The 51,051-nt window shown below is 41.6% G+C and overlaps 1 protein-coding gene across 1 annotated transcript; it reads left to right on the top strand.

Annotated features, from left to right (window-relative positions):
* The first annotated feature begins 8,039 nt into the window (after positions 1-8,039).
* IFNAR1 (interferon alpha and beta receptor subunit 1) lies at positions 8,040-37,280 on the top strand. Its single transcript, XM_083855127.1, has 11 exons — positions 8,040-8,296; positions 13,551-13,671; positions 16,386-16,570; positions 18,021-18,178; positions 21,338-21,485; positions 24,069-24,183; positions 27,336-27,526; positions 30,467-30,618; positions 33,046-33,199; positions 34,620-34,774; positions 37,020-37,280. Exons 1-11 carry the CDS (start codon positions 8,050-8,052, stop codon positions 37,245-37,247), a joined length of 1,854 nt encoding a protein of 617 aa, XP_083711253.1. The 5' UTR covers positions 8,040-8,049; the 3' UTR covers positions 37,248-37,280.
* Positions 37,281-51,051: the final 13,771 nt, after the last annotated feature.

A 51,051-nucleotide genomic window follows, 5' to 3' on the forward strand; every position in this document is an offset into this window, starting at 1 on the left:
TCCACCTCTCCCCAAGGCTGCTCAGGGAATGCTGATCCTGTGTCTGGATCACCACTCCAAGTCCAGCTCCCCGTGTGTTCCCTGTCCCTCCTCACACACCATCAGCTTCTTTCTCTATTTTCTTTCCCCCCCTTTCCCCCCATTTTATTTTGGTTTTCAGAGTGGCAGAGCCCTGTGGTGTAATTCCCACTGCACACAGAGAGAGGGGCTGGACATTCCCTGCCTTCCCCTCACTGCTCCTTTCCTCTTTTCCTCTCTCCAGCAGCTGCTTTTCTTTTTTTCTGAGGCAGACTGGGAAAGAGCCATTTTTTATCACCTGGCAAAATGTTTCATCGTTTTGATTCATCATCCCAGAAAATGATGATTGAGTAAGTGGAGTGCAGAGGGACAGCGAGTTCCTGGCAGCCAAACAGGGCTGGAATCCCTCAGCTGGTTCCAAGGTTCTGCTCAGGGGCAGATAAGGCAGAGATAAGGCTGTGCCATTGCTGAGGGGAACCAGGGCAGAACAGAAACAGCAGCTTTGGCTGCTCAGGGATTTTGGGAGTTTAGAAAGAAGCAGGAAAAGTGTCTCAGGGACATCATGGCACAGGCACAGGGTGCCCTGAGCAGCTGTGGCTGCCCCTGGATCCCTGGAATTGTCCCAGGCCAGGCTGGAAGGGGCTTGGAGCAGCCTGGGACAGTGGGATGTGTCCCTGCCCCACAGCCTTGGACACCTCCAGGATTTAGGAGCTGCTAAAATCAACCCAGGTGTGGTTTTTTTCAGGCTTGAGTTTGAGTTTGCTTCATAAATCTTCCTGCCCCACACCCAGGTGAGTTTTTGTAGGTGAGAGGCCTTTTCCTCATCCACAGCTTCTGTCAGAGTCACAACAGGAGCCAGCCCTGGGGACAAGGGACAGTCTCTGCCTGTCCCCACATGGGCTTGTGACCCCCTGGTCCCCCAGGAGCCTCACAGGGAAGGAATAAATTAGAGGAGCAGCAATAATTTAGAGGGAAACAGCAATTCAGAGGAGAGTTCATTCTGAGCTGAGCTTGTGGACACTGCAATGACGATAAATCAATAAAGCAGGTGAACTTTAACCGTGTGCTGATGCCAACTGAGGGATGCTGGAGGCTGCTGCCTCTGCTGGGGCGTGTTCTGGCAAAGCCAGGAGGAAAACAGACCCCTGGGGGTGCCTGGGAAAATATTTCAGACCTGAAAATGCAAAGAAAAGTGGAATTATTAAGGAATAGCGAAGTGGGGAAGACTAAAAGAGGAAAGTCTGAGCTTGTGGTCAGCAGAACAGATTCCAGGGGAGGGCAATGAGGGAAGACAGAAAGGAACAGTTCAGAGAATTTCAGTCAAGGGCGTGGAGGGAGAATTCCATGGAGAAAGAGAAACCAGAGCCCAGGAGCACCCGAGGGGTCAGGGGCACTGTCACCCCCCAGCTCCACATTTTTATCTCTCCCTGTTGGGAACTTTGGGGTGTTCCCTGCCCAGCAGGTCCTGGAGGTTGTGAGCCCCAATCCAGAATGACTCCCACTGAACAGCAGAGCCACAGAGGCTTCCAGGAACATCCACCCCAAGCTCTACAGAAGCTTTTAAATTGGTTCTTAACCAGAAACACTTGTGCTTGTAACTTCATGCTTTTGCTTTTTTTTTTTTTTTTTTTTCTGAGGCAGACTGGGAGAGAGCCATTATCACCTGGCAAAATGTCCTTTTCTAGGATTGATCATCCCAGAAAATTATGATTGAATAAGTGGAGTGCAGAGCAAGGCTCCTTCCCCTGGGACTGTGCTGCTGCAAAGAGCTGCTTTACAGGAACAACAATGAATGATCCACAGGCTCTGGACCACCTGTGTGCCATGGACTGGAAATGTTTCTTTCTTCCTGAGGGACTGGAGCTCCAGGAGTTCATTGTGCATCCTCTGGAGCTGTTCCTGCAGACCCTGAGGGCAGGGAGTGATGGTGGTGGCACCACAAAGGCAGATGAGAAGGGAAATCCTCCTGCAGCATCAGTGATGAGCAGCAGGAACCCCAGGATTCCCCACTGGAGAAAGCACCAAAGAATCTCAGCAACAACTCCCAGTTCTTCCATTTCCCATCAGCTCTGGCACCACATCACCCAAATCTCCTCTCTGATCTCCACTCCCTCCTCTCTGCTCCTCTGGTTCTGTGACAGGTTTTGTTACAATTCCCCAGAGAGGGACTTTGTTTTCCCATTGGGATGAGTGTCCTGACAAAGGCCATGGAAATCCCACCTGGGTTGGATTTTCAGCTGTGCTGATCTGAGGGTGAGACCAGGCTCTGGAACTCACTGATCACTGTGGAATTCCAGCCTGGAGGAGAGAAGAAGCTCCAGGGAGAGCTCAGAGTTTTTGAGGGTTAAAGGGGCTCCAGGAGAGCTGCAGAGGGACTGGGGACAAGGGATGGAGGGACAGGACACAGGGAATGGCTTCACAGTAGGATTTGATGGGATCTTGGGCAGGAATTTTCCCCTGGCAGGGTGGGGAGAGGCTGGGATGGAATTCCCAGATTTGCTGTGGCTGCCCCTGGATCCCTGGCAGTGCCCAAGGCCAGGTTGGACATTGGGGACAGTGGGAGGTGTCCCTGCCATGGCAGGGCTGGCACTGGGTGGGATTTATTGTCCTTTCCAGCCCAAACCAGTCTGGGATTCTAAATATTCTCCATGAAGTTGTAGATGTGTTCAAAATTACACAATTTGAAGGCACCACAGGCTGTAAAAAGAGGTTTATGCCAGGCTTTCCTCATTCTTTCAGTGTCACCTTGGAGATTTCTGTCCTTCCAAACCCAATCCCAGAATCATCAGGACTGGAAGAGCCTTTGGGGATCAGCCAATGCCACCCCAGCAGCAGCATCACCCCAAAGCCTGTCCCCAAGGGCCACCTCCAGACACCTCTGGGACACTCCCAGAGCCTCCAAACCTCCCTGGGCAGCTCATCCCAATTCCTGAGCCAAAAATCCTCCTCCCAGCACTGCTGGGCCTTGTGCAGAGCTGTGAGCAGGGCTGGGCAGAGGCAGCAGGAGGACAAGGAACAGAGTCCATAATGAAGATGATGTTTTGTGGTCTGGGGAGAGAAATCTGATGGCAGAGGAATGACAGGGTTTAAACAGGGGAAAGGCCTCTGGAGGCAGGGAATGAGTCACAGTGCTCTGGGTCCTCAGGGAGGTGAAAGCAGTAATAAAACAGAGCCAAGGAAAGTTTTCTAATAATGAAACAAAACCAAAAAATGCAGGTGATGTTTCCTGAGAAGGGGGATATTTTAAAAAATCCATTGGGAAGGGGTAGATGGATCTGATCCCCCCTCGGGCTCCCTGAGGTCCTTCCTTCCTTCCTGGACCCCTGTTTCTACATTTCTCACACAAGATGAAATGCTGTGTTCACCCCTTTCATCCTCCTCCAGGGCTGACATGAGACAAAACCACCAAACCGTGTCTCCTTTGTGTGTCAGCCAACAGAAATAAACCCAGCAGAGCCCAAAGGGGCTCGTTTCCTCATGCCAGGAGTGCCTTGGGACAGACATCAATGACCACAGGGACACACATTGTCCTGTCCTGGCTGCAGACAGCAATTCTCTCCTCACGGGCTGGGCAACACCAGCTTCTGTCTCTTTATTCTGTAACATCAGTGAGGAAGTTGTGTTCAAACTCAGCAGAAGGTGAAGTGTAAATATTTAGTAGGTTATAAAATGTTTTGAGCAGTGCCAGGTTCATACATGGCAAAATGGTCACTCTGAGGGGTGGTTACATAAAGGACTTGCCATGGACACCTTTCCTTGTCAGCTCTTGGGGCAGGAGGGGAGCAATGCTCACAGGATGGGTCTGCCCTGGGCTCAGCAATGCCCTGCAGCCTCAGCAGTGCCCCTGACACACTGTGAGAGCCCTGGGTGATCTCCTGCAGCCTCAGCAAGGTCCCTGACACTGTCACAGCCCTGGGTGATCCCCTACAGCCTCAGCAATGCCCTGCAGCCTCAGCAGTGCCCCTGACACACTGTGAGAGCTCTGGGTGATCCCCTACAGTCTCAGCAATGTCCTGTAGCCTCAGCAGTGCCCCTGACACACTGTGAGAGCTCTGGGTGATCCCCTACAGTCTCAGCAATGTCCTGCAGCCTCAGCAGTGCCTCTGACACACTGTCACAGCCCTGGGTGATCCCCTGCAGCCTCAGCAATGCCCCTGACACACTGTGAAAGCTCTGGGTGATCTCCTGCAGCCTCAGCAATGCCCTGCAGCCTCAGCAGTGCCCCTGACACACTGTGAGAGCTCTGGGTGATCTCCTGCAGCCTCAGCAATGTCCTGCAGTCTCAGCAATGTCTTGCAGCACTCAGAACACTCAGCAGTGCCCCTCACACACAGTCACAGCCCTGGGTGATCCCCTAAAGCCTCAGCAGTGCCCCTGACACTGTCAGAGCCCTGGGTGATCTCCTGCAGCCTCAGCAGTGCCCCTCACACTGTCAGAGCTGTGGGTGATCTCCTGTAGTCTCAGCAATGTCCTGCAGCCTCAGCAGTGCCCCTCACACTGTCAGAGCTGTGGGTGATCCCCTACAGCCTCAGCAATGTCCTGGGGCCTGGAGCATCTCCGTGCCCAGGAGAGGCTGAGGGAGCTGGGGCTGCTCAGCCTGGAGAGGAGCCCCAGGGAGAGGGGAGGGACATCAGTGTCCCCTGGGTGTCCCTGTCTCTCCTCAGGTGTCCCCATGTCTGTCTCTGCTTGTCCCTGTCTGTCCCTGGGTGTCTTCGGGTGTCCCTGTGCATCCCTGTCTGTCCCTGTCTGTCTCAGGGTGTCCCCATGTCTGTCCCCGTGTCTGTCCCTGGTGTCCCCATGTCTGTCCCTGTGTCCCCATGTCTGTCCCTGTGTCTGTCCCTGTGTCCCCATGTCTGTCTCCATGTCTGTCCCTGTGTCCCCATGTCTGTCCCCGTGTCTCCATGTCTGTCCCTGTGTCCCTATGTCTGTCCCCGTGTCTGTCCCTGTGTCTCCATGTCTGTCCCCGTGTCTCCGTGTCTGTCCCTGTGTCCCCATGTCTGTCCCCATGTCTGTCCCCATGTCTGTCCCTGTGTCCCCATGTCTGTCCCCGTGTCCGTCCCCATGTCTGTCCCCGTGTCCCCATGTCTGTCCCTGGTGTCCCCATGTCTGTCCCCGTGTCTGTCCCTGTGTCTCCATGTCTGTCTCTGGTGTCCCCATGTCCGTCCCTGTGTCCCCATGTCCATCCCTGTGTCCCCATGTCTGTCCCCATGTCTGTCCCCATGTCTGTCCCCGTGTCCCCATGTCTGTCCCTGTGTCCCCATGTCTGTCCCCGTGTCCCCATGTCTGTCCCTGGTGTCCCCATGTCTGTCCCCGTGTCTGTCCCTGTGTCTCCATGTCTGTCCCTGTGTCCCCGTGTCTGTCCCTGTGTCTGTCCCCATGTCCCCATGTCTGTCCCTGTGTCCCCATGTCTGTCCCTGGGTGTCCCCATGTCTGTCCCTGGTGTCCCCATGTCTGTCCCTGTGTCTGTCCCCGTGTCTGTCCCTGTGTCCCCATGTCTGTCCCCGTGTCCCCGTGTCTGTCCCTGGTGTCCCCATGTCTGTCCCCATGTCTGTCCCTGTGTCTGTCCCCGTGTCCCCATGTCTGTCCCTGTGTCCCCATGTCTGTCCCTGTGTCCCCATGTCTGTCCCCATGTCTGTCCCCGTGTCCCCATGTCTGTCCCTGTGTCAGGGAGGGCAGAGCAGCCCCAGGCTCTGCCCCAGGCCCAGCAGTGGCCCCAGAGCCCCGGGCAGGGCCTGAGCCCAGCAATTCCCCTGCCCTGGGCAGGGACCAGAGAGGGGCTGGACTCTCCCCCTGGGGACATTCCAGAGCCACAGGGACACAGCCCTGTGCCCTGAGCCCTGGGATGGCCCTGCTGGAGCAGGGAGGTGGCACCAGTGACCCACTGTGGGCCCTCTGGCCTCACCCATCCTGGGGTTCTGGAATTCTGGAACTCTGAGACCAGCAGAGGTGCTCAGAGCACGGGCACAAGAGGCAGCAGCAGCAGCCAGGAACATTTTTACCCCAAAGTCTGTCCTTGTTCTCCCTAAGAAGCAAAGCCAGTCCTGTTAATAACAGCCAGGATGTTGAGGGCACAAACCTTTGCCCAGCAGAGTTTCAAATCCTCCTCTCTGAAAACATTGGTCTGCCCACTGAGGAGTTTGTGTGTGAGGGGCTGGGAAGTGAAAGGTGAACACCTTCAGCCCCCCAAGCTGCAGCTGGGCAGGACCATGGAAAATATGAAACAAAAAAAGAGAAGAGGAGCTCTTTAATCTTGTGATCAGAACTCGTGGCTGCCAAAAAGGAGGTGAGGCCAAGCCCCAGTTCAGGGGCTGGAACATTCGTGCTGCATTTAATGATCACTGTAGCATTGAATGGATCATTTGAGAAGTTGATAAACTGCACCTAAAGAGAGATTTCTTCCTCCCCAGACAAGCACAGAGTCATGGAATGGTTTGGGTTGGGAAGGGACCTCAAAGTCCACCCAGTGCCACCCCTGCCATGGCAGGGACACCTCCCACTGTCCCCAACGTCCAGCCTGGCCTTGGGCACTGCCAGGGATCCAGGGGCAGCCACAGCAAATCTGGGAATTCCATCCCCACCCTCCCAAGGAACAATTCCTGCCCCAGATCCCATCAAATCCTACTTTGAACCCATTCCCTGTGTCCTGTCCCTCCATCCCTTGTCCCCAGTCCCTCTGCAGCTCTCCTGGAGCCCCTTTAGGGGCTCTGAGCTCTCCCTGGAGCTTCTCCTCTCCAGGGGAGCCCCCCCAGCTCTCCCAGCCTGGCTCCAGCTGTGATCCTGGGTTAGTGCCAAGGGCTGTGCAGGGCTGTCACCCACCTGTGTGTCTCCAGCTGGAGATAAGCCCTGACTTTGTGACACTCCCATTGCCTGGGGCGGCAAAGTGACACCGCCCAGGCACAGACACAGAGCTGGCATAACCCCTGACACAGCCCTGACTCTGCCCCTCACAGTGTCCCTTAACACAACCCTCACACTCCCCTCACACTGCCCCTCACCAGAACTCTCACACTTCCTCTCAACACAGTTTTCACATTATCCTAACACTGCCCCTCACACTGTCCCCTTACTCATCCCCTCATAGAGCCCTCACATTATCCTGACACTCTCCTCACACTCCCCTCACACTACCCTTCAACAGAACTCTCACCCTTTCACATTATCCTAACACTGCCCCTCACACTGTCCCCTACACATCCCCTCATAGAGCCCTCACATTATCATCACACTCCCCTCACACTGCCCGTTAACAGAACCCTCACATTTACCCTCACACTGCCCTCACACTGTCCCCTACATATCCCCTCACACTGCCCTCACATTATCCTCACACTGTCCCCTTAACAGAACCCTCACATTATCCTAACACTACCCTCACACATCCCCTATATATCCCCTCACAGAGCCCTCACACTATCCTCACACTCCCCTCACAGTACCCTTCAACAGAACTCTCACATTTCCTTTCAACACATTACCCTAACACTGCCCTCAAAGAGCCCCTTAACAGAACCCTGACATTATCCTAACACTGCTCCTCACACTGTCCCCTTACACATCCCCTCATAGAGCCCTCACATTATCCTCACACAGCCCGTTAACAGAACCCTCACATTACCCTCACAGAACCCTGACATTATCCTAACACTGCCCCTCACACTGTCCCCTACACATCCCCTCACACTGCCCTCACATTATCCTTACACTGTCCTCACACAGCCCCTTAACAGAACCCTCACATTATCCTAACACTGTCCCTCACACTGCCCCCTACATATCCCCTCTCACTGCCCTCACATTATCCTTACGCTGTCCTCACACAGCCCCTTAACAGAAACCTCACACTCCCCTTTACACCGCCCTCACACTGCCCTTCAACAGAACTCCCACAGTCCCTTTCAACACAACTTTCACGTTATCCTCACACTGCCCTCACACAGAGCCCTCACACAGAGCCCTCCCCGCCCTCCCATTCCCCGCGCCGCTCCCGCGCAGGCGCCGCCGCCGCCGGAGTTTCCGCCAGCGCTTCCCCGGATGGCGGAGCCCGGGGCTGGGGCGGCGGAGCCCGGGGATGGATGGACGGGGGAATCCGGGATTGGATGGACTGAGGAGCCCGGGGATGGATGGACGGGGGAGACGGAGGAGCCCAAGGAGCCCGGAGATGGATGGACGGAGGAGCCGAGGGGCAGAAGGACGGCGGAGCGGCGGTGGCCGTGGGCGCAGGGCGGGCTCTGGCTGTTCCCCCTGCTCCTCCTGGCCGTGGTGCCGCTGTCCTGTGCAGGTGGGTCCGTCCGGGAGCCCTCGGGGAGCGGGGCCGGAGCGGGTTCCCTACCCCGGGGCCCAGCGGGGAGCGGGTCCCGCAGCTCTGCGGGGATGCGGGGCGGGATAACGGTGTCAGTGAGGATCTGTCGTGTTTCCAGGGTTTTATTGGAATCGCAGCAGGGTTTGGGTAGGGAGAGGCTTTATATCCCACCCAGTGCCAGCCCTGCCATGGCAGGGACACCTCCCACTGTCCCAAATGTCCAACCTGGCCTTGGGCACTGCCAGGGATCCAGGGGCAGCCACAGCAAATCTGGGAATTCCATCCCAGCCCCTCCCCACCCTCCCAGGGAAGGATTTTTTCCCAACATCCCACCTAAACTTGTCATTTCTCAGTTTTGAAGCCATTCCCTGTGTCCTGTCCCTTTGGCCCTTGGGAATTGTCTCTCTCCAGGTTTCCTGGGGCTCCTTCAGGCCCTGCAAGGCCACCCTGAGCTCAGCCCAAAGCTTCTCCTGTCCAGGCTGAACAATCCCAGCTGTGCCAGCCTTTCCTCCCAGCAGAGGAATATCTTAAGACTCATTTCATGGCAGGGACACCTCCCACTGTCCCCAATGTCCAACCTGGCCTTGGACACTGCCAGGGATCCAGGGGCAGCCACAGCAAATCTGGGAATTCCATCCCAACCCCTCCTCACCCTGCCAGGGAACAATTCCTGCCCAAAATCCCCCCAGCCCTGCCCTCTGGCCCTGGGAATCCATTCCCTGTGTCCTGTCCCCGCAGGCCCCTCTGGTTCCCGGTGAATTGTAGCTCTGCAGCCGCGGCTTTGGGAGAATCACCTTTAAATTCCCCTTGTTTTTGGCCTGGAAGTCACAGTCTGGCAGAGCCTGAAGGATAAATGAAGAAACGAGAGGGAGAATGGCAGGATGGGGGTTTTGGCTCATAGGGCAGGAGCCTGTGCTTTGCCTTTTGTCCTTACACAGCAAAAAAAATAACAAAAAAAACAGCCAACTATTGCCCAAAACCTATTGCTCAAAGAGGAAATGTGAGGCATCACAAAGGAGAGCAGAGACTGTTGTTGGTACAGGCAGAGAGTGACTGATGTGACCAGGAACTGTGTTTTTACACCGCCCCAGGCAGGGCTGGATGGGATTTTGGGAATCAGGAATTATTCCCTGGCAGGGTGGGGAATCCAATTCCCAGATTTGCAGTGCCCAAGGCCAGGTTGGACACTTGGAGCAGCCTGGGACAGTGGAAAAGCTCTGAAATCCCAACAGTGACTCTGAAATCCCCAGTGACAGTTTTATTTCAATTCCCTGTGCCCATCCCAGTTATTCCCTGTGCCCATCCCAGTTATTCCCTGTGCTGCTGCTCCAGATTTTTCCTGAGTTTTCCAAGGCCAGGTTGGACACTTGGAGCAGCCTGGGGCAGTGGAAAGGCTCTGAAATCCCAACAGTGACTCTGAAATCCCCAGTGACAGTTTTATTTCAATTCCCTGTGCCCATCCCAGTTATTCCCTGTGCTGCTGCTCCAGATTTTTCCTGAGTTTTCCAAGGCCAGGTTGGACACTTGGAGCAGCCTGGGACAGTGGAAAGGCTCTGAAATCCCAACAGTGACTCTGAAATCCCCAGTGACAGTTTTATTTCAATTCCCTGTGCCCATCCCAGTTATTCCCTGTGCCCATCCCAGTTATTCCCTGTGCTGCTGCTCCAGATTTTTCCTGAGTTTTCCAAGGCCAGGTTGGACACTTGGAGCAGCCTGGGGCAGTGGAAAGGCTCTGAAATCCCAACAGTGACTCTGAAATCCCCAGTGACAGTTTTATTTCAATTCCCTGTGCCCATCCCAGTTATTCCCTGTGCCCATCCCAGTTATTCCCTGTGCTGCTGCTCCAGATTTTTCCTGAGTTTTCCAAGGCCAGGTTGGACACTTGGAGCAGCCTGGGACAGTGGAAAGGGCTCTGAAATCCCAACAGTGAGTGACTGTAACTCTGAAATCCCCAGTGACAGTTTTATTTCAATTCCCTGTGCTGCTGCTCCAGATTTTTCCTGAGTTTTCCAGCTTTTCCAGAGCCTTTCCTGGTGTCCCATGAGAGGAGCCTCCTCTTCCTCCTTCTGCTGAAATATTGAGTGAAATTTTCCGTGCCTTTTCTGCAGTGTCGTAATCACCTCGTGTGTTCTTCTCTTCCTGGGGCTTCCCCTTTTCTTCCTTTTTTCTGTGCCTGAATAGATTTTATTTCATAATCATTGTGATTTTCACCATTTACTGGCAGTATTGCTGAACATCTCGTGAAGAAACCGGTGATTCTTCTGTGTTAGAACAGTTTTGGATTGGTATTTTATTTTATTTTATTTTATTTTATTTTATTTTTATTTTATTTTTTATTTTTTATTTTTTATTTTATTTTTCATTTTATTTTATTTTAATTTTATTTTTATTTTATTATTTTTATTTTTATTTTATTTTATTTTTTATTTTATTTTATTTATTTATTTTTTTTTTATTTTTTTATTTTTATTATTATTATTGGAATTTGACAGATGTGCCAAAAGCATTTCTGAGTTTTTAATCTCTTTTTTCCACACAAGTCTGATCCCTTATAATGGTTCCTCAGAGCCAAAAGTGTCATCGTGCTCAAGTGAACAAGCAGAAATTAGTTTTTTTAATCATTATAAATGATTAATGGCTTTTAATCATTAATAATTAGTGGCTTTTAGTAATTTATAAAATAAGCCAGAAAGAAGTATTGATTTTTTTCAGGTTTTCTTTATATATCAATTTACTGCCTAAATCAAAAAATTTCTCTGCTGATTAAAAAACTCCTTTTTTTTTTTGCTCCTTCCTGTTCATTGGGAATTTAATGGTTTGTGGAATTAATTTTTAGGGAAGCAAACACAAAACCCACTGGAAAGAGGGAAATAAGTGAAAGGATGGATCACAAATTCCTGTCTGAAATATTCAGAATATTCAAAATATTCTCAAATTCCTGAGAAACTGGATCAATTTTATCATTTTCCTGGGAAATAAAACACTGGCCTGGCTTAAAATATGGTTGGAAACTGGGAAAAAAAAATCTTTGCTGGAACATGGATCTGGAAAGGATTTTTCTCCTTTTCCCATCTCACCTGGGAGCTCTAAAAAGGATTATTGAAAAACCTCACACTCTCTTTAAATTAAGGATTTGAAAAGAATGGGGAAGACACACAAAATATTGGAATTTCTAGTGGAATATTTGAATTTCTAGTAGACTATTTGAATTTCTAGTAGAATATTTGAATTTTTCGTAGAATATTTGAATTTCTAGTTGAATATTTAAATTTCTACTTAAAATGAGGTGATGGCTCATGGAAATTTGACTTCCATTAATTAATCTCTGCCAGTTTATTGTGATTTATTTTATTTTCTTTTTTTACACTGCTGCAAACAAGCTGAACCCTTTGGAGAACAATAAAAAAGTAAGAATAATAAAAAAATAAAAGAGAACAATATGAAAAATTCCTTCAGGGAGCTGGAAATTTGATTTTAGAGGAAAAATTCCAAGAATTGCTGCTGCCATTCGTGAGTTGTGCTGAAGAGAATTTGATGATAATTTTATCATTTTCCTGGGAAATAAAACACTGGCCTGGCTTAAAATATGGTTGGAAACTGGGAAAAAAAAAAAAAATCTTTGCAAGAACATGGATCTGGAAAGGATTTTTCTCCTTTTCCCATCTCACCTGGGAGCTCTAAAAAGGATTATTGGAAAACCTCACACTCTCTTTAAATTAAGGATTTGAAAATAATGGAGAAGACACACAAAATATTTGAATTTCTAGTGGAATATTTGAATTTCTAGTGGAATATTTAAATTTCTACTTAAAATGAGGTCGTGGCTCATGGAAATTTGGCTTCCATTAATTTGATCTCTGCCAGTTTATTGTGATTTATTTTATTTTTTACACTGCTGCAAACAAGCTGAACCCTTTGGAGAACAATAAAAAAGTAAGAATAATAAAAAAATAAAAGAGAACAATATGAAAAATTCCTTCAGGGAGCTGGAAATTTGATTTTAGAGGAAAAATTCCAAGAATTGCTGCTGCCATTCATGAGTTGTGCTGAAGAGAATTTGATGATAATTTTATCATTTTCCTGGGAAATAAAACACTGGCCTGGCTTAAAATATGGTTGGAAACTGGGAAAAAAAAAAAAAATCTTTGCAAGAACATGGATCTGGAAAGGATTTTTCTCCTTTTCCCATCTCACCTGGGAGCTCTAAAAAGGATTATTGGAAAGTCTCACACTCTCTTTAAATTAAGGATTTAAAAAGAATGGGGAAGACACACAAAATATTTGAATTTCTAGTGGAATATTTGGATTTCTAGTGGAATATTTAAATTTCTACTTAAAATTAGGTTATGGATCGTGGAAATTTGACTTCCATTAATTGATCTCTGCCAGTTTATTGTGATTTATTTTATTTTTTACACTGCTGCAAACAAGCTGAACCCTTTGGAGAACAATAAATAATTCATTTATTTTAATAATTATTTTTAATTTTATCTTAATATTTTCCCCCTTTTGTTGTATTTTTAAATTATTATGTATTTTAATTATTATTTTATTTATATAATAATATAATATATAATAATATTTATTACGTTTTACTTATTATATTTATTCTATTTTTTATTATTCCATTCTATCATAATCTTTTATTATTTATTTTATTATGTAATATTTTGTTATTTATCTTTATTATAATTTTATTAATATTATTTTCTTAAATTATTTATTGTTATGGGGTTTATTGTTATATTATTTATTTTATGTCTTTTATTTTAATTAGTAGTTTAAATAATTAATTTATTACTATCTTATATAATTATATTATTTATTATTTATATTTATATTGATGATGATGATGATTATTATTATTTTATTATACTGTTGTTCCTCCTGAGGCTGTTGTTCCTCCTGGGGCTGTTTTATTATTATTATTATTATTATTATTATATATAATATATCTATTATTATTATTTTATTATTTTAATTTTATTATTATTTTATTTATATAAAATATATTTATTATTATTTTATTTTATTTATTTATTTATAATATATCTATTATTATTGTTTTATCATTTTAATTATTATTATTATTTTATTTTTTATATATCATTATTTTAATTTTTATTATTATTTTATTTATATGTAATATATCTATTATTATTTTATTTTTAATTATTATTATTTTATTCTTATTATTAACTTTATTTCATTTTTCCCTTGACTGTTTCCCCAGGCCAGAACCAGCTCCCGATCCCTGAGAACATCCAGATCCACGTGGTGAACACCAACTTCACCCTGAGCTGGGACTACCCTGGGGCTGAGCCCAACGTCACCTTCTCTGCCCAATTCCAGTGGTGAGAAAATAAATCCTTTATTTATCACATCACCCTGAGCTGGGGCTGAGCCCAGCGTCACCTTCTCTGCCCAATTCCAGTGGTGAGTGAGAATAAATCCTTTATTTACAACTTCACCCTGAGCTGCGACTGCCCTGGGGCTGAGCCCTGTGTCACCTTCTCTGCCCAATTCCAGTGGTGAGAAAATAAATCCTTTATTTACAACTTCACCCTGCCCTGGGGCTGAGCCCTGTGTCACCTTCTCTGCCCAATTCCAGTGGTGAGAAAATAAATCCTTTATTTACAACTTCACCCTGAGCTGGGGCCGAGCCCAACGTCACCTTCTCTGCCCAATTCCAGTGGTGAGAAAATATTTATTTATTATTATTATTATTATTATTTATTATTATTATTTAATCCTTTATTTACAACTTCACCCTGAGCTGGGACAACCCTGGGGCTGAGCCCAACGTCACCTTCTCAGCCCAATTCCAGTGGTGAGTGAGAATAAATCCCTTTTTTACCACACCAGGGGTCAGGCCTTGTGCTGCATCACCACAGGATGATGGTGTTATTGATCCTGGGCTGTTTATTTTGGGGGTGTTATTGATCCTGGGCTGTTTATTCTGGGGTGTTATTGATCTTGGGCTGTTTATTTTGGGGGTGTGATTGATTCTGGGGTGTTATTGATCCTGGGCTGTTTGTTTTGGGGGTGTTATTGATTCTGGGGGTGTTAATTCTGGAGTGTTATTGATTCTGGGGTGTTATCGATTCTGGGCTGTTTATTTTGGGGGTGTTATTGATCCTGGGGTGTTTATTCTGGGGTGTTATTGATCCTGGGCTGTTTATTTTGGGGGTGTTATTGATCCTGGGGTGTTAATTCTGGCCTGTTTATCCTGGGCTGTTTATTTTGGGGGTGTTGTATATCTTGGGGTGTTGTTCATCCCAGGGTGTTGTTCCTGACCTGTTTATCCTGGGGTTGTTGTTCATCCCAGGGAATTGATCCTGGGGTATTGATCCTGGGCTGTTTATCATGGATGTGGTTTATTCCAGGGTGTTGTTTATCTTGGGCTGTTTATCCTGGGGGTGTTGTTCACTCCAGGGTGTTGTTCACCCCAGGTTATTGATCCTGGGCTGTTCATCCCAGGCTGTTGTTAATCTCAGAGTGTTGTTCATCCCAGGTTGTTCATCCCAGGGTGTTGTTTATCCTGAGGTGTTGATCCCAGCCTGTTTATTGTGGGGGTGTTCTTCCTCCTGGGAGTGTTTTATATCCTGGGGTGTTGATCACAGGCTGTTATTTCTCCAGGGGCTGTTGATTCTCCAGGGGCTATTGTTTCCCCTGGGGTTGTTGTTCCTCCTGTTGCTGTTTTTCCTCCTGGGGCTGTTTCTCTTGCTGGGGCTGTTGTTCCTCCTGAGGCTGTTGTTCCTCCTGGGTGTGTTTTATATCGTGGAGTGTTGATCCCATGGTGTTGCTGATCCGAGGGCTGTTGTTTCCCCTGGGGCTGTTGTTTCCCCTGGGGCTGTTGTTTCCCCTGGGGGTGTTTAGCAGGCTGTTGTTTCTCCTGGGGCTGTTGTTCCTCCTGGGGGTGTTGTTTATCCCCAAGTGTTTATCCCATGGTGTTGTTCCTTCTGGGGCTGTTGTTCCTTCTGGGCTTGTTGTTTCTGCTGGGGCTGTTGTTCACCCCAGGCTGTTACTGATCCCAGGTGTTTATCCTGGGGCTGTTACTGATCCCAGGTGTTTATCCTGGGGCTGTTACTGATCCCAGGTGTTTATCCTGGGGCTGTTACTGATCCCAGGTGTTTATCCTGGGGCTGTTACTGATCCCAGGTGTTCACCCCAGGCTGTTACTGATCCCAGGTGTTTACCCCACACTGTTACTGATCCCAGGTGTTTACCCCACACTGTTACTGATCCCAGGTGTTTATCCTGGGGCTGTTACTGATCCCAGGTGTTTATCCTGGGGCTGTTACTGATCCCAGGTGTTTATCCTGGGGCTGTTACTGATCCCAGGTGTTCACCCCAGGCTGTTACTGATCCCAGGTGTTTATCCCACACTGTTACTGATCCCAGGTGTTTATCCTGGGGCTGTTACTGATCCCAGGTGTTCACCCCACACTGTTACTGATCCCAGGTGTTCACCCCACACTGTTACTGATCCCAGGTGTTCACCCCACACTGTTACTGATCCCAGGTGTTTATCCCAGGCTGTTACTGATCTCAGGTGTTTATCCCAGGCTGTTACTGATCCCAGGTGTTCACCCCACACTGTTACTGATCCCAGGTGTTTATCCTGGGGCTGTTACTGACCCCAGGATTTCCCCCCACACTGTTACTGATCCCAGGTGTTTATCCCACACTGTTACTGACCCCAGGATTTCCCCCCACACTGTTACTGATCCCAGGTGTTTATCCCACACTGTTACTGATCCCAGGTGTTCACCCCACACTGTTACTGATCCCAGGTGTTTATCCCAGGCTGTTACTGACCCCAGGATTTCCCCCCACACTGTTACTGATCCCAGGTGTTCACCCCACACTGTTACTGATCCCAGGTGTTTATCCCACACTGTTACTGATCCCAGGTGTTTATCCTGGGGCTGTTACTGATCCCAGGTGTTCACCCCACACTGTTACTGATCCCAGGTGTTCACCCCACACTGTTACTGATCCCAAGTGTTCACCCCACACTGTTACTGATCCCAGGTGTTCACCCCAGGCTGTTCTGTGCCCACAGGCCCACGCTGGAGGACGAGGGCTGGCAGGATCTCCAGGGCTGCCAGGCTGTGTCTGCCCCGAGCTGTGATTTCTCCTCGGCCATCTCCGAGTACTACGACTTTCACTACGTGAGGCTGAGGGCCCAGGCAGGGCCACTGCTGTCCCCGTGGTCACAGCCCCTGGAGATGGTGCCTGAACACCTGGGTATGAGCTCGGGGCTGCTGGGGGGGCTTTGGGTTCCTTTGGCACCTCAGGGGAGGGTTCTGCTCCTCTCAGAACAGAACCCAGCTCAGAGTTATCGGCAATTGAAGGAGAGATGGGGAGACTGACCATGATCAGAATCTGATTTTACTCAGGTTTTCCAAGAACTTATATACCATTTCAGTAACTTAATGATTTCTACTACAACAATTAAGTTAAAAGATACAAACAACTCATACATTTTTCAACATGTCCATGTAGGGGGTTGACTGAATCTTCTTCTCTTAAGCAGGTTTCTAATCCCATCTTCTCATGAACTCAAAGTTCTGTTTGTTCTTTCCAGGACATCCTAGTCACCAGACTAGATATGCTAATTAAGTCTGTCTTACTTTCGTGAATCTCCATAAGAGGTGGCCTCACCTGCAGGGAATTCAGCCCTGAGATCCAACAGGATCTGGAGCTGCTGGAGAGATCCAGAGGAGCCACAGGGCTGGAGCCAGGCTGGGAGAGCTGGGGGTGCTCCCCTGCAGAGGAGAAGCTCCAGGGAGAGCTCAGAGCACCTAAAGGGGCTCCAGGAGAGCTGGAGAGGGACTGGGGACACGGGATGGAGGGACAGGACACAGGGAATGGCTTCAAAGTAGGATGTGATGGGATCTGGGGCAGGAATTGTTCCCTGGGCTGGAATTCCCAGATTTGCTGTGGCTGCCCCTGGATCCCTGGCAGTGCCCAAGGCCAGGCTGGACATTGGGGACAGTGGGAGGTGTCCCTGCCATGGCAGGGCTGAGATGGGATGAGATTTAAGGTCCTTCCCAAAGCAATCTGGAATTGGGGATTGTAGAAAAACCACTATCAAAACAATGGTCACAGCAGGACAGGGTGGGTTTCCCAACAGGAGCATCTGCAGTTCTGTCTTTTCTAGAAAAGGAAAACTACTCCCAAGTGGTGCTGGTTTCCTGACTGAATGTCCTGTCACTCTCTATTTTTCCCAGATTATTTCTTGGAAAAAATAAGGAGATTTTTGTAGAATCCCAAACTGGTCTGGATTGGGAGGGACCTTAAAGCCCATCCCATTCCACCCCCTGCCATAGACCAGGTTGCTCCAAGAATCCTTTTTCAGGAAGTTTTCAGCAGTTCCAGTGTGGTACTGAAGCCCTGAATTTATTGGACTGAGCTAAGTCTCTTCCCCTGCATGTTTTAGAATAATTTAAACTGATTTTTTTTTTTAACATTTAATGGTAATATTCCATTTTAACTGCTTTTAAAACCAAGTTATGGTAGTTGGTTGTTAGGTTAAATTCTTTTAGAAACTACCTGAATCATGAAAACTTAAGATCTTTTAGGTGATCAGTCAAAAGAATTAAAAATAAGATACCACAGGCAGGTATTTTAGGTTTATTATTGTATTTCCTCAAAGTAGGCACATTTAACTTCTTTTTTCTTTCCACATTTGCAGCTCAGATTGGTCCACCAGGGCTGGAATTGCAGTCCACAAATGGGGTGATAAAAGTTAAGGTTTCTCCTCCAGAAGCAAACCAGAGGAAAAAAATGTGGATTGATGATCTGAGTTTCAAATACAACCTGGTCTTCTGGGAAAACTCATCCCATGCTCAGGTATGAACATTTCTTTTTTTGTTATTTTACCTCATCAGAACTGTCAGAGATGGATGAAATGGAATTATTTGGTGTCATTGCTCCTGTGTGGTTTGAAAGTTGGGGGAAGTGGTTTTTTCCTGGTGGGATGATTTTGTTCTTACTGTAGGATTGTTTTATTGGGATTGCCCTGATCAGGGATTTTTTTGGGGGGGTGTTGTCATTGTGAGCTGGTTCCCAAAGTATTTTGTGTGTCCTGCAGAGCACCCGGAGCTCTCCTGTGAAGAGCAGGAGAGAAACTCTTCCTTTTTTTAATAATTTTTAGGGCAATCTGTGTTCTTTTGGGAGATCAAATCAGAACCAGCACTTCAGAAAGGACCTGGAGGGGCTGGAGAATGTCCAGGGAGGGGAAAGGAGCTGGGAAAGAGAATGGAGAATTCCTGAGGGAGATGGAAAAAGGAATGGAGAATTCCTGAGGGAGCTGGGAAGGGAATGGAGAATTCCTGAGGGAGATGGGAAAGAGATGGAGAATTCCTGAGGGAGATGGGAAAGGGAATGGAGAATTCCTGAGGGAGATGGGAAAGGGCTGGAGAATTCCTGAGGGAGATGGGAAAGGGATGGAGAATTCCTGAGGGAGATGGGAAAGGGCTGGAGAATTCCTGAGGGAGCTGGGAAAGGGATGGAGAATTCCTGAGGGAGATGGGAAAGGGATGGAGAATTCCTGAGGGAGATGGGAAAGGATGGAGAATTCCTGGGGGAGCTGGGAAAGGACTGGAGAATTCCTGAGGGAGATGGGAAAGAGCTGGAGAATTCCTGATGGAGATGGGAAGGACCACAAAGTCTGGGAAAACAAAAGCAGGGAGGTGAGAGGACAGAGGAGAGTTTGGGTGATGAGGGATGGGAATGTCCTGCTTCCCATTAATATTCTGGAATATCTGTGGGGTGAATTCCTGGCTGTCCCAAATCCTTCCCCACTTCCCATGGCAAAGGAGCCCAAAATGCTCCTGCCTGTCAGTCACTGCCCAAACTGAAATGATTTATTAAATATGGATATTGATCTGGTATGGACACCCAATTCTGACTGATAAAAGACCCTCTAACAGTTTAGAGATATTTAATTCTACCCTGGGCAGCTTTGTGGGGTAATCAACCCTTAATACTCACTGCAAAGTTACAAGTCATTCTGGAGTCTGTTTATTTACAAAAAATAAACAGAATTGAATATCCAAAATACAATTTCATAGCACTAACACCTCCTATTCTCCTCTTCTATGGTAATTAGTTTAAAAGGCTAATTAAGCATGCGTGGTTTGCTCCCTGAATTGGGTTTTTTATTAGGGTGGGGTCATAAAAAGAGGAAGCAGGGTGAGTCTTCCTCATTCTGAATTTTTAACTTCTTTAATAGATGACAACACAAATGAGCTCTGGGAGAATCTTAATTTCCCCCCTCTGTGACTTTTGAATGGGTTTCCAGATATAAAAACTTGCAATTTTTACTGTCCTTTTAGCTCTGTTTATCAGTTTTCTCCATTTCTCATTATGAACACAGCTAAACAAACATAAGAATGACAAACAATTGGTTATTTAGATCCGGGATAACTATCTTAACTCTTCCTTCTTTTAACTAATTATTAACTCTTAATTATTTCTAGCAAAGCCTGTCTATCTATCTATCTATCTATTCTAATTAATTCTAGCAAAACCTATCTATCTACTCTAATTATTTCTAGCAAAGTCTATCTCTATCTATCTATCCATCTATTATCTATCTATTCTAATTATTTCTAGCAAAGTTTATCTATCTATTCTAATTATTTGTAGCAAAGCTTATCTATCTATTCTAATTAATTCTATCAAAACCTATCTATCTATTCTAATTATTTCTAGCAAAGTTTATCTATCTATCTATCTATCTATCTATTCTAATTAATTTTAGCAAAACCTATCTATCTATTCTAATTAATTCTAGCAAAGCTTATCTATATATCTACTCTTAATTAATTTTATTAAAACCTATCTAATTATTTCTAGCAAAGCCTATCTATCTATCTATCTATCTATCTATCTATCTATCTATCATCTATCTATTCTAATTAATTCTACCAAAGCCTATCTATCTACTCTAATTAATTCTAGCAAAGTCTGTCTATCTATCTATCTATCTATCTATCTATCTATCTATTCTAATTATTTCTAGCAAAGTTTATCTATCTATTCTAATAATTTCTAGCGAAGGTTATCTATCTATCTATCTATCTATCTATCTATTCTAATTAATTTTAGCAAAACCTATCTATCTATTCTAATTAATTCTAGCAGAGCTTATCTGTATATCTAATTAATTTTAGCAAAACCTATCTATCTATTCTAATTATTTCTAGCAAAGCCTATCTATCTATTTATCTATCTTATCTATCTTATCTATCTTATCTATCTATCTATCTATCATCTATCTAGTCTAATTAATTCTACCAAAGCTTATCTATCTATTCTAATTTATTCTAGCAGAGCTTATCTATATTTCTACTCTTAATTAATTTTATTAAAACCTATCTATCTATTCTAATTATTTCTAGCAAAGCCTATCTATCTATCTATCTATTCTAATTAATTCTATCAAAACCTATCTATCTATTCTAATTATTTCTAGCAAAGTTTATCTATCCTAATTAATTCTAGCAAAGATTGTCTATATATCTACTCTAATTAATTCTAGCAAAACCTATCTATCTATCTATTCTAATTAATTCTAGCAAAACCTATCTATTCTAATTATTTCTAGCAAACCTTATCTATCTATCTATCTATCTATCCTAATTAATTCTATCAAAGTCTGTCTGTCTATCTATCTATCTATCTATCTATCTATCTATATCATTCTAATTATTTCTAGCAAAGCTTATCTATCTATCTGCTCCAATTAATTCCACCACATCCTATCTTTATCTAAAATCTCAACTCTCCTAAAATCCTTAGAATCTTTTAAAATTCCCATCTCAAACCTGGAAACTTCCCTTCAGGATTTCTCCAGCTCAAAGCCCATCCTGCTTTATCTATTTCACCTTTTTAGGTGGAATGTTACACAAATGGGCTCAAACCCTGCAAAATGATCATTTTAAAGTGTTCCTGGGGAGGCAGAGTCATCCTCACAGGTTCTTTTTTTGTGTTTTTTCCTTCCAGGTGCAGAGAAAAAACATTTTCCCTGTGGACACCATTGATGATCTTACCCCAGACAGCACCTACTGCTTCAAAGTCCAGGCCAATATCCCCATGGAGGGAAAAAAGGGCCTTTTCAGCCCCGTCAGCTGCGTGAGAACCACCCACAAAGGTACCCAGGAAAGCAGGTTCTCTGCAAATTATTGCTTTAATTAAACTGGAACACAGTCAGGTGTTCTGGAGCAACAGAAATAGGGCAGAAGGGCCAAATTCCTCTTCGTTTTGGTATTAAAATATAATTATATAATTTTTTAATATATATATATATATAAAATATATATTATATATATTATATATATAAAATATAATTTTATATATTTATATATAAATATATATTATATATTATATAGTATCTATTATATATAATATATTATATATTTATATATAAATATATATAAATATATATAAATATAATATATATTTTATATAAAAATACATATAATATATAATATATATATATAATATAAAAAACATAAAATCAGATTCTCTGCAAATTATAATTTGAATTTAGCTGGAACACAGTCAGTCGTTCTGGAGCAACAGAAATAGGGCAAAAGGGCCAAATTCCTCTTCATTTTGGTATAAAATAATATATATATATAAAAAATTATATATTATATATAGTATATATAATATATATAAAATATTAATTTATATATTTATATATTTAAGTATATAATATGTATTATATATATTATAATATATAATATATAATTATATATAAATATATAATGTATTATATATATTATAATATATAATATATAATTATATATAAATATATATATAATATAATATATATATAATATAAAAAATACAAAATCCTCTTAATTTTGGTATAAAAATATATATTATATATATAATTATATATATTATATGTATTATATAATATATATAATATAATTTTATATATTTATATATAAAAATATATATGTAATATATCATATTATATATTATATATTATATATTATATATTATAATATATAATATATATTATACTATATAATACATATAATATTATATATATTATATAATATTATATATTATATGTATTATATATATGATGTATATTATATATCATATATATAATTTTATATATAAATATATAATTATATAATATGAGATATATAACATATATTATATATATATTACCCTTCTCAATCAACATAAAATATGTCAAGGATAGAATTTTAATAAAACAAAGAGAGTTTTGCCTTGAGGCAAATTTTAACATCAATTTGGAACAAAACCTTCTTTGTGTGTTTTGGAAAACTGTTTTTTAATCAGGAATAAAAAAAAAACCCACAAAAGCCTCTGGGGCACTTGGCACTCAAGGAATGCACAAAAAATTGAGCTGAGCTTAAAAAAAATCGTAGTTTTATATAATCCTTGGGGAATTGGTTGTTCCAGGCTTTGAGGGGGCACTTTGCCACCTTGGTGTGGAAAATTAAATTATTTTTTGTGCTGTGCAGTTGTTTTCAGAGGTTTGTTTTAGGAAAAAATAACTTAAATAAATTAAAAAATGATAAAAATAATAGAAAGTCAAATATTAGATTGGACAGGGGGTGGTGAATCATAATTAGCTGATGGTTCATCAAAATGTAAGGAATTAATGATAAATGAAAATTATTTTATGCACAAAATCCATTAATTATTGCACATCTGTGTCTTTTAAAAAGATTAAAAGAATACATATATATTTTTAAAATATTTAAATAATTAATACTTGTTTTATTAGGACACACATGTATTATATCTTATATTTTATTTTTATATTTATTTTATTATATATTCTATAATATATATATTATAATTTTATATAAAATTATATTAATTTTCTATTTATATAAATATATTATATTTTATTTATATAATGTATATATTTTATACATTAATATTTTATGCATTAAAATAGTTAAAATTTGCCTGCAACTTGATGCATACAAATTTTAATTATTTTAATAAAATATAAAAATAATACACCTTCATGTTTTAATAAAATATTAAAAATAAAAAAATCAAAATGTACAATAAATACAGATGTGTATTTTATACATCTTTTATTTATAAAATACATCATCATGTATTTTATAAATAACATTTATACATGTTATTCCCAAGCCAGTTTTTTTTCTGTACTTTAATTTTTTCTTATTATCCGTGGGGTTTTTTTATTATTATTATTATCTTGGATCTAAAAATCAATTTTCTGAATTAATTTTTAGCTGATTTTTGAATTAAATCCTTGACAGGCTCCTTCACATATCACATCCTTTATAATAAATAATCTTTATTTTCATGATTGACCACCAGAAATACCCATTCCCTGTCCACACCATGAAGTTTTTTGATAACTTTGGATTTTTTTTATTATCTTGGATCTAAAAATAAATATTCTGAATAACATTTATACATGTTATTCCCAAACCAGTTTATTTTTCTGTACTTTAATTTTTTCTTATTATCCGTGTTTTTTTTGTTTTTTTTTATTATCTTGGATCTAAAAATCAATTTTCTGAACTGATTTTCAGCTGATTTTTGAATAAAATCCTTGACAGGCTCCTTCACATATCACATCCTCGCAACCTTTATAATAAATAATCTTTATTTTCATGATTGACCACCAGAAATACCCATTCCCTGTCCACACCATGACATTTTTTGCTAACTTTGGAATTTTTTTTTCCCTTTTGAGCAGTGACTGACCTCCTTTGTGCCACCAACCTGAGTGTCCTAGCTCTGAACATGAAATTCCACCTTGTCTGGAGCAACCAGGAAAACCAGGAGGTGAATTACAACGTGCAGTATCTCTAGTGAGTCCCTTTATTCTGCATTTCCCAGAAATTAAAATGAAATATTTGGTATTTTGGGTGTAAATCAGAGTGTGAATGGCTCATTGCTGTGAAAAGAAATCCCTGGAATTTCAGGGCACTGAGATGTTTTTTGGGGTGTTTAAATCCCTGATGCCAATGCTGAGAGTGATTTTTAAAGCTGGGAAAGTTAAATTGTTTAGTGGTTTTTTTGAATGGGAAGGAATTAGAGGAGTAAAAATGAGCAGAAATGTATTTATTGGAGGTTTCAGTTCTCAGCAGTTTGGGTTTCTTCTGGGCAGGTCCAGATGGGGGAGAAAACACAAGGTAGAATATCAAAAATACAATGTGTGACATTAAAAAATCCTGTATCACATTGAAAAAATGTTGTGTCACATTAAAAATATTGGATCACATTAAAAAAAAAAGGTTGTATCACATTAAAAAAAAGGTGTCACATAAAAAAAATCTTATAGCACATAAAAAAACGTTTTACCACATTAAAAAAAAAACAGTGTATCACATTAAATATGTTTTATCACATAAAAAAAATGTTGTACCACATAAAAAAATGTTGGATCACATTAAAAAAATTGGATCACATTACAAAAATGTTATATCACATTAAAAAAATGTTGTACCACATTAAAAAATGTATCACATTAAAAATGTTGGATTACATTAAAAAAAAAAGTTGTATCACATTAAAAAATCTTGTATCACACAGAAAAATCTGGTATCACATAGAAAAATCTTATATCACACTCAAAAAAATGGTGGATCACATTAAAAAAATGGTATATCACATTAAAAAATGTTTTATCACATAAAAAAATCTTGTATCACATAAAAAAAATCTTGTATCACATAAAAAAATCTTGTATTGCATTAAAAATCCTGTATCACATAGAAAAATCTTATATCACATAAAAAATCTTGTATCACATTAAAAAAACCGGTGTATCACATTAAAAAAACTGTTTTATCACCTTATAAAAACCTTGTACCACATAAAAAAAACATCAAATCACCTAAAACCCCCTGGTGCCAGGTGAAATAACCCTCGTGTCACATCAAACCCCATTGGATCACATACAGAAAATCAGATTAAAACCATATTGTGCCATAAAAAATACCATAAAACCCTTAACACATCCCATAAAACCCACTGAATCACATCCAAAATCCCCTTTTAGAATTCTTATAATTTGGGAATTTTTTGGCCTGACAGGAAAGTCATGGACAGCCCTGAGCTATGTGAAAATTCACTTGGAATTCCACAACATTTCATTTTCTCTGGCTGAAGTTTTGCTCAAAGCCCTGATTTATATTTCCTGGAGAACTTTTCACTTGGATTTCCACAACATTTCATTTTCTCTGGCTGAAATTTTCCTCAAAACCCTGATTTATATTTCCTGACCCCTTTTTCATCTTCATTGCTCCACTCAGAAATATCTCACATTAAAATACTGAATTTTTTTTTGGTTTTTTTTTCATCAATAGAGACCTTTTTGCCCATAAAAAATGCCATAAACCCCCATCACATCCCATAAAACCCATGGAATCACATCCAAAAATGCTCATTTAGAATTCCTATAAAGCTATAGGAACATTTATCTATCTCCAGCTGTTGCATAAACACCATGACCAGGACCTGCCTGAAGATGAGGGATTTTTTGGGAATTTTTTGGGAATTTTTTGGCCTGACAGGAAAGCCATGGACAGCCCTGAGCTACGTGAGAACTTTTCACTTGGATTTCCAAAACATTTCATTTTCTCTGGCTGAAATTTTCCTCAAAACCCTGATTTATATTTCCTGACCCCTTTTTCATCTTCATTGCTCCACTCAGAAATATCTCACATTAAAATACTGAATTTTTTGGATTTTTTTTTCATCAATAGAGACCTTTTTGCCCATAAAAAATGCCATAAACCCCCATCACATCCCATAAAACCCACGGAATCACATCCAAAATCCCCTTTTAGAATTCCTATAAAGCTCTGTCTATCTCCAGCTGTTACATAAACACCATGACCAGGACCTGCCTGAAGATGAGGAATTTTTTGGGAATTCTTTTGGCATGACAGGAAAGCCATGGACAGCCCTGAGCTACGTGAGAACTTTTCACTTGGAATTTTCACAACATTTCATTTTCTCTTGCTCAAAACCCTGATTTATATTTCCTGACCCCTTTTTCATCTTCATTGTCCCACTCAGAAATATCTCACATTAAAATACTGATTTTTTTTTTGGTTTTTTTTCATCAATAGAGACCTTTTTGCCCATAAAAAATGCCATAAACCCCCATCACATCCCATAAAACCCATGGAATCACATCCAAAATCCCCTTTTAGAATTCCTATAAAGCTCTGTCTATCTCCAGCTGTTACATAAACACCATGACCAGGACCTGCCTGAAGATGAGGGATTTTTTGGGAATTTTTTGGCATGACAGGAAAGCCATGGACAGCCCTGAGCTACGTGAGAACTTTTCACTTGGAATTTCCACAACATTTCATTTTCTCTGGCTGAAATTTTCCTCAAAACCCTGATTTATATTTCCTGACCCTTTTTTCATCTTCATTGTCCCACTCAGAAATATCTCACATTAAAATACTGATTTTTTTTTTGGTTTTTTTTCATCAATAGAGACCTTTTTGCCCATAAAAAATGCCATAAACCCCCATCACATCCCATAAAACCCATGGAATCACATCCAAAATCCCCTTTTAGAATTCCTATAAAGCTATAGGAACATTTATCTATCTCCATCTGTTGCGTAAACACCATGACCAGGACCTGCCTGAAGATGAGGGATTTTTTGGGAATTCTTTTGGCATGACAGGAAAGCCATGGACAGCCCTGAGCTACGTGAAAATTCACTTGGATTTCCAATTTCACTTGGATTTCCACAACATTTCATTTTCTCTGGCTGAAATTTTGCTCAAAACCCTGATTTATATTTCCTGACCCCTTTTTCATCTTCATTGTCCCACTCAGAAATATCTCACATTAAAATACTGAATTTTTTTGGGTTTTTTTCATCAATAGAATGAAAAAATCGTGTTTGTTTTTGCCCCAAACAAACATGATTTTCTTGAGGAATTTTTTTTTGCTGGATTTGACCCCCAAACTCTTTGCTTGTGTCTTGCAGTGGGTACCAGAAGAAGGTCCCTGATTATTCAGACAAGTGGCACAGTGTCCCTGGCTGTGAAAACATCACCAGCACCTGCTGCAATTTCTCCTCCATCATCAGCACTGGATTTTATTACCTCAGGGTGCAGGCCAGGGGACACAACAGATCCTGTTTCTCCAGCGAAATCCAAGTGGATCCTCTGGAAACAAGTAAGGAAATGGCTCAGGAAAATTTGGGTCAAATGTCTTTGTGAGATGAGAGGATTTCATAAGAGTATAGTGAGAATAATTTAAATATTCCTCAGGATTTGATATTCTGAATAACGCTATGAAATTAAACTTCTAGATTTGTATTTCTTTAAAATTATGGATTTCACTGAGAGTATTTGGTGCAAACTGAAATCTTTATCAGAACTTGATATTCTGAATGAAACTATGAAATTAGACTTCTAACTTTGCATTTCTTAAAAATTATCATGGATTTTATTTTTATTTTATTTATCATGGATTTTTATACTGACACTATTTGGTACATAATTAAAATCTTCCTCAGGAGTTGATATTCTGAATGAAACTATGAAATTGCACTTCTAACTTTGTGTTTCTTAAAAATTATCATGGATTTTATTTTTATTTTATTTATCATGGATTTTTATACTGACAGTATTTGCTGCATAACTGAAATCTTTATCAGGACTTGATATTCTGAATAACACTACGAAATTACACTTCTAACTTTGTGTTTCTTAAAAAATATCATGGATTTTATTTTTATTTTATTTATTATGGATTTTATACTAACAGTATTTGCTGCTTAACTGAAATCTTTATCAGGACTTGATATTCTGAATGAAACTATGAAATTACACTTCTAACTTTGTGTTTCTTAAAAATTATCATGAATTTCACTGAGAGTATTTGGTGTAAACTGAAATCTTTATCAGGACTTGATATTCTGAATAACACTATGAACTTAAACTTCTAACTTTATGTTTCTTAAGAATTATCATGAATTTTATTTTTATTTTATTTATTATGGATTTTATACTGACAGTATTTGCTGCATAACTGAAATGTTTCTCAGAACTTGATATTCTGAATAACACTATGAAATTACACTTTTAACTTTGTATTTCTTAAAAATTATCATGGATTTCACTGAGAGTATTTGGTGCATAACTGAAATCTTTCTCAGGACTTGATATTCTGAATGAAACTATGAAATTAAACTTCTAACTTTGTGTTTCTTAAAAATTATCATGGATTTTATTTTTATTTTATTTATTATGGATTTTTATACTGATAGTGTTTGGTGCAAACTGAAATATTTCTCAAGACTTAATATTCTGAATAACACTATGAAATTACACTTCTAACTTTGTGTTTCTTAAAAATTACCATTGATTTCACTAAAAGTATTTGGTGCAAACTGAAATCTTCCTTGGGACTTGATATTCCGAATGAAACTATGAAATTAAACTTCTAACTTTGTGTTTCTTAAGAATTATCATGGATTTTATTTTTATTTTATTTATTATGGATTTTATACTAACACTATTTGGTGCAAACTGAAATCTTTCTCAGGACTTGATATTCTGAATGAAACTACGAAATTAGACTTCTAACTGTGTGTTTCTTAAGAATTATAATGGATTTTATTTTTATTTTATTTATTATGGATTTTATATTAACACTATTTGGTGCAAACTGAAATCTTTCTCAGGACTTGATATTCTGAATAACACTATGAAATTACACTTTTAACTTTATATTTCTTAAAAATTATCATGGATTTCCCTGACAATATTTGGTGCATAACTGAAATATTTCTCAAGACTTAATATTCTGAATGAAACTATGAAATTACACTTCTAACTTTGTGTTTCTTAAGAATTATAATGGATTTTCTTTTTATTTTATTTATTATGGGTTTTTATACTGGCACTATTTGCTGCATAACTGAAATCTTTATCAGGACTTAATATTCTGAATGAAACTATGAAATTACACTTTTAACTTTGTATTTCTTAAAAATTATCATGGATTTTATTTTTATTTTATTTATTATGGTTTTTTTATACTGACACTATTTGCTGCACAACTGAAATGTTTCTCAGAACTTGATATTCTGAATGAAACTATGAAATTACACTTCTAACTTTGTGTTTCTTAAGAAATATCATGGATTTTATTTTATTTATTATGGATTTTATACTAACACTATTTGGTGCAAACTGAAATCTTCCTCAGGACTTGATATTCCGAATGAAACTATGAAATTAAACTTCTAACTTTGTATTTCTTAAAAATTATCATGAATTTCCCTGACAATATTTGGTGCATAACTGAAATATTTCTCAAGACTTGATATTCTGAATAACACTATGAAATTACACTTCTAACTGTGTGTTTCTTAAAAATTATCATGAATTTCACTGAGAGTATTTGGTGTAAACTGAAATCTTTATCAGGACTTGATATTCTGAATTACACTATGAACTTAAACTTCTAACTTTATGTTTCTTAAGAATTATCATGGATTTTATTTTTATTTTATTTATTATGGATTTTATACTAACACTATTTGCTGCACAACTGAAATATTTCTCAAGACTTGATATTCTGAATGAAACTATGAAATTACACTTCTAACTTTGTGTTTCTTAAGAAATATCATGGATTTTATTTTTATTTTATTTATTATGGATTTTATACTAACAGTATTTGCTGCTTAACTGAAATCTTTATCAGGACTTGATATTCTGAATGAAACTATGAAATTAAACTTCTAGCTTTGTATTTCTTAAAAATTATCATTGATTTCACTGAGAGTATTTGGTGCAAACTGAAATCTTCCTCAGGACTTGATATTCTGAATGAAACTATGAAATTACACTCCTAACTTTGTGTTTCTTAAAAATTATCATGGATTTTATTTTTATTTTATTTATTATGGATTTTTATACTGATAGTGTTTGGTGCAAACTGAAATATTTCTCAAGACTTAATATTCTGAATAACACTATGAAATTACACTTTTAACTTTATATTTCTTAAAAATTATCATTGATTTCCCTGACAATATTCGGTGCAATGTTTTTAGGTGTATTTTTTCAGCTGGATTTTAATTTTTTATTTGCATGTTTTCAGATGGGATTGGCCCTCCTGGGGTGAGGCTGGACCTCAGTGACTCTTTGCTCCACATCATTATTTCTCCTCCAGGAGGACCTGAGGAAATCATGAGGGATAATTATGATTTGTCCTACAGAATCCTGTACTGGAAGAATTCCTCAGATAACGAGGTGACTTATAAATTAATGAAATACAATATAAAATCCATTCTGAATTAAATCCTGAGGGTCACTTCTCCCTGAGGAGCTCCTTGCAAAAAAAGGCACATTTGTGGTGTATCAGTCTCAAAAAAACTCAATTAATTGGGTTTTTTTTTCTGAAAGATTCTATAAAAAACATGATATTTGTGATTTTTATCTCTCAGTGATTGAGATTTTTATTTAATTCTTTCAGAAATCTGATCACTGTGATTTTTATCTCTCAGTGATTGAGATTTTATAAAATTCTTTCAGAAATCTGATCACTGTGATTTTTATCTCTCAGTGATTGAGATTTTTATTTCATTCTTTCAGAAATCTGATCACTGTGATTTTTATCACCCAGTGATTGAGATTTTTATGTAACTTTGAGATTTCTGAAAAAAAAACCAATTAATTGAGATTTTTATGTAACTTTCAGAAATCTGATCACTGTGATTTTTATCTCTCAGTGATTGAGATTTTTATTTAATTCTTTCAGAAATCTGATCACTGTGATTTTTATCTCTCAGTGATTGAGATTTCTATGTAATTCTTTCAGATTTCTGAAAAAAAAAACCAATTAATTGAGATTTTTATGTAACTTTCAGAAATCTGATCACTGTGATTTTTATCACCCAATGATTGAGATTTTTATTTAATTCTTTCAGAAATCTGATCACTGTGACTTTTATCTCTCAGTGATGAGTTAAAATCTCAATTTCCAGGGATGTGGCTTTGTGAGTGAAAAAGTTCATCCAACATAAAAATCCCTGACATTTTAATGGCTCTTTCCATGTTCTTTAAATATTTCTGAGAGTAAAAACTTTTACAATAATTGGTAAAAAGGAAGAAGAGAAGGAAGCAAACTGCAGCAGGGAAGGAATTTTTCCTGGAAAATTGGAATTATGAAATTTCAGAATGGGGGAAGCACTTGGTTCTTGCCCAGGAAGTGTTTGCTGAGTTTTGCTGAGGAAATAGTTTATTTATTTTATTGGATGTGGGAGGTGCTGGAGCTCCTGGAAATCTTCCAGAGGCACCTGGAGGTGATGCTGCTCTCATGTTTAGTCAATATGACGTTAAAAATTCATTCAAATATTGCTGGTGTTTAGTGTAGGATAGTTTTCAAAAAGGTCAATATTCCAAAAGTGGCCAACAATATGCATGGTTTCATCTGGAAATATTGGGAAATGTGTGTATTCTAAAATTTGGCCATGTCTAGAAAAGTAAATTTTCTGGCACGAACACTTAAATACAAAAACTTCAAGCAGTTTGTTTTGCAGAAGCTACAACAACTTGAGAAATAAAATATTTAAAATATATAATATTTATTATATTATATTGTATATATGGACGAGCTAGGAACTCTCTCCAGCCCTGCTGGGGCTGCAGCAATATCTGCCATGTCCCATAATCACTTCTCCACCCCAGGCTGCACAAACTTCAAGCAGTTTGTTTTGCAGAAGCTGCAACAACTTGGGAGTTCAACAAAATAAAACATTTAATATATATATATAATATTATATTATATTATATTGTATTACATTACATTACATTACATTACATTACATTACATTACATTACATTATATTATATTATATTATATTATATATATGGAAGAGCTGGGAACTCTCTCCAGCCCTGCTGGCTCTGGGGCTGTAGCAACATCTGACATTTTCCACAATCACTTCTCCACCCCAGGCTGCACAAACTTCAAAAACTTCAAGCAGTTTGTTTTGCAGAAGCTACAACAACTTGAGAAATAAAATATTTAAAATATATATATTATATTATATTATATTATATTATATTATATTATATTATATTATATTATATTATATTATATTATATTATATTATATTATATTATATTATATTATATTATATTATATTATATATATGGATGAGCTGGAAACTCTCTCCAGCCCTGCTGGGGCTGCAGCAATATCTGACATGTCCCACAATCACTTCTCCACCCCAGGCTGCACAAACTTCAGGCAGTTTGTTTTGCAGAAGCTACAACAACTTGAGAGTCCAAAGAAATAAAATATTTAAAATATATACATGTATTATATTATATATATATATGAACAAGATGGGAAGTCTATTCAGCCCTGCCTGGTCTGGGGCTGCAGCAATATCTGCCATGTCCCACAATCACTTCTCCACCCCAGGCTGCACAAACTTCAAGCAGTTTGTTTTGCAGAAGCTACAACAACTTGAGAGTCCAAAGAAATATTTAAAATATACAATATTTATTATATTATATATATGGAAGAGCTGGGAACTCTCTCCAGCCCTGCTGGGGCTGCAGCAACATCTCACATTTCCCACAATCATTTCTCCACCCCAGGCTGCACTTCTCACCTCTTGGAGATTCCATTTGATGTGATCCCTCCTGTTGTTTTTGCTGTTTTCCCAGGGGGAGGTGAAGCAGAAGGAGGTGAAGCAGACCATGGCCACAGTCCCTGACGTGTCCCCCTCCAGCCTGTACTGTGTCAGGGTCCAGGCCTTCTCCCAGCCCTACAACAAGAGCAGTGCCTTCAGCCAGCAGGAATGCATCCACACCCCTGCAGGTGGGCACAGCCTCATTCCTCCTCCTCTGCACCTGCAATTGTGTCCTTTTTCCTGGGAAATCACAGAGAGCTTCACTCCCCAGTCCTGCAGCTGGGCAGGGAGAGAGGGGTCACTGAATTCTGTGTTTTCGGGGGTGGTTTGGCCTTGGATGTGTCTTGGTCCTTCTGGGTCTGGATCTGCTGAGGAGATAAAGCAGATTTGTCAGGGCTGGAAGCTGCTCTGGGTGCAAAGGGAGAGAGAAGGGGGGGATTGCACTTAGAACAGAACAAATCATAGTGAAGATAATTCACCATAATTTTTAAACTTTATTAACACTGTGAAAATTTCTGACTTTGAAACTTTCTGCCTCAAAGGTAAGAAAATGTAAAAATAATGTCTGGCTCAGTTCAGGATTCATTCATTACTCATTTATATTGTGGTCCTCAGTGCTGTGTCTTTTCAAGCTTAAAAAGAACCAAATCTACTTTTAATCTGAATAAAATAACTATTTTAATCTATTTTCCCCAGGTATTTTAGGTTTATTACTGTAAACTGCTTTTGGGGTGTATTTTCTCAAAGCAGACATTGTTTAATTGCTTTTTTCTTTATCCTGCTATTTAAAATAATCTCTTTAGATCCAAGCAGTGCCTTCAATGCAGACCATGGAATCTTTTCCATGTTTTTATACCTCAGATGGTTTAAATAAAAGTGTGTAATATCACATAGTAAAAAAACTTAGAGTTTAAATTTTTAAAAGAATAATATTGATTTTAAAAATAGTAATATATATAATAATAATAATTTTTTAAAAGTTATATATATAAAACAAAAAATATATAAAGCAAAATATATATCTATAAAACAAAATATATATATATAAACCAAAAAAAATATATCAACCAAAATATATATATATATATAAAAAACAAATAGAAGTTTTAAAGCAGGAACTAGTTCTTCTTTTTCACCTTCTTCTTCCTAAGTCCAAATAGTATTTTGTAATTAGGTAAAAAAAAATATCCACATTACAGGCCACAAGTAATTAGTTATTAAGTGAAAAATAAAAATAATTCAAGTGTCATTTCTGAATGAAACAGTTTATCCTTAAAAAGCCTTATTAAAAAACAAAATAAGAGCCATTTTTTAATTTGTTAACTAAAAATACTGTAAAACTCACAATTTGTAGAACTGTGGGATGGTGAGACTGGAGAATTTTGGAGTTTTTTCCAGCTTTGGTGATTCTGTGTTCTTGTATTTTGTGAAAATATTTTGTGGCTTCTTTGAGCAAAATTATCTCAGATACTGACACAGCATCACTTTTCCCTGGGGGATGTAGAAATGTTGAATTATTTGATAAATTCTGCAGCACATTCAAAGCTGATCTTTAATTTCTGCTGCTTCTGCATTCACTGGACTAAATGTTTTTATTCCCAATTTCAGGCTCACAGTTACCTCTGATCATTTTTGGGATTTTCATGAGTGCCCTGCTGGTTGTGCTGCTGGTGGCCACCCCTCTGGTCTTTGTGCTCTACCAAGCCTACAACAAAATCAAATATGTGTTTTTCCCCTCCTGCCAACCCCCCCTGAACATCGAGGTGAGCTCTGACTTCTCACAGCTTTCTTTGCACAGATTTTTTTTAAAAATCATAGAAAAAAAATGTTTTACCAGTTCTGGCTCAGCCAAGGTTCATTTCAGAGGGTTTTTTTTGTCCAATCTCCAGTTTGGCACAGGTGGGGCTCAGCAAGGATCTTGTTCTGGAATGAAAAGGGGCAAAAAAGGAATGAAAAGGTTTCAGGTGTGTCTGGAAACCTCAAAACACCTGGAATTTGTTTTAATTCTTGTGTGGCCTCCTCAGGCTCTAAGGGATGAAATTCTGCAGTTCTGAGAACTGAGAGCAGGAAAAGGGCTGAGAGAGAATCTTGGAGTCACCTTTTAGTGCTGGATTGTGTGGATGGAACTGGGAGCTGGATCTGTCCCAGGGAACAGGGACAGGAGGAGAGGGAACAGAAAAATGTGTGAGATGGCACTTCATGCTCTGAAAAGAGTCAAAGTTCTATAGGAAATAGATTTTTGGGATCCTTCAAAGGGAGGGGATCTTCTGCAAGGACCCCTTAGGACAGCATTTCAAAACCTTCCAGCCACCTGCTGAGTTTGAGAGAGATCAGAATCCTCTTCTAAGAGCTCTGAGATTGAGGATTCAGGGATTCTTATCAGGGATTGTGTTTCATGGCTTTTGGCCAGAATATATTCTTTTAAAAGGAAAGTCTTTATTTTCTCTTCCTGCAAATATTTGTCTTTCTATTCCTGACTTAAATTACTAATCATTAGCACTGTTATTAATATTATTAATTAATTATTATGGAGGGTCAGGCTCTGCTCCCAGGGAACAGGGACAGGAGGAGAGGAACAGAAAAATGTGTGAGGTGGCACTTCATGCTCTGGAAAGAGTCAAGGTTCTATAGGAAATAGATTTTTGGGATCCTTCAGAGGGAGAGGATCTTCTGCAGGGACCCCTGTGTGTAACACAGCAATTCACAACCTTCCAACCACCTGCTGAGTTTGAGAGAAATCAGAATCTTCTCCTAAGAGCTCTGAGATTGAGGATTCAGGGATTCTTATCAGGGATTGTGTTTCATGGCTTTTGGCCAGAATATATTCTTTTAAAAGGAAAGTCTTCATTTTCTCTTCCTGCAAATATTTGTCTTTCTATTCCTGACTTAAGTTACTAATCATTAGCACTGTTATTAATATTATTAATTAATTATTATGGAGGGTCAGGCTCTGCTCCCAGGGAACAGGGACAGGAGGAGAGGGAACGGCCTCAGGCTGGGCCAGGGGAGGCTCAGCTTGGCCAGCAGCAGGAATTTCCCCATGGAAAGGGGGCTCAGGCCTTGGCAGGGGCTGCCCAGGGAGCTTTGGAGTGCCCATCCCTGGAGGTGTCACCTGGAGGTGGCACTCAGAGCTCTGCCCTGGGGACAAGGTGGGCACAGGGCTGGGGACAATTCCCAGGGAATCATTTGAAAGGATAAGAAATGTGAAAACCATCCTGACTCAAATCTCACCCATTTCTTCCCAAATCCTCACAATTCCCTGGTTTGTGACAACCCCTGCATTGGGATCTACCCTTGAAAAGCAAATAGATGAAATTTCATCTTAGAAAGGAAAAAAGTCTTTTTAAAACCATCAATGAAAGATGGGATGGAATAAAATGGAGAAGTTGTGTCCAAATGAGCAGCTGAGCTGATAAGGGCTGGGTGGGATCCAGAGAGCTGATAAGGGGCTGCAGCAGCACCAGCTCTGTGGGTGTCTCTGCCCTGGGGACAAGGTGGGATGTTCTGGGGGGGCTTTTCCAGCCTCAGGGATTTGAGGAATCTGAACTAAACTAACTAAACTTTATTCTAACTCTAAGTTGGTGAATTTAGGGAAACAAGTGGTGAGTTTGGCGGTAGAAAACCACACGATGCTGCTCAACGTGAACGTGGAACCCCAGACTGGATTGGATTGGATTGGATTGGATTGGATTGGATTGGATTGGATTGGATTGGGTTGGATTGGATTGGATTGGATTGGATTGGGAGGGACCTCAAATCCCACCCAGTGCCAGCCCTGCCATGGCAGGGACACCTCCCACTGTCCCCAATGTCCAGCCTGGCCTTGGGCACTGCCAGGGATCCAGGGGCAGCCTGTGCCAGGGCTCAGCACCTTCACAGGAAACAATCTGATAAAATCACATTTATGTGACTCTGGTGTTAAGCAGAATCAGTATTTAATGACTTAAATCACTATATAATGACTATTTATGAAGTTTTATCTCTTCCCCTTGCTGTTTCTGCCCTCAGGGGTTTGGAGCAGAGACTTTGAGCAGCCCTTACCTGTCAGCTGCAGAGGAGCCAGTGGAGCACTGCTGTGTCATTGAGTCCATGATCACAGAGGAGGGAACAGAAATTGATTTCACAGACTACAAACATTCCAAACACAGCAGTCGAGACTCTGGGAATTACTCCAACGACAACAACTCTTCCGGGAGCAAAGGATCTAAAGAAACACTGGAAAAGGAAATCATGTAACTGTAGGGAAAAAAAAAAAAAACAACAACAAAACTCATTTATATTGGGATTGTCAACTTCACAAGCACTTCAAACCTCTTTGTGATGGAAATCTCAGCCTGAGGGGGACACTGTGACCTTTGGGATCCTCAGGGGGACACTGTGACCTTTGGGATCCTGAATGGGACACTGTGACCTTTGGGATCCTGAATGGGACACTGTGACCTTTGGGATCATGAGTGGGACACTGTGACCTTTGGGATCATGAGTGGGACACTGTGACCTTTGGGATCCTCAGGGGGACACTGTGACCTTTGGGATCCTGAATGGGACACTGTGACCTTTGGGATCCTGAATGGGACACGGTGACCTTTGGGATGGCTGGGTTTGTGTTCCCAGAGCTGCCCTGGCTGGGAATGTCCCTGGTGTCCCCAGGAGCAGCTTTGGGCACTTCTCTACTTGAAGCTGATGGTCTGAGCAGACCCTCCCTGCTCCAGCTGAGCTGCTCCTCCTTGTGGAGCTGCTCCCAGTGTTTACAGAGCCAGAGGAAATCCAGGCTGGACACACAATCCTGTGGAATTCTCATTTTCCCTGTGCTTGGCTCAGCAGGTCCAGAGATGAAGGTGCCAAAGGAGCAGGAGGAGCAGCAGTGAGGAGGGTGGGGTTCCTCAGGGGGTTCCTTATGGGATTTCTCATGGGATTCTTCATGAGATTCCTCCTCATGGGGTTCCTCATGGAGTTCCTTACAGGATTCCTCACGGGATTCTTCATGGGATTCCTCATGGGATTCATTACAGGATTCCTCATGAGATTCCTCCTCAGGGGATTCCTGATGGGATTCCTCACAAGATTCTTCCTCATGGGTTCCTCATGGGATTCCTCAGGGGATTCCTAATGGGGTTCCTCACAGAATTCCTCACAAGATTCCTCATGAGATTCCTCCTCATGGGGTTCCTCATGGGATTCCTCACAGGATTCCTCATGAGATTCCTCCTCATGAGGTTCCTGATGGGTTTCTCCTGGATTCCTCAGAGGATTCCTCAGAGGATTCCTCAGGGGATTCCTCATGGGATTGCTAATGGGATTCCTCCTCACAGGATCCTTCATAGGATTCCTCATGGGGTTCTTCACAGGATTCCCATGGGATTCCTGACAGTATTCCTAATGGCATTCCTAATGGGATTCCCCATGGGCACCCTCACAGGATTCCTAATGGAATTCCCAATGGGATTCCCAATGGGATTCCTCAAGGGATTTCTCACAGTTGTGTCTGGAGATGCTCCAGGGCTGGTTCCACTCCCCCCTGTCCCTGCAGTGCCCCATCCCAGGCTGGACACTGACCCCGGGCACAGGGGGAGGTGACCCTGCCATGGATTTGGGCTGAGCTTTGGGGTCTCCCCAAACCCCCTGTGGAACAATCAGTGAAATCAGGAAATGCCTTCCCCAGCTCAGTCCTGTGTTACAACAAACTTTGCTTTGGACAATCAGGATGTGCTGCAGTAAAATTTCAGTTGCCATAATCCTTGTTTTCCATGCTGACTCCACTGTCTTCCAGAGAATTTTTTTTTTAAATACCTTATTTTTTTTATGAAGGAACTGCTCTGGAGTCAGCTGGGTCTGAGCCTCCCCACGGGGCTGCTGGTTTTTGTTCTGAATAGGAACTCTTGGTGTTTATATATATCCTTTTTTATTGTTTTTATTTTATTTTTTTTAAATTTTGAAGATACTACCTAATTTTATAAATTCCCTATCCCTGTGTTCATTGAAGAACATAATAAATTTTGCACATTTGCTTCTTATTCTTTTCTTGGTTCTGTGTGTTTTTGTTTTTTGGTGTGGTGACATGGAAAGTGCCCTGGGGATGTTTGGGAAGTTCCAGGAGGAGAAAAACCCGCTGTGAGGGATGTAAATTATATAGAAATTGAATTAATCCCATCTAAATTATATAGAAATTGAATTAATGGCATGATTTGGACAAAGAATTTAATTCATGGGAAGGATTTCAATGCCAGATTTTAAGCAAAACATCCAGTGAATGTTCCTGAAAGAGGAAGAATAATTCAGGCAAGGATAATCCACAGGTAATCCCTGTTTTCCTCTGGAATGCAGAACCAAATAGATACGGATAATAATAATAATAATAATAATAATAATAATAATTATTATTATTATTATTATTATTATTATTATTATTGTATTTTATGCTCAAAAATTTGCTTGTAGAAAATCTTGTAGCAGCTCTTTTTAGTGTGGCCAGAAGCAGCAAAAGCAGAACAGTGAGATGGGAAAACTCCTTGATTCAATGGGTATTTAAATACCTAATCTGCAAAAAATAATAACAACAACAACAATTAATAATAATAATAATAATAATAATGGTTTAGTCTCAAATATTTAAATGGGAAAATTAAATTCCTAAAGACCCAAGTCAGCCTCATTCCGATTTTTCAGATGGAAAATTCAGATTATTTCAGAAATAATCCTGGAAAAAGGATTTATCCGAAATTTTCCAGTTCACAGAACTCTTCATTTCAGAGTAATTGTAATTAAATTAAATTGTAAAAGTAAATTGTAATTAAATGAGTTTGTTCATTCCAAGGCATTTCTGAGGACTGTGGCCCTTGGGGTGATTTCCTTTTCCTTGTTCAAGATATTCCCAACAAGATGAGCTTGGAAACCTTTCCCAGCCTGAATAATTCCAGAATTCTGTGATTCCGTTCCCTGAATTTCTGCTCTTTGTGATGAAATCCTGAAATCCTGCCCTGGGTGAAGTTGGATTTTTCAGTGTGGGTGTTAAAATTACAGAGAAATGCCTCAAACTGGGTGTCTGTGCCAGAGAATCTGAATTTCCACTAAGACTCGCTGCAGCGATTGCTCGTGGACAATTTAAAAATAAATTTAAAATAAATTTATTTTATTTTAAAATAAATTTCTAGGGATTTAAGCAAAAATTTCCTGCAGTTCTTTGCTGAGAGGAGGAGTGGTTGCCTTTGCAAATTCTACTTTCCATCACAGCTGATAATTCCTTGGTTTTTTCTCATTTAAAAAACCAACTCAGCCATTAAAGCTGCCATTGTACCATCATTAATGTTATATTAATGTTATATATAATTATTATAATATATTAACATTACATTATAATTATATACATAATATAATATATTATCATTATATTATAATTATATAATAATATATTAACATTATAATTATATATAATATAATATAGAAACATAATATTATAATAGATTAAAATTATATAATTATATACAATATAATAACATTATATTATAGTTATATATAATAAATTAACATTATATTATAGTTATATATTTAATATATTAACATTATATTATAGTGATATACATAATATAATATATTAACATATTATAATTATGTACAATATAATAACATTATATTATAATTATATACATAATATAATATATTAACATTATAATTATATACAATGTAATATATAAACATATTGTAATATAATATATTAAAATTATATTATAATTATATACAATATAATAACATTATATTATAATTATATTTAATATATTAACATAATATAATGATATATATATTAACATAATATTATAATGATATACATAATATAATATATCAACATTATAATTATATAATAATAATATATTAACATATAATTATATATAATATATAAACATTATATTGTAATATTATGATATATTAACATTATATTATAATTATATACGATATAATAACATTATATTATGATTATATATAATATAATAACATTATTTTTTTCCCTGAAAATCTCTTCATTTTCCTGGAAAATCTCTTCTTCCTTCTCCTGGAAAAATTTCTTCCCTGGAAAATCTCTTTTTTTCCCTGGAAAATCTCCTTTTCCTTCCCCTGGAAAATCAATTCCTTTTCCTGAAAATCTTGTCCTGGAAAATCTCTTCCTTCTGTGAAAAATCTTTTCCCTGGAAAATCTCTTTTTTCTCCTGGAAAAATCTCTTCTTTTCCCCAGGAAAATCTCTTTCTTTCCCTGAAAAAATTCTCTTTTTTTTCCCCTGCCTGCCCCCCTCAGTAAATCTCTTTTCCCTTTTGACAAACAAACTGGTCATTTTTTTCTTTCCCAATATTTTCTCACAGCTCTTTCAGTCAAAACTCTTTTATTTCTGAGAAAAAATAATTAAACTTTGCTAATTAGATAAACATGTTTTAACAAAACTTAAAATCAGACAACACTCAATGTCAATAAATTTTGACAGAATTTTAAATTATAGGAAAGAATTTTTAAATTAAGTGAATTTAATAAAAGTTACATGAAATAAAACCTTAAATTATCAGGCTATATCAATATTATAATATTAATATATTAATATCAGGATATATAAATATTGATATATTAATATATTAATAACAGGATCTATCAATATAGTTATAAATTAATAACATTATATATCAATATTAATATATTAATATATTAATAACGTGATATATCAACATTGTAATATTAATATATTAATATATAATAATATAATAATATAATCTAAACTTTATAAAACTTAAATTTATCAAGACTTAAAAGTAACCTAAACTTAACAAGGCCCAAACTTAACTTAGAATAACATAATTTAACTGAGCAATGCTTGACTCAAACTAAACCATAAATAAATTAATCTTAACATTGACAGAATATTAAAATACAACTGATGTAAATACAGTAAATGGCTCCAATTAAAAACCCTCCAATTAAAAATGCTGATTTCAGACCAGAAGTAAATACAGTAAAAAATCTTCAGGTCCTGGGGTTGTGCCAGTGCAAATTTGAGCCAGAACTGAACCAAAAAAAAAAAAAAGACAAATAATGAACAAATTATGAACAATGGGATCTTCGCTAATTATATTTTGTAGTTTGATATATTGATATATATTGATATATATTGATATATTTTGTTGTGATGACCTGAGGAACTGGACTTATGGACTGATCTAATTCCACTTCTTTTAGCTTTAAAAAATGATACACATAAAAAATTTTCATTGAAAAATCTTAAATTGATCTTAATCTTAACACCTTCTGTGTTCCAGCATAGAAGGGGGTGTTCTTTAGGGTGTGTTCCTAAAATTCTTTTTTTCCATTTCTTACAAATTGCTTGGAAAATTCCCCCCACCAAAAACTGATCCTGGAGGGATCTTCATCCAAAGGAACCTCTGGGAGAGCTGGGGGTGCTCACCTGGAGAGGAAAAACTCCAGGGAGAGCTCAGAGCACCTAAAGGGGATAAAAAATAAAGGAGAAAAACTTTTTATATGGGCAGAAAGTGATGGGATGGGGAGTAGTGACCTTAAACTGCAATTTAATTCTGTTTCCCTGCAGGAGGAAGGTTGGAAATCCAAACTGCAAACACCAGGAGTGGCAGGGAAGGTCAGAGTTTGAAAAGCTTTTGGTGTAACCAGTCTGGGATTTGTTTAAGGCTTTCTGAAGTGGAATTTGAATAGGACAGATGATCCTTTTTTGTTGTTTTTTTTTTTTTTTTCTTGTTTCAGTTTCCTGGCTGAGTTACTTGTGCTGCTTTAAACTGCAGGAGGGCAGGATTAGGTGGGATATATTGGAAGGAATTCCTGGCTGAGATGGAATTCCCAGATTTGCTGTGGCTGCCCCTGGATATCCCAGGAATGTCCAAATCCAGGCTGGACATTAGGGACAGTGGGAGGTGTCCCTGCCCTGGGTGGGATTTAAGGTCCCTTCCCAAGCCAAATCCTGGGATTTAAGAAGGATTAAGAAAAGGCATCACTATAAATCCAGGCTTTTCATTATTAACCAAGCCTTTCACTTTTAAGAAATTATAGATGGAAAAAGTCAGGATTTGCCTGTCCAAACCAGCATCTCCCATTTCCACCCCAAGCCTTGGGATGGCTCTGCTTGGATTGGGGTGGGATCTTGGGAATTAGGAATTTCTGGCTGGGCTGGAATTCCCAGATTTGCTGTGGCTGCCCCTGGAAAACCCTGGAATGTCCAAGGCCAGGTGAGACATTGGGGACATTGGAAGGTGTCCCTACCATGGCACTGGATGAGATTTAAGGTCCCTCCCAGCCCAACCCAGTCTGAAATTCTCCCTAAATGTCACCACTTGAGGAACTGACTCCCTTTGGCCACTGTGATCTTTTTGTTCCTTATTTACCACTCTCAGTGCTGTGCCCAGACACCCCAAAATTAAGGATAAATCTCATCCACCAAGACAAAGCTTTTCTCAGAAAAGCTGCCCAGGCAAGTTGATTCCTGCCAGAATGGGCTGTTTATGTGTCCTCATAACCTGAGCTCTGTTGGCTCTGCTCTGAGCAGCCTGGCTGAACTTCCCCTGCCCGAGGAGACTCGATTTCATCACACATTTACTGGAAGTGAATCACTAAAACCCTCCCCCCCCTTTTTTTTTTTTTTTTTTTTTTTTTTTTTTTTTTTTTTTTTTTTCACTTCAAGCCTCCCAACGTGGTGAAATGCACACACACAACATTTTAGGGAAGCCTAACCCAGCTCTGAATTCACCAGCAAAGCCCAAATCCTGCTCCAGCTCAGAGCACAGAAAGTTCAATACAACTCAGAGAGGGAGGAGTTTTTTTTTTGGTTTGGGGTTGGTTTTTTTTTTTTTTCCTTCCTGATCTCTTTGTGACCTCTCCCTTTCAGGGGTGACATAATTTCCTTTATTTTCTGTACCTGCACTTTGAGTGTGGCACCTTCCAGGACCTAAAGGGGCTCCAGGATAAAGGATGGAGGGACAGGACCCAGGAATGGTGTCATGTCCAGAGGGCTGGAAATTGGGACCAAAATGTCTCTCTGAATTGGAGCTGCCCCTTTAAACACCTAAATCTTTTTCCATCTTACCCTGAGAGGCCAATAAAGGTCCAGATCATCCCAAAAACATCAGCAGAATTTGCAGAGTGGAGGGTTTGCAGCTGGCCAGACCAATGTGGGTTTTCTGTAAAAATAGTTTTTCTTTTCATTTGTCACTCTCAAACAACTCAATTCTGTTTCCCCTGCAGGAGGAGGGTTGGAAATCCAAAATACAAACACCAGGAGTGGCAGGGAAGGAGCTCAGAGCTGGAAGAGCTTTTGTTATAACCAGTCTGGGATTTGTTTAAGGTTGAAAATCCAAACTGCAAACACCAGGAGTGGCAGGGAAGGAGCTCAGAGCTGGAAGAGCTTTTGGTATAATAAGTCTGGAATTTGTTTAAGGCTTTTTGAAGTGGAATTTGAATAGGACAGAGGATCCTTCTTGCTTTTTTTCTTGTTTCAGTTTCCTGGCTGAGTTACCTGAGCTGCTTTACACAAACACAGGGACAATGGGGCTGGTTTCTCTCCCAGACTCCTAAAATTGTTCACACCCTGATCTGCCTGATATGGAACTGCCCCTGGCTCTGGCAATGGATTCATTTCCCCGCTCTCTGTGTTATTTTTTACGCACCTTCTTTATTTTTTTTGTAGATTCAATTGTTTTATCAAGATTCTGTGGCAGAAATGTGGCTGCAGGAAAAATCTTGGGATAATTTATCCCTCCCTGGTCTGACACTGACTTTGTTTCCCCCTCCCTCAGATCAAAGACAAGAATCCAACACACAGAATTAGCCCTGAACGCCTGTAGGTTCTGCAGATTTCCTGGATTGTTGATATTATTTTTTTTTTTTCTGATTGGATGTTGCATTAAATCCAGCTCTCTCTCCCCTCTGTCTCCACTAAATCACTTTATTCTCTGTTTTCCCCATTCTCCTTAAGCTCCTGGTTTTAATAAATCATCTCTCATCAACTGATGGTGGAAACCACACCTTCCATTAACCTTTTCTCACCCTGACCTCTCTCCTACCAAACAGGACTCCGGGAGAGAAAATTTTTGGGTTTAAACTTATCAGGAAGCTCCAGATGAGACAGAGCTGGGCTGAAACCAAAACCCTGCCCAAGTTTCCCCCTCTGGTTTGGTAAAGGGCAAACAGGAGTGAAGAACTTCTGGGATTTCTGTAACAAATCATGTCCTTTAGCAGAAGGGAGGAGGGAAACCCCCAGTGCATCAGTCACAAGTGGAGTTTCTTTAATTTCCAGTTCCTCCTTCATTGTTGGAAACCTGAGAATCCCAGACTCTCTGTGCTGCCAGGCTCTGACCCCCAGCAAACCCTGCACTGACCTGAGGCCCTGGAAAAGGCTCCCAAAATTGAGTGACAGCCCTGGGATTGTGCCTGTGGAGTTGGGATAGAAGTGTGTGATATCACAGGGGGCAAAACTCAGAGCTGAAGGGTTTAGAATACAGGAATAGAGATCTAAAGCAGGATGGAGGATTTAGGGCAGGGGCTGAGTCCTTCTTTTTCACCTTCTCCTCCTTCATGGTCTGGGGGGTGTTTTGTGATTGGATAGAAAAGTCCCCATTGCGGGCCAGGGGGGGTTGGTTATTGGGGTAAAAGTCACAATAATTGAGGTGTCATTTCATAATTGGATAGACAGAGCCATTTTCTACTTTGTTAGCCAGAACTGACAACTTGTGAGACTGTGCTATAGGTAAGAATTAATAAACATCTGAGTCTGAACACAAAATCCATCTCTTAAGCATTTAATCCCAACTCTAACAGAAAGAGAAGATTAAAAAGTCACAGTCTGCTGCCACCCTGCCCAACCTGCCCTGACCCTGTGGGAAAGGTGAAACCTCTCCCAAGGCTCTGCTGAGTCCTCAGGCTCTGGGATTTCCCTGAAGCCACACCTGTGCAGGTGAGAGATCCTTTAATCCCAGCCCCAGGGCAGGGCAGGAGCCCCAGGGTGACTCAGGGAGTGGGAAAGGCTCTGACACTCCCTCCCTTTCCAAGCAGGAGCATTAACCAGCAAAACAGAACCTTCTGAGGGCTCTTTGGGTTGAAGGGTATCTTGATTAATGAGATTTTGATTGATGTAGTATGGGGGTCTTTATTTTCTTTCCTTCTGTCAGAGGTGGGATTAAATACTCCAGAGATGGTGTTTCTGTTTAGACTCAGATGTTTATTAATCCTTATCCACATTACAGTCTCACAAGCTGTGAGTTCTGGCTAACAAAGTAGAAAGTGGCTCTGTCTCTGTCTCTACAAGACCTTTGAAGAATAAATTATCCAATTATGAAATGACACCTGAATTATTGTGACTTTTACCCCAATACCCAACCCCCCCTGGCCCGCAATGGGGACTTTTCTATCCAATCACAAAACACCCCCCAGACCATGAAGGAGGAGAAGGTGAAAAAGAAGGACTCAGCCCCTGCCCTAAATCCTCCATCCTGCTTTAGATCTCTATTCCTGTATTCTAAACCCTTCAGCTCTGAGTTTTGCCCCCTGTGATATCACACACTTCTATCCCAACTCCACAGGCACAATCCCAGGGCTGTCACTCAATTTTGGGAGCCTTTTCCAGGGCCTCAGGTCAGTGCAGGGTTTGCTGGGGGTCAGAGCCTGGCAGCACAGACAGTCTGGGATTCTCACTGATCAGAGTTCCAAGAGCAAACAGGCTCAGAGGGGTTTTTAAGCTCCTTCCTGGCGTTCTCCCTTTGTGTCAGGGTTAAAGGCTGTTTATTGCTGCCCTGCCCTGCAGAGCTCGGGCTGAGAAAGAGGCAGAAATATCCCCATGGATGGATGGATGGATGGATGGATGGATGGATGGATGGAGGGATGGATGGATGGATGGATGGAGGGATGGATGGATGGATGGATGGATGGATGGAGGGATGGATGGAGGGATGGATGGATGGATGGATGGATGGATGGATGGATGGATGGATGGATGGATGGATGGATGGATGGATGGATGGAGGGATGGATGGAGGGATGGATGGATGGATGGATGGATGGATGGATGGATGGATGGATGGATGGATGGATGGATGGATGGATGGATGGATGGAGAAAAGTCTGAACTGCAGAGAAATCAAAGGAATGACCCATGGGGGAATCTGGGCTGCCCAGCCCTGCCCAAGGACTCTGAAATTTTCCTGCTGCTTTTCCATGGTCAGGAATCCCACGGCAGCAATTCTGGCTCTGCTCAGGGACCTCTCAGGCTGCCAAACATCATCTGTGATAATTCAAGATGTTTGAAGTACCTTGACCTTGCTCGGTTTCCTCTATTGGCAGTGCTGCTGACATAATACTGCTGCTGCTATAATTGTTTTTATTATTATTATTAATAATAATACCGGCGTATTTCCTCTCTGAAGTGTTTAAGAAAGAGTGTTTTGTTCAGGAGAAACATGAAATATCGTTTTATTTTATCTGCTATTAACAAAAGCAGTGTCAAGGCTCTTAAACCACCCTGTTGGTGAATTATTCACACACAATCACTTTGTGTTTTTATAGACTTTTTCAGTCCTTTGAGGACACAGAACCTGCAGTGTTTTCAGTCACAGCCTTTGCTGTCATTGACATCAGGTGGAGGTGTCATTGTCACCACGGGCTGTAGGGGTGTGTCACTGTCACCAGGGGCTGCAGGTGGGTGTGTCACTGTCACCAGGGGCTGTAGGGGTGTGTCACTGTCACCAGAGGCTGTAGGGGTGTGTCACTGTCACCAGGGGCTGTAGGTGTGTGTCACTGTCACCAGGGGCTGTAGGAGTGTGTCACTGTCACCAGGGGCTACAGGTGTGTGTCACTGTCACCAGGGGCTGTAGGGGTTTGTCAGTGTCACCACGGGCTGTAGGTGTGTGTCACTGTCACCAGGGGCTGTAGGGGTTTGTCAGTGTCACCAGGGGCTGTAGGTGTGTGTCACTGTCACCAGGGGCTGTAGGGGTTTGTCAGTGTCACCAGAGGCTGTAGGAGTGTGTCACTGTCACCAGGGGCTACAGGTGTGTGTCACTGTCACCAAGGGCTGTAGGGATGTGTCACTGTCACCAGGGGCTGTAGGGGTTTGTCAGTGTCACCACGGGCTGTAGGTGTGTGTCACTGTCACCAGGGGCTGTAGGAGTGTGTCACTGTCACCAGGGGCTGTAGGGGTGTGTCACTGTCACCAAGGGCTACAGGGGTGTGTCACTGTCACCAGGGGCTGTAGGGGTGTGTGTCACTGTCACCAGGGGCTGTAGGGGTGTGTCATTGTCACCAGGGGCTGTAGGGGTGTGTCACTGTCACCTTGGGCAGTAGGTGTGTGTCACTGTCACCAGGGGCTGTAGGGGTGTGTCACTGTCACCAGGGGCTGTAGGGGTGTGTCATTGTCACCAGGGGCTGTAGGGGTGTGTGTCACTGTCACCTTGGGCAGTAGGTGTGTGTCACTGTCACCAGGGGCTGTAGGGGTGTGTCACTGTCACCTTGGGCAGTAGGGGTGTGTCACTGTCACCAGGGGCTGTAGGGGTGTGTCACTGTCACCAGGGGCTGTAGGTGTGTGTGTGTCACTGTCACCAAGGGCTACAGGGGTGTGTCACTGTCACCAGGGGCTGTAGGGGTGTGTCACTGTCACCAGGGGCTGCAGGTGGGTGTGTCACTGTCACCAGGGGCTGTAGGAGTGTGTGTCACTGTCACCAGGGGCTGTAGGAGTGTGTCACTGTCACCAGAGGCTGCAGGGGTGTGTCACTGTCACCAAGGGCTACAGGGGTGTGTCACTGTCACCAGGGGCTGTAGGGGTGTGTGTGTCACTGTCACCAAGGGCTACAGGGGTGTGTCACTGTCACCAGGGGCTGTAGGGGTGTGTCACTGTCACCAGGGGCTGCAGGTGGGTGTGTCACTGTCACCAGGGGCTGTAGGAGTGTGTGTCACTGTCACCAGGGGCTGTAGGAGTGTGTCACTGTCACCAGAGGCTGCAGGGGTGTGTCACTGTCACCAAGGGCTACAGGAGTGTGTCACTGTCACCAGGGGCTGTAGGGGTGTGTCACTGTCACCAAGGGCTACAGGGGTGTGTCACTGTCACCTTGGACAGTAGGGGTGTGTGTCACTGTCACCAGGGGCTGTAGGGGTGTGTGTGTCACTGTCACCAGGGGCTGTAGGGGTGTGTCACTGTCACCTTGGGCAGTAGGGGTGTGTCACTGTCACCAGGGGCTGTAGGGGTGCGTCACTGTCACCTTGGGCAGTAGGGGTGTGTCACTGTCACCAGGGGCTGTAGGGGTGTGTCACTGTCACCTTGGGCAGTAGGGGTGTGTCACTGTCACCAGGGGCTGTAGGGGTGTGTCACTGTCACCAAGGGCTGTAGGAGTGTGTCACTGTCACCAAGGGCTACAGGGGTGTGTCACTGTCACCAGGGGCTGTAGGGGTGTGTGTCACTGTCACCAGGGGCTGTAGGTGTGTGTCACTGTCACCAGGGGCTGTAGGGGTGTGTGTGTCACTGTCACCAAGGGCTGTAGGGGTGTGTGGCACTGTCACCAGGGGCTGCAGGTGGGTGTGTCAGTGTCACCAAGGGCTGTAGGGGTGTGTGGCACTGTCACCAGGGGCTGCAGGTGGGTGTGTCAGTGTCACCAGGGGCTGTAGGGGTGTGTGTGTCACTGTCACCAGGGGCTGTAGGGGTGTGTGTGTCACTGTCACCAGGGGCTGTAGGGGTGTGTCATTGTCACCAAGGGCTGTAGGGATGTGTGGCACTGTCACCAGGGGCTGCAGGTGGGTGTGTCAGTGTCACCAGGGGCTGTAGGTGTGTCAGTGTCACCATGGGCTGTAGGTGTGTGTCACTGTCACCAGGGGCTGTAGGTGTGTGTGTCACTGTCACCAGGAGCTGCTGTTGTGCCCAGTGCAGCTGGAGAAACTCGGGGCAAGATGTTCTCACATCAAACCACAGGGATGGGGATGGGGACAGGGACAGGGATAGCAATAGGGAAGGGGACAAGGGAAAGGGATAGGGACAGGGAAAGGAACAGGGGCAGGGACAGGGATTGGGATAGGGAAGGGGACAGGGATAGGGACAGGGACAGGGGCAGGGACAGGGATTGGGACAGGGACAGCGATAGGGTAGGGATAGGGACAGGGTAGGGATAGAGACAGGGATAGGGACAGGGATAGGGGACAGGGATAGGGATAGGATAGGGACAGGGATAGGGGACAGGGATAGGGACAGGGACTAGGATAAGGACAGGGATAGGATAGGGACAGGGATAGGGGACAGGGATTGGGATAAGGACAGGGATAGGGACAGGGACAGGGATAGGGGACAGGGATAGGGGACAGGGATAGGGGAAAGGACAGCGACAGGGGACAGGGGCAGGGGCAGGTACCCAGACAGACCAGCAGAAGAAGCAGGAGAAGGAGCAGCAGAAGGAGCCAGAGCCGGGACAGAGACAAAAACAGAAGCAAGAGCAGAGGCCTAACAGGCCTTGGGCACTCAGCACAGCCGGGGCCCATCCCGGATCCTGCGGGGCCGGGCAGGGCCCATCCCCGGGGCGGTGCCAGCGCCAGGGGCGGTGACCGGGGCGGTGACAGTGACAGGGGCGGAGTGTCCCCGGGGGCGGTGACAGTAACAGGGGCGGAGTGTCCCCGGGGGCGGTGACAGTGACAGGGGCGGAGTGTCCCCGGGGGCGGTGACAGTAACAGGGGCGGAGTGTCCCCGGGGGCGGTGACAGTGACAGGGGCGGAGTGTCCCCGGGGGCGGTGACAGTAACAGGGGCGGAGTGTCCCCGGGGGCGGTGACAGTAACAGGGGCGGAGTGGCCCCGGGGGCGGTGACAGTGACAGGGGCGGAGTGTCCCCGGGGGCGGTGACAGTGACAGGGGCGGTGACCGGGGCGGTGACAGTGACAGGGGCGGAGTGTCCCCGGGGGCGGTGACAGTGACAGGGGCGGTGACCGGGGCGGTGACAGTGACAGGGGCGGAGTGTCCCCGGGGGCGGTGACAGTGACAGGGGCGGTGACCGGGGCGGTGACAGTGACAGGGGCGGAGTGTCCCCG

This window comes from Zosterops lateralis, assembly GCF_965231275.1.
Source record: "Zosterops lateralis genome assembly, chromosome: 2".
NCBI lineage: Eukaryota > Metazoa > Chordata > Aves > Passeriformes > Zosteropidae > Zosterops > Zosterops lateralis.

What these genes read in the sequence shown, in the direction of transcription:
- IFNAR1 (XM_083855127.1), top strand. Translation starts at nt 8,050, where the DNA reads ATGGCGGAGCCCGGGGCTGGGGCGGCGGAGCCCGGGGATGGATGGACG. An exon ending in GATGGTGCCTGAACACCTGG is followed by an intron (nt 16,571 to 18,020) that starts GTATGAGCTCGG and finishes CCACATTTGCAG; the next exon opens with CTCAGATTGGTCCACCAGGG. An exon ending in AGAATTCCTCAGATAACGAG is followed by an intron (nt 30,619 to 33,045) that starts GTGACTTATAAA and finishes CTGTTTTCCCAG; the next exon opens with GGGGAGGTGAAGCAGAAGGA.